Raw genomic sequence first — 72,089 nt, forward strand, 5'->3', positions numbered from 1 at the left:
GGACAGTCATCTAAAGTTCCTCTGTAAAGTTGGGGCATCTGTCTTCAGCCCACAGGTTTAGAGTCTCTTGGTCAATTTTCTTAGTGTCCTGTAGAATAGAATGTCTGGCAGTTTCTTCTGCGAAGCAGGAACCTGAAGGACCATTTTGCCAAGCAAAGTGCAGTGATCACTTTCTTATGGGTCCTGCATGTCTAGTCAATCAAGCAGTCCAGGAAAGAACAGTTTTTTGCCCAAATGGCTATTTTTGCCAAGAAGAAGATAAACTTCATATAGAGTGTCTTCGATTTCCATCCTTCTCTCTGAAGTAAATCGGTGCTGCCAGGAGCAGACATGTCTCACTGTCCAGAAAGTCTAAATTTTTAAAACATTTTAAATGCCATATTCTGTAGGTCTTTGAAGTGTTTGAAGATTACCTACCCATTTGAATTATATTTATGTATACTTAGAAAATTTAACATGATTATAAGTTTGATTATCATAGATGACTAATTATTAATATGTATTTCTTTTTTTAAATTAATTTATTTATTATGTATACAGCATGTATGACTGCAGGCTAGAAGAGGGCACCAGATCTCATTACAGATGGTTGTGAGCCACCATGTGGTGGCTGGAAATTGAACTCAGGACCTCTGGAAGAGCAGGCAGTGCTCTTAACCTCTGAGCCATCTCTCCAGCCCCTAATCTGTATTTCTTAATTATCCATTACAATTTAAATGAGTTACATAAACGTAATACCTCCAACAAGAGTAGAAATATATATACAGTGTAACAAAATTAAGTTTAAACTTGTATCAATAATAAAAATCCATAGCAATGTAAAACATTTCTAAACAAGTTGTTGCTCTTTAAAAGTAGGTTCATTAATCTACCCTTTCATCCTATCATTATCTATTACTATCCCCTTTTCTTCTTTAGAAAAAGACTGCATTTATAATCAACCTGCTTTAAATAAAAATATTGTTGTTGTTTTTTTTTTAAAACCAAGGGCTCTTCTGATATGGGACAGATAATCTCTCTACTATGTTAAAGTTAAAACCTTCCTTTAAAAAAAAAAAAAGTGCAGTGGATGTCCTTCTGTATGCTGTGAAAATGTGTTGCTCTGATTGATTGATAAATAAAATGCTGATTGGCCAGTATACAGGCAGGAAGTATAGGCATGATAAGCAGAGAGGAGAATTCTGGGAGGTGGAAGGCTGAGACAGGAGACGCTGCCGCCACTGCCATGAGAAGTAAGATATAAAGTACCAGTAAGCCACAAGCCATGTGACAACTTATAGATTGATAGAAATGGGTTAATTTAAGATATAAGAACTGGATAGCAAGAAACCTGAGCCATTAGGCCAAACAGTTTAAATAATATAAGCATCTGTGTGTTTATTTGTGTCTGAGTGGCTGTGGGGCTGGGCAGGATGGGAGATAACTCCAGCTACAAACACCGGCTTCTTCCTTGGTGAGTTTTTCCTACATCAGTCATCGTAAACAGTTCCCTGGACCCGTGGGAATGACCATCAACCATCCAGCATCACTGGTGTCTTTGGAACTGGGGGTACCCCTGTCCACGGTCTTTAGTGGCTATGATTGGCCCCCATCGCTGACTGTCACCCCTGGCCATTCCCCATGACTGCGGTCTGAGGCCTTGTTTTTGTTTATTTCTTGTCTACCCCAGCCCTGCTCTTTGCTCTACAGAACACTGAATGACTTGTGCCATTATTGTTCCTCTCTTAATCTCTGCGACACCTGAGATATTATAGCCATTAGATCTCGTTTATTTTTATTTTATTTTATTTCATTTTTTCTCTTTGCCACAGCCATGGGAAATAAGGCCCCTAATCCCATAAGCCCACATCTCCTCTGGGATGCCTTTTAGAAACCCTCAAACCTCTCAGCTTAATACCCTACTTATACACTTCCAAGCTTCTCCACTGCTGCACTAAAAAATGGCCTAAATATCCCTTAGATAATAATACAAAATTGGGCTGGAGAGATGGCTCAGTGGTTAAGAGCACTGACTACTCTTCCAGAGGTCCAGAGTTCAATTCACAGCGACCACATGTTAGCTCAAAACCATGAATAATGAGATCTGTTGCCATCTTCTGGCCTGCACGGACACATGCAAGCAGAACACTGTATACACAATAAATAAGTAAATCTTAAAAAAATAAAATTAAAAAAAAAAAAGCCACCTAATGACTCTCTGGATATTTTACGGGAGTTATCTAACTTCTGTCAGCGAATGGGCAAATGGAAAGAGTTACCTTATATCCAAACTTTTCTCTATCTCAGCTCCAAACCCTCTCCTTGATTCCTACTCACCTGCCCACGTGCTCCTGGCTATGCAACCTGAACCAGAGGAACCTCTTGTTATTACTCTAGACCATGCTAATGAACCCCCGCCTTTCCGACCTCCTGCTCCTTCTCCAGCAACTGTTCCTTTGGCTCCCCAAGCCCTTCCTCCTCTCCAGTACTGGGCCGCTCCAACCACCCGGCTATGGCTCCCACCTTTACTCCTGTCACGAGTAACTCCAACCCTGTCAAACCAACCCGGCAGCCATCCTCACTTTGTGAGAGGTAGCTGGGGTGGATTGACTGCTTACGGTACATGTCCCTTTCTCACTGGCAGAACTCTCTCAGATAGAAAAGAAACTGGGTTCTTATGTGTCCAATTCTACCTCTTTTATTAAACAATTCCAATATATCACCCAATCCTCATGATTAGGTGTCGCATCTTTCATGATATACACATGATCCTAGCCGTCAACCTACTTCCTGAGGAGCTCAGGCGAGTCTGGGAACAGGCTAGAATACATGCGGATGAGGTCCTCCAGACTAATGCAGCACATCCTCCAGGAGCTGAGGCGGCCCCCGATTGGGATCCATGGTGGGATTATAACATCCCAGGTCACTCCTTAGCTAGGAAACCATTTATGACCTGCCTCCTAGTAGTAAGGCTGCCCTGACACCAGTAAATTATGAAAAGCTTCAAGACATAGTTTAGGATAGACAAGAGAATCTGTCTCGATTTCTAGAGCGACTTACAAAGGCCCTCTTACAGTATAACTAATCTAGATCCTGAGAACCCAGAGGGCAGACAGCTTCTTACGACCCATTTCTTTTTGCAGAACTTCCCCAACATTAGGACCAAACTAAAGCATCTGGAGAGAGGGAAGAAGTCTTAGTGCTGGCATTTAAGGTGTACCATGGGAGAGATGAGAAAGCCCATAAACAGGAATACCAAATGCTGGCACAAGCCTTCTGACCACCCACCCGAAGGCCCCCAGGTCCTTGTTTTAAATGTGTTCAGGAAGGCCACTGGGCTCGTACCTGCCCTGCCCCATATGGGCCACCGAGGCCGTGTCCAGAGTGTCACCAAGAGGGACATTGGCCAGTTGACTGCCCCCCGCCCCGTGCACCTCGTGATGGGGACATCAAACGAAGACCTCCCTCTAGCTAACCTTCTAGGCTTGGTTCTAACCAAGGGCTAACCTTCTAGAGAATTGAAGGAGCCCAGGCTCTGGCCCAACAGTTGTCATCTTCCACAGGGAGCCTTGGGTAGCCATTACAGTGTTGGGGTGATCTATTTCCTTCTTCATCCTGAGGGAGTTTTGAGGACCCACCTCTCCTCATCTCCCTATTGTTGGGTAGGAGGACAGCCTTACCTACCTTATCAGACCCCACCACTTAATTGTATTTTCAGGGCTACCCCTCTCACCCACATATTTTTGGTCATGCCAACTTGCCCTGTGCCCCGAATGGGAAGAGATTTTTTTAGCCAAAAAAGGAGCTTCCATTTCATTTGCTCCCCGCTTCACCTGACCCCAGACTCACTTGCAGCTCCTCTCCTCCTCCTCCTCCTCCTCCTCCTCCTCCTTCCTCCTCCTCCTCTTCCTCCTCCTAGCTTTTTATCCCACCTCCACCCAGGGGAATTCCTCCTCATACATGGTGACACAGACAGAGCCCTGCTCTCTTAAGGTCTCGAGGACACCGGGATCACCGCCTTGTCTCCAATTCCAGAAGAATGAGGTTTCATCCCAAATCAGTATTCAATCCCACTGGATTGGGAACCCCATATGTTTTTCTTCCTGATTCCCCCTCTGCCTTCTCCTGTCTCTACCAACCACATTCTGCTTCATCAGTTTCCCTCTGTGTCTCTAATAACATATTCAAATTCGAATTAACTACTCAGCTAACTGTTACTGGACCACCAACAGCCGTAGAGTGGGAGGCACAAGGACAGTCAAATACACTCAGGAGGGAGTCAGCTTGCACCCACCTGGACAGGTCCATCCATGGCAGCTTGTGGGGTCCAAGCTGTCAGATCCAAGCAGCGATGGACAACTCCACAGGGCTCAAAACAACAGCAAAGACCATCAGCTACCTCAAGAAAAGCCGTCCTCATCCCCCCAAAAATTAACTGATGCCCACCAAGTCAGTTGGAAGCAGTTCCAAGAGACACGGCACCCCCATTCCCATTCACCCACCACCCCTAACCCTTACTTTTTATAATAATATATATAATATAATATATATAATAATAAGGGTGGGGCTGGGCAGTAGTGGCACACGCCTTTAATCTCAGCACTCAGGAGGCAGAGGCAGGCAGATCTCTGTTCGAGGCCAGCCTGGGCTACAGAGTGAGTTCCAGGACAGGCTCCAAGGGCTACACAGAGAAACCCTGTCTCGAAAAAACAGAAAAAAAAAAGAAAAGCAGGCTCTACCTGCTCCCTGCTCTCCAGGGGAGCATATACCCCCAGATCCCCACCCGCACCTTTCTTTTCTGTAGGTCTACCCACCACCGCTCTTCCTCTTCCCTAAAATAACCTCTTATAGTGGATTTTGTTGTACCTCATGTCTTCTTGAGCCTGGTAGGTAAATAATGTCAACAAACAAATAACAGTTTCTTTGAATTCTTTTCTTTTGTTCAGAGCTGGAAATTGAACCCAGGGCCTCAGGCATGCTAATCAAGCATCTTATTTTTACATTCTCAGCTTCCGGAGTTTGTTTCTTGCTGGAAGTGGTGAGACACATTTAATCCTAGTATTTGGGAAACAGAGGTAGGTAGATTAGGAATTAGGAATTGCTGTGAGGCGCAAAAATATACAAAGTAGGATTTCAGCTCATTATGACAAGCTAATACCTGGAAGAAGCCAGGGGCTTTCCAGAGGTCAAGCTGAGGCTCAAGGAGCCTTGGTGATATCTGACTTTTGATTATAAGCTGTTTCCTGCTATGAGTTTCTTGTGTGCTGTTGTAGCTTTTCCATCATTTACTGGGCACCATTTCCCCTCTGCTAAAGGAATATTTAGATAATCCGCACTGACAGCTATGCACAGCCAGGATCCCAGTTCAAGACTCCCTGTAATTATGGTCATTGGCAGCATGCGGCCAGGTCCATCCCCAGATGGAGGAAAGTACCTTATCAAAGATAAGGTAAAAACACTTGAAAATGGTCAACAATTACTCACAATTAAAAAACAAACTCTGTCATCAAGTTAGAAGTGAACAATTACCTCTATTTGGTAAAGAAGATCTACATAACCTTTGTACTCTCTAAGAACAGAATTAAGTGTCCAGACTACCTGTTTGAGAAGGTCTGACCGATGTGCCCAGTAACTTCCTCCTTTCCCAAATCTTACCTCTAGTTCCAGATCTCCCTTCAACTATCACTCAGGTTGCCTAGCAAAGGAGCACACCTTCCCTCACCCTGCAGAAAAAAACGGCAGATAGCTTGGACAGATAGGAGCCACAGGAAAAAAGAGGGCAGTTTTATTTTCTCCCATTGACCTAGAAACTTATAGATTTTTAAACATTTTCTACCAAACACGTTTAAGATTATAGTTGAGCATATAAGATCTCTCTTCTTAGATAGTATCCGAATTTAGCCTTTAGTTAATTCATTTTCCCATTGGTCACTTCCCTTTAGGGTTGCAAATGATAATGGTTATTGCCCCTCTAAGTGATTTTTATCACCCCTCCATTTGACCTTGGAAACCTGACTTTGCACTGCCAAGGAATTACTGCTTGTAAGTGTATATATACCGGGACTCCCAGGGCACGAGGGATGGAGAAGAGAAAGAGAATGGAAGAACTAGATGGGCAAGAACTTGAGAGGAACAAACTGAGACGAGGAAGAACTAGATTGAAGAGCTAGAAGAGGGTACTAGAGGAATGAGATGGAGGGTAAGGAAGAGCCAGATGGGGAAGAACAAGATGAGAAAGAAGGAGATGGGAGAGGAGCTGATATGAGAGAGAACTAGATGGATGAGAACCTAGATGGGACAGAACTAAGATAAAGGAATTAAGATAGAACCTAGAGGGGACAGCAGATAAATGTCAAGAGAAATTGGGCAAGAAAGGAGCTAAAAATAAAAGCAGAGTATAAGCTTGTAAAGAAAGAACTGGCACAGAATAATGAAGTGTATGGACTAAGGAGTTTTGTGTACATAGATTCATTTCTTTTCTTCAAAGATTAATTATCACCTGGTTGTAGATTCTTCCCAGACCCTGGGAGGGGACTATCGAGGGGCTGGACCCCCATAGTCCCCAATAACCCTTGGCTACGTGGTCAGTTTGAGGCCAGTCTGGGCTACATAAGACCTTGAGGAAAAACAAAACAAATAATCAAACAAAAAACAAAACCCCCAAAACCAAAATAAAAAAAAAAAAAAAAAGAGGCCAGAGAGCTGCAGAGAGATGGCTGAGCTTGTAAAAGTGCTTACCACCAAGCTTGAGGATTTGAGTTTGATCTTTGGAACTTGCATAGCAGGAGAGAACAGACTAGTACAAGTTGTCCTTGACCTCCACAGGCACACACCCTCAAATAAGTAAATAAAAGTACTTTTTAAAAGTGAAAAGAAAAAACCACAATAGGGGCTCAGAGGGTAAGAGCTCTTGGTGAGTAAATGTGAGTGTTTAAGTTCAAGTCCCCGCACCCACACTAAAAGCCAGACAGGCCCCCATGCCCCTGTAATTCCAGTTCTGGGGTGGTGTTGGTAGAGACAGGCAGATCCTGGGAGCTTGCTGGCCACCCAGGATAGCTGAAAACAGCAGGCTCCGGGTTCAGTGAGAGCCCTTCTCTCAACAGGGTAAGTATGGGAATGGTAGAGGAAGACATCTGACAAGCTCCTCTAGACTTCTTATGCACATATGTGTGAACACACATTTGGAAACAACCTACCCACACAAAATAAGAAAAATAAAATGAAAACATGAAAAAGACCTTGCCTCTTAGTTCTCCTTCAAACCCTATTATAAAACCTGTAATGTAGTAAGTTTTCAGAAAAAAAATTCCCGGAAATGAATGAAAATGTTTGAATTTAGTGGTTGTGGAAGATCCTAAGAATCCTCAGGGTTTGCTCTCACAGTGACACATCTGGAAAGGGGAACCTGCAGTGAAGAAATTCCTCCCTTAGACTGGCCTGTGGACATGTCTGTAGGGCATTTTCTCAACTGCTAGTTGATGTGGGAGGACCCATGCCAGTGTGGGCTGCACCATCTCTAGGCATGTGGGCCTGGGCAATACAGGAAAGGTAGTCCAACAAGACCACGAGCCTGAAAGCAAGCTGGTGAGCAGCAGGTCCTCTGGGGTCTGTGCTTCAGTGCCTTTCTTGAGCTCCTGCCCCGGCTAACCTGGATGATGGCTTATAACCTGTAACCAAGGACACCTTTTCCTCCCCAGGCTAGTTTTGATCAGTCATCAGAGCAAACTACAACACATAGTTTGTGTAATTAGGGAAGATGGAAAGTGGACAGGGCATATGACGATGCACACTGTGGATCTCTGTGAGTTCCAGGCCAGCCAGACTTCCATAGTGACATATGTCTCAAAATGAATAGGTAAATAAGTAAAATATTAGTGAAAGAGATTGCAGGTAGTTTATGGCAAGTCCCGAGTGGCAGGCTGTGGAAGTAACACGATGAAAACATTTTAGGACGATCAGCCTATCAGTTTTAATGGCAATTAAAGATAAGAGGCTCACAACTCTGAACATGAACTTGGAATTCTGAAATACCTAGACTTCTAGCAGGGGTCATCTGAAGTTAAGTCCCATTTTAGGTCGTTTGGAAACTAAAACCGTGCAGACAAGCCTTGATCACTGAAGAACAATTCTATTAGAGATCATTTTGTCAGTAGTGGAGGAAACTTGGAGTATCTACCTTTGCCCCCAGTGCTACTACTGTCCTTATGCGTAGAGCCCTGCTGGCCAACGACCGTTGCACTTTACCCAGCGACTGCTATGTGCTCAGACCTTTCTTTACACACTCCCATTTAGTGAGCCAAGTGTCATCACGCCCATTTTTATCGCAGAGCCATTTGGAGCCTAAGTCACAAAGCTGTAACCCCGGGGCTGCAGTTCTGGTCTCGAAGACAGAGCTTCCGGTGACTCGGGGGACCCAGGGTGCAGGGAAGGGAAAAGGGACGTTGGAGACCCGGCTCTCGGGTTTTAGGACTCCGCACGCCCTTGGGCCCAGAGAAGAGGATAACACCTGTCACCCGGCTACGTTTAGGCGCGGGTCCAAAATCACGGTATCTGATTGGCAAGGTTGGAGGCGCTGGACGGCGCTGATTGGTTAGCTGGACGTCGGACCAGGCTTCACCCGGTTACGGAAGCCGACGAGGGTCGAGCGCGGGCCGGGCCTGGAGGAAGTTAGCGGCAGAACCCCAGGTAGCGGTGGAGAGCGACTCGGACCCGATGGCGACCCCAGAGGCCAGCGGCAGCGGCGGGAATGGCGAGGGCTGCGACCCCTCCGTCACCTACTTCCGGCTGGAGGAGGTGGCGAAGCGAAACTCGGCGGAGGAGACGTGGATGGTGATCCACGGGCGAGTCTACGATATCACCCGCTTCCTCAGCGAGGTGCGGGCCCGGGAGGCGGGAGGCCGCCGCGTGCTGCGGGGGTGAGGGCTGGAGGCCAGGCGCAGCCGTGGGGACCGCGACCCTCAGAGGCACCCCTGGGAGGCGCGGGGCGGGCTCTCTCGCGGCCGCAGTCTGGTGACTGCGTGCCTGTCCCAGTGCATGGAGCGCTTGCAGTAGGCTAGATCACGTGCCAGACCATCACCCCCGTTTTCCATAAAGAGAAACTGAGGCTCGCAGAAGCCGAGAACTCTCAAGGTCACACGCTGGACGACCTAGTCCATTGGAGCCCTTTTCAGAACTGCTCCTTTCCAGAAAGTATGCCTTAGGAAGCAATGCTTTTGGGGCTTTTACTTTCTTGAGGAGAAGCCGAGGTTTTGTTGTTGTTGTTGTTGTTTTAAGTTAAGAAAACATTAAATTATGTATCTGTACGAGGGTTTGTGCATCTGCGTTTCGGTGCCTGCAGAGGCCAGAAGTCAGAACCCCAGGAGCTGGAGTAACTGGAGGTTGTGAGCCCCTGAGATGGACTCTGGGTACTGAACTTGGATCCTCTTGAGAGAGCAGTGTGTGCTCTTGACCAATGAGCACACTCTCCAGCGGAGCCCAGATCCCTCCCACCCGTTACTGATTAAGCAGTTGATTGTTGTTGTTGTTGTTAAAGATAAGGTCTCATTGTGTATCCTTGTCTGTCCTGAGAGTCTATGTAGATCAAGCTGGCCTCAAGCTCAGGGAGATCTGCCTGCCTCTGCTTCCTGAATGCTGGGGTTAAAGGATGGCCTGATTTTTAAAATCTTTTCTTCCTCTATTTTTTTTTGGTGGGGGGGCGCGGGGTTCGAGACAGGGTTTCTCTGTGTATCCCTGGGTGTCCTGAAACTCACTCTGTAGACCAAGCTGGTCTGGAACTCACAGAGATCCTCCTGCCTCTGGCTCCCTGAGTGCTGGGATTAAAGGTGTGCCACTGCCGACAGGCTTCCTCTCCCAATTTTGAGCTGATCCAGAAGCCATGATTTTTTCCCCCTAATTTTGCCATTGACTATATAGTCCCTCACTCTATTTTTCATTTTTAAAACTTTTTAAGGTATTGGGGGTTGAACCTGGGTCTTGGCCATATTAGGCACGTGTTCTACTATTAAGCTAAATCTCTGACCCCCTCAACCCTTTTTCTTAGCTCTCTTCAGATAAAATCTCATTACACAAGATCTCTTTGAGACGGTTATGCAACACATAATTTTTTTTCCTCCTTGAGACAGGGCCTGATGTGTCCCATGCTGGCTTTTGTCTCAGCTACAGTGTCATCTATGTAGACCTTGGACTTTGAATCCTCCTGTGTGTGCCATGCTAGGGATGCAGTCCTTCTGCTTGTCAGGCACTCTGTCGACCGAATTACATCTCTGGCCTTAGGGTTGACAGGCTCAGCCATACCATCAGCTCTGAGGAAGCAGCGCGTTCAGTCCGCTGAAGTGTACCCTCTTGTTCCTCTGCTGTCAGTCTTTTTTTTTTTTTTTTTTTTTTTTTTTGGTTTTTCCAGACAGGGTTTGCACCTTTTTCCTGGAACTCACTTGGTAGCCTAGCCCAGGCTGGCCTCGAACTCACAGTGATTTGCCTGGCTCTGCCTCCCGAGTGCTGGGATTAAAGGCGTGCGCCACCACTGCCCGGCTCTCTGCTGTCATTCTTAACATCAGGGAACCAGTGATGAGCAGTCACCAGAGATTAGTCTGAAGCTTTGACTTGTGTGATCGTTTTATTTTGTTATAGGACGATACCCTTTGGTTGATATCTTATCATACAGCTTGGTTCTGAGGACAGTTCATTTCTTTTGGTGTGTGTGGTATTGCACCTGAAGGCCTTGCACATACCAGGCAAACTCTACTTCTGAACTGTTTTCCCAGAGCCACACCTTCCCTCCAGGGTCTCAATATGAAGCTTTGCAAAGAGGACATTATGCTAATGAATTTTTTTCTAGTAGACAATGAACACAATTCAAGAATTTGGTAATTTCTTACATTTGTATAGTGGACGATTACCACCCCCACCCCCAAGTCTGGGAAAGGAACTCAGGACCCTTACACATACTAGGCAAGTAAAGTATTCTACCCCTGAATGTCACTGTTTGTTTGAGACAGGATTTTTCTCTGCAGCCCAGGCTAGGCACTAAACTCTTTGGGGTCCTTCTGCCTCAGTCTCCTGATAGCTGGGGTGGCAAGTCTGCCACCACATCTGACTCTCAGGTTTCTTCCTCCTTTTTTAAAAAATGGTCCTTCAGAGTGAACCCAGGGCCTTAGATGAATAGAGGGCAAGCACTGTACCCCTGAGCCATACCTCCATACCCTAGCCCAGTTGTTTGTTTTGCTTGTTATTTTGAGATAGGATCTTATATAACGTTGAACTCCTCATTCTCTACATCCCCAGTACTAGAATTAATGATAGCTGTGTAACACTACTCCTGACCAGGCCTCTTTTCTTTTTTCTTTTCTCTGTGTAGCCCTGGCAATCCTGGAACTCACTCTGTAGACCAGGCTGGCCTCAAACTCACAGACATCTGCCTGCCTCTGCCTCCCGAGTGCTGGGATGAAAGGTGCCCCAGCTTAGTTTTTTAAAAAAACAACTAGTTGAGAGTGATGTGACAGGGATACTAGAAACAGTTTCTGTGAGATATGATCATATAATTATCTGATGAGTGACAGTCGGGCTTAGAAGATCCCTTGATTTCTTTTGTCCACATAGTGTTATTTCAAAATCCTAGTCTTGACTATGTCTTCTGGTATTCGCCTTCTAATACATTTTCTGTTAAAATATAGTTCATAATATGGAGGCAGTCCACATTTTACTTAAAGTTTTGTGGTTTTAATTTTCCCAGAGTTTGTTGATTGAGCATAGACAGTGAATTTGGAAGGACCCAGATAGGGAAGGGTTAGCAGCCTATTTCACCGTGCACTGATGTAGCCAGAGATGGCATCTGGTAGGCAAGGCTTCCCTTGAAGCTTGAGATACGCATCTTTTTCTGCAGTTAGCTGTTTCTTTGTTCTTTTTAAAGACAGGGTCTTACCTGTATTCCAGGGTGGCTTTATCTTACCTAGACTGGCCTTGAATTTGTGGCAATCCTCCTGTGTCAGCTTCCTGAGTGCTGAGATGACACGCTTGAGCTACCATGCTTATGTTGCAGATAGCTGTTCCTGGTTAACCTGTTCCATAATCGCTATCCCTGTTTTGTTCATTCTAAGCCTATTCATTCATCTGCTTAGGCAAATAATAAACCTTTACTTGGTGTCAGATACTGTTTTTGGTACTAAAGATACAGTAGTGAATAAACATCTATGCCATCTAGAGTCTACAATGCCTAGGAAGCAGACAGTAAACAGAGTAAATGAATGGATTGTATCCCATGGTTAGATGTAGATAGGTGCTAAGATGAAAGAGGATGGTGTGGTCTGTCTGTATGTAGTGAGAGAATAAAGATGAGGGGCTGACAGTTTTGGTATAGAGGCCAGAGATAGTGTCATGAAGGTGACACATGAAGGGCAGGAGTAAAGTGAGAGAGCTTGTCAGGAGGATGTCTACAGGGAGAGCATTCCTGGGGGAGGGCACAAGAGCCCTTGAGGTAGGAATATGTCTGGTATGTTTGGGGACAGTCAGGCTGTAGTGCCCAGGAGATCAGAATGGTTTGGAAGCCGATCACGTTCCAGCTTTGTTGGTCTTAGGATGGAGTTTGATTCTTGTTCTGAGATGGAAAATCATTGAAGAAGAAGCATGATATAATGCAATTTAATTGGGTCATTCTGACGGCTCTTCTGAGAAAGCAATGATGGAGGGCAAAGGTAGAATTGAGGAGCATAGTTAAGGAAGATGCTGTAACTAAGGCAAGGAATAGTGGCCTAGACTAGAAGAGTAGTGACAGGGGTAATAAAGAGTACATGCTGGCTGGGCGGTGGTGGGATACACTTTTGATCCCAGCACTTGGGAGGCAGAGGCAGGCGGATCTCTATGAGTTCTGCAGCCTGGGCTACAGAGTGAGTTCTAGGAAAGATTCCAGAGCCACACAGAGAAACCCTGTCTCAAAAAAAAAACAAAACAAACAAACAAACAAACAAAAAAAACAAAAAAAAAAAAAAGAAAAGAAAAAGAAAAAGAAGGATAGTATAGCCAGAGAACTATGCAGAAGCCAGGAAGTCTGGCTTGGTAGGTAACTCACAATAGGAGACTGTGGAGACTAGATGTTGGATCCCCTTGAACTAGAGCCATCTGGTGTGGGTGCTGGGAACCAAACTTGAATCCTCCGTTAGCACTTACAGTTAATCTCTGAGCCATCTCTTCAGTCCCTGCATTGCTTTTTTTTGAGAGGTTCTCACTATGAAGCCTTGGCTGATCTGAAACTCACTGTGTAGATCAGGCTGGCCTTGAACTCAACAGAAATCCTCCTTTCTCAATTCTAGGATTAAAGTTATGCACCACCAGCCTGGCCTCTGCATTTTTTTTAACCTGTGTCTTAGTGACTGTTCTATTGCTGTGAAGAGGCACCATGACCAAGGAAACTTCTAAAGAAAGTCTTTAATTGGAGGTTTGCTTACAGTTTCAGAGGGTGAGTCCATGAATATCATGACAAGGAGGAATGATGTAGGAATAGTAGCTGATCCACACATTGCAGGGAGAGAGAGAGAGAGAGAGAGAGAGAGCGCGAGCGCGAGCGAGAGAGCAAGAGAGTGTCTGGGCCTAGTGTGGGCTTTGAGATTTCAAAGCCCACTTCCAGTCACACACCTCCTCCACAAGGACACATCTATTCCAACAAGGCTATACCTCCTAATCCTTCCCAAACAGTTCCACTAACTGGCAACCAAGCATGAGTTCAAATATATGAGTTGGGTCATTCTCATTGGAATCCCACAGACTCTCAAGGACTTTCCCATGTCAGTACTTGGAATATTCTTCATTATAGCTGGATAGGACTTGTAGATAACCTGATTAATTTAGGCAGTTTCCTATTGATAAACATTTGGGGTGTATCAGTATCTACTTTCCCTCTAACCCCAAGTCACTTTCATTGACATCTTATATATAGGCAATGAAGTGAACAGATATTGGATACAGAGTTAAATATTTAAGTTTGGGCAAATGTTACATTTGTGACCACCATTAAAATCAAGAAGAATATTTCTACCACTTCTTGTGTAGCCGTTGATCTGATTTCTAACATAGAATAGTATGTATGTCTCTCACTTCTTTTATCTGTTCCTTTTCTGTTTTGTTTTTTTTTCTTTGTATGGATATGCTATTTATTCACCTGTTGGTTAACTTTTGGGTAGTTCTAGTTTTTGACTGTTATGACTAAAGCTGCTATGAACTTTCATGTACAAATCTCTTTGTAGACATAAATTTCCATTTTTATAGTAACCTGGTAGTAAAATTGGTAAGAGTGAAATGCTATGTCTGTAAATTTTTAGGCAGTGGTCAGTGCTTTACTCAGAGTTCACATCGTTTTGTACTTGTACCAGCATATGAGTTCTTTAAAGTCTGCTTGTCTTCACTGACACATTGTATTTGTTAGTCATTTTACTTTCAGCTATTCTGATGGGTAAGCAGTGACTCACGACCTTTGCTATTGTTTCATGGGCTTTATGACCATCTTTTTATAAGCATATCTTTTCAGTCTTGCATACTTTTTTTTCACTTTTGTTTTGCTTAAGTAAGTAGCACTATAAAGACCCTTTCTTGTCTGTAAAATGGAGCTAGTAGTACCTTCTCCATAGGGTGGTTTTGACCAGTAATTTAAATGGGGCATATAAAGACTTAGTATCCAGCATAGAGCTTAGTAACTTATGGAGTTTTGCAAATAATGTACAACTGTGTTGTTCCCAGCAACATTTTTTTATTTATTGCTGGGAAGATCAAACATGGGACTTCCCATATTCCAGCCACACCTTTGCAATGCTACGTGACAGATGCTTTGAAATAGTTAAAGGTGACTTAGATGCCTAGGAGTAGCAGGAAGGAGCTGGCAGGAGTTACTATCATATATGAGAGACAGTGGCTTTGCCTGAAGGAAGACAGAGAAGACAATCTCTATTTGGTTTAATCTCTAAACACTCATGAGAATTGGTAAACCTGAATTTGAGACTGGTAGTTTGGTGACCTTGTCAGGTTACACCCTTTGGCATCAGGCTTGTTTCCTAGGCAACACTCCTTTTCCCAGGCTCACTCTCATCCCAAGCAAATGCCATCATTTCCTCCTGTCACTCCCTAGCTCTGTTATCTTTCTTTTCCCTGCCACACTTTAATCTTCGTATTTGGCTTTGGTGATATAATGTATTTGGCTAGAGATTGCATTCTATTACCCAGCCTAATTTTTGCAGCTTCCTCAAGCTGATCTTTCTCAGTTCCATTTTCCAAGTCAGGTGGTGTCTAGTAGAGTTCTGTTGTCACGTTTTCACTGCATCAGTATGGAATTTCCATCCCCACAACTTGAGTGGTTTTTTCCCAGCTAGAATTCATACTGTAATTGTCATTCCTTCCATTCTCTTGTCAGTCCGTCAGGCCTGTTCTTTCCATGGGCTTAATAATCTGGAATACATTTCCATTAGTAATCTGTTCTTTCTTTTCTCTTCAAAAGCATAGGTTTTTTTCTGTCCTCTGTCAGTAGTATGTAGTAAACTAATTGAATTTAAGACTGCTGCTCCCTACCACATAGTCTTTGGATGGTTGAATTGACTAAGATCCTTCACAAGAGAATAGTACAAAGTTTCCTCATAGTTGTACAGTGTTTTATTTGGTTATTTTTGATTGAGTGAGTTAAAAATATATAGACCACAGAGTCAATTGTTTCTTCTCTTTTGTTAGTTTATATGGTAACTTATATGTGCTTTAAATGCAAGCCATCTGTGATATCACTTATCTGAAATCCCTGTACCTATTAAGTTAAATTGGGAAAATCTTGAGTCTGAGAACTGTCTGAGCTACAACAAAACCTCAAAACTAAATACACAAGAGATTTGTATGTAAAGTAGGTGCTAAAGAAAGTGGGCATTATGTATTGTATAATACTAGGTTTTACTTAATCAAAGTAGGTAGGAATCTTGCTTGTTTTGATGCAGAATTTGAACTGAGGACCTTGGACTTACTAAGCAAATACTCTGTGATTGAACTCTATCTCTAGCTCCTGTGTATGTGATTTGTTCAGATTTTTAAATTTTGTGTGTATATGTGTATCTGTGCACTTTAGTGCAGGATCCTATAGAGGCCAGAATAGGGTGTTGGGTCTCTTGGAACTGTAGTTATAAGTAGTCATAAGTGCCCATTGTCTTCCTTAAGAGTGGTAAGTGCTCTTAACTGTAGAGACATCTCTCCAGCTCCTTGTGAGTTTTGCTGTTATTGATATGTTTTGTTGTGTTTTTGCTATGCTAAGAACCAAATCTTCTGCATGTTTGATAAGCATGTTATCATTTCCCAGGCCAAGGAAGAATCCCCCCCCCACTCCCCCCCTCCCCAACTCCCATATAGGGTTTCTCTGTGTAGTTTTGGTGCCTGTCCTGGAATTTGCTCTATAGACCAGGCTGGCCTTGAACTCACAGAGATCAGCCTCCACCTCCTGAGTGCTAGAATTAAAGGTGTGCACCATCACCACCAGGCTTAGACAGGGTTTCTCTATGTAGCCCCAGCTGTCCTGGAACTTACTTTGTAGACCAGGTTGGCCTCAAACTCAGGGATCTGCCTGCCCCTGCTTCATGAGTGCTGGGAGTTGAGTGCCACCCCTACCCTGGCTTTAGCTCTCCATTTTAACCATTTTTACCTGTACAATTCAATGGCACTCATTTATTTCATTTACACTATTATGTAGCTATCACCACAATCTATTTCCAAAGCTTTTTATCACTTTGAACAGAAACTCTATAAGTGTTAAGCAACAACTCTCCATTCTGCTCCCCAAATTCATGGTAATTTCCAATTGTGTTTATGAATCATTCTGTTTTATATAAGTTGAATCATATAATGCCTTTTGAACTTGTATTTCTTAACTTACTATATGCTTTTTAATTTATATATTTACTTGTGTGTGGTGGGGTGAGCCATACCACAGAATATATGTGAAGGTCAGAGGAGAACTTTCTGGAGTCTTTTCCTTTCTTCCACCTTTCTGGTGATCAGACTCAGGTCGCTAAGTTTGGCAGCAAGGACCATCATCTACTCATTATTGATGAGCCATCTCATCAATCCTTTACTCTTTGAATGAAAAGCATTCTTATTACAGATTTTTAGCCATTCTAAGTATGGAGTTTGGCATTAAGTACATTCACATATTTTTTGCAGCCATCACCACCATCTGTCTCCAGAGCTTTCTCACTCAAATTGAAACTGTACCCATTAAACAACAAACCCCAATTCCCTGATGCTCCCAGCCTAGCAGTTCACTGTTCTGATTTCTGTTTCTATGAATTTTATCCGTAGAAATGGGATCATATAAGTCAGCTGTGGTGGTTCATCCTATGATCCCAGTATTCAGGAGCCCGAGGCAGGAGGATTACTGTAAATTCAAGGCCAGCCTGGAGTTCTTTGGTTTTAGTTGAACTTAGGTAGTAATTCTTCTAGATGCTATTAAGTAGAATTCCTTCCTACCTTCCTTCTTTCCGTTCTTTCTTTCTTCCTTTGTTTCATCCTTTTTTATTTTGATGGGGGGTTATTCATTGCTGGTTCATGGAAACTTTTTTTTTCATGCTTGTTCCCCAAAACCTTGCTGACTTAGTTTGTGAGCTGTTAATACCTTTCTTGTAGATTCTTTGAGCTCTTCTGTTCCTCTTTCTTACTTTTTTCTTCCTTTCGTTCTTCTTATTTGGACTTCTATTTATTTGTCTGAGTGTCTTGGCTAGGACTTTAAGTACAGTACTGAACAGCAGTCCCGAGAACTGGCATTTGATCTGGTTACTGATTAAGAAACAGTCTTTCACTTTTGAGTATTTTTTTTTGCGCTGAGGATCGAACCCAGGGCCTTGTGCTTGCTAGGCAAGCACTCTACCACTGAGCTAAATCCCCAACCCGAGTATTCTTTTGTATGTTTTTCATAAGTGCTCTATATTATATTGCTGAAATTTACTTCTTTCTAGTTTTCTAAGATTTTTATCAGGGTGTTGAACTTTGTCAAATGCTTTCTTCTGTCTCTAGATGACTGGGTTGTTTTCCCCTTTCAATTAATGTGATGTGGTATATTGATACATTTTATTTTTCTTTAGAAATTTTATTATTATTAAACATTTTATTTATTTAAAATGTATTTGTGCATATGTACATGCCATAACACACATTTAGAAGTCAGCAGACGACTTTCAGGAATCTGTTCTCTCCTACCATGTGGGTCACGGGGAATGAACTCAGGTCATTAGGGTTGGTAACAAGTCCTTTTACCTTATGAGCCATCTGAGCCATCTTGAGGGTCCTCTAACTTGTGTTGAGACTGTCTGTCACCGAACTGCGTCCTCATGTTCACTTCCCGTACTCCTGGATTATAAGCACACACCACTGTGCTGAGCTTTTCACATGGGTGAGTCCTTATGCTTGTGTGGAATGCACTTTATTGACTGAGCAATCTCCCCAGCCCACACTGATCACAAAAAAATATCAACCCAGAAAGTTGGGTGTGGTGATGAACACCTGTTAACCCAGCACTGGGGTGGGGCAGAGGCAGGCAGGTCTCTGTGAGTTCTAGGCCAGCCTGGTCTACAGAGTTCACGACAGCCAGGACTAGGTAGAGAGACTACCTCAAAAAACAAAACAAACAAAAGAAATTCACTTTTTTTTTTTTAAAGAATTCTTTTGTTGCCATTTATATTTATTTCTTTTAAAGTTTTTTGTTTTTTGTTTTTTTTTTGAGTATACTATATCATTTCTATCCCTCCAACTCCTCCCGTGCCCTCCTTTAGTGTTGCTCACGTGTACATGTGTTTAGGACTGATGCTTGGGATTGGATAGCCTCTCAGGAGGCTCCTCCCTGGAGAAAAACAGATTCTTTTCTCAGCAGCCAATCACTTGTAGCTCTTCATCTAGGAGTGAGGGCTTGTGAAGTTTCCCCTGTTCATGGGGCATGCCAACTGGTGTGGTCATTATAGGATTTAGCTTAGGCAACCATGTTGTTCAGATTTCATGTGTGCCGAGTCCCTGTCTAGCAGCGGGACCCTGGGCCTCTGGCTCTTACACTCTTTCTGCCCCTTCTAGTGTGTTCCTTAGGTGTAGGGTTGTTCAGTCCAGGTATTTCTAACCTATTAGCATTGGCATCATTTGCCTATAGTCACACGCAAGGATTGAAAGTTGAGCTTTTGGCTGGGCGGTGGTGGCGCAGACCTTTAATCCCAGCACTCAAAGGCAGGCAGATCTCTGTGAGTTCGGGGCCAACCTGGTCTACAAAGAGAGTTCCAGGACATTCAGAGCTTTCATACAGAGAAACCTTGTCTTGAAACAAACAAACAAAACCCAAAACACCTCCGCCCCCCCTTAAAAAAACAAAACAGAAAAAAAAAAAAAAAAAAAAAAGTTGAGCTTTTGACATTAAACTGCCTTCATTGGCTTTCCTGAGAACAGGTTGAATAAAACTTTTGTTTTGGGTATCCCATTGCAAGCTTGAAAGTGTTAAGAGCTTTAAATGCCACAGGTCATGAATGGGGCAAATATTGAGAAATAAAAAATCCTGTATCTGTCTTAAGCCTTGCTTTGGTTTGCTCATGAGTTGAATAGGTTATTACACAATATGTGGCTCCCCACCGAAGATCATCATTTTTACTCAGAAAGGCTGAGAATAATTTATCCTGCTCTCTTTAAGTTGAAACCTGGTTTTCTTTCTTGATTCAACAAATAAAGGAGTGAGGATGGAGCTGTAAAGAAGAGCATTTGTTTTATTTTTGAGACAGGGAATCACTATAGTCCTGGCTGTCCTGAAACTCACTGGGTAGACCAGGCTGGCCTTGAGCTCACCTGTCTCACGTCCCTAGCACTGGGATGTTTGTTTTCTAAAGAGACAGTCTCAAGTCTCAGTGTGAACTGCTAAACTCAAGCGATCACCTTCCTGCCTGGGTCTCATGAGAAAGCCCAGACTACAATGTATGTGACCCCAGCTGATCTCAGACTTGCTGTGAGGATGACTTTGAACTCCAGGTCCTGCTTTCACATCACAAGTATCAGTATTGCATGCTTGTACCATTGTGTTCAGTTACCAAAGCCTTTTTTGTTTTAATAAACACTGAATGTCTCCTATATAATTGTTGAATATTATGTAGTGTATTGTTGAGTTACAGCTGTTTGCCCTCATGATTGGATGGCCAACTGGAAAGTGGTTTCCTGTCACTGTCTGTTAGAGAGTATCATATTGTTTATCACTAGTCCCAAAAAGCTAAAAATTTGGTTTATGTTTTTTACTAAGTGCTTATCAGTTTTTCAATACTGTAAAGACCAAAATGTAAGGCAAACCAAACCCTGAGTCACAGTCACTTTCTACACAAAGAGATGGGAATTAAAATACTTCTCTATTCAAATCACTTGGGCTGGCAAGATGGCTGAATGGGTAAAGGTACTATAAATAAATCTCTTCCTAAGCAGGACATAATGGTGCACGCCTTTAATCCCAGCACTCTGTGAGTTCGAGACCAGCTGGGTCTACATAGTGAGTTTCAGAACAGCCAGAGCTACAAAATAGACTCAAAACAACAAACAAACAAATCTCTTCCTGATTTGGGATCACAAAAACACTGCTTATTTTGTATTTATTAGCTAAAATATTTTTTTTTAAACAGTCTCATGCTTTGCTGACTTTTTTTTTTCTTGAAGGCCTTTGGTTTTGATAGTTTAATTTAAATGGCTTTAGTTAACTATTAGTTGTATATAAAAAACAAATCACCGGGTGTTGGTGGCCACGCCTTTAATCCCAGCACTTGGGAGGCAGAGCCAGGCGGATCTCTGAGTTCGAGGCCAGCCTGGGCTACAGAGCAAGATCCAGGAAAGGCGCAAAGCTACACAGAGAAACCCTGTCTCAGAAAAAAAAAAAAAATCGGGTTGGGGATTTAGCACAGTGGTAGAGCACTTGCCTAGCAAGCACAAGGCCCTGGGTTCAATCCTCAGCTCAAAAAAAAAAAAAAAAAAAAAAAAGAAAGAGAGAGAGAGAGAGAAAAGAATCCAATATTATTACCATACTTTAATGTTGAAGTTTTTGAGGTAGTTGAGTTGCTTTTGAATTTATGTGAAATAGATGTTTTGCCTGCATGTATGTCTGTTTACACACACACACACCCGCCTTTGCCAGTGTAGGCCAGAAGGGGATGTCAGAGCTCCTAGAACTGGAGTTACAGATGGTTGTGAGCTGCCATGTGGTTGTTGGGAATTGAACCCGGGTCCTCTGAAAGAGCAGCCAGTGCTCGTAACGGCTGAGTCATCTCTCCAGCCCTAGTAGTTGAGGTTCTTGAACAATTGGACAGCCAATGAAGAAGTTAAAATCTCATTTAGAAAGTTTTCTTTAACAATTTAAAACTTTAAAATCAGCATATAAGGTATTCTGTATTGCTGTGACGTTTTACTTCTGAAGAAGTAAGAAGAAAAACGCAAGTTGGGCTAGCAAGACGGTTCATTGGGTAAGGTGCTTACTGCAAAGCTTTAGGCCAATTCCGGAACCCACGTGGTAGGAGAGAACTGACTTGTGCAAGTTGTCATTGGACTTCCATACAAGTGACTTGACGTGTACACACAGACAGACAGACAGACACACACACACACACACTTTATGAAGAAAAATGAAAGTTTATGTCAGAAAAGAAATATAGCTGGAGAGGTGGCTCAGCATCAATTAAGAGCACTTGCTGTCTCTCCAGAGAACCCAAGTTCGATTCCCAGATGTTGGCTTACAACCATCTGTAACTCTCTTCCAGAGAATCTGAGACCTTCCTCTAGTCTCTGCAGGCACAAGGCATGTGTGTGATACCAAGACGTAAGTGCAGACACAATGCCCATACACTTTAAAAAGAAAAGAAAGTACAGGGGCAGGGTGCTGCGTAGATGTAGCAGCCACCTCAAGTTCTTTTTGCCACTGTGCAGCCGTGAGTCATCCACTTCTTTGGCTCCTCTCAGATTTCTGCCTCTCCCGAAGTGAAAAGTACTAGAAGAGGCTATGGAAACCAAGATCCACCACAGTGCAAATGTCATGCCACGTGATAGGCACCTCCTTCAATCTCATCTCATGGACTTCCTCCTCTACCTTTTTATGGCAGTATTATATCCTTTCTGTGCTTGATTGGGGAGAATGGGAAGTAGAGCAGAGGTACGTTATGTTAGTTACCTCGTCTGAACTCGTCTTTCAGTATCTAAAAAAATACTTATTTTCTGTGTGTGTGTGTGTGTGTGTATGAGTACGCATGTGTGAGTACAGGTGTCTGAAGAATCCAGAAGAGAGGCCATGGCCCTGGAGATGGAGTTGCAGGAGGTTGTGAGCCATGCAATATGGCCACTGGGAACTGAACTCTGGTCCTTTTCAAGTAGTTATATCTTCTTAATTGCTGAGCCGTCTCTCCAGCTCCTGAGGCTGGTCTTTTGTTGTTGTTGTTGTTGCTGTTGTTGTTTGTTTGTTTGTTTGAGACAGGGTTTCCCTTGTAGCCCTGGCTGTTTCTGGAACTTGCTCTGTAGATCAGATTGGCCTCGAACCTGCCTCTGCCTTCTAAGTTCTGGGATCAAAGACATGAACCACCACTGCTCAGTGAGGCTGGTCTTATTCCTGATACTTTTATCTCTGCCTCCTGAGTGCTAGGTTTGTAGTCATGTGCCAATATGCCTGGCTTCTTATTTCTTGTTTCTCTAGCCAGGGCAATACTTAGCACTACTTTATTACTTTTTTTCTTGCTGTAACAGAATAGCTGGCATTAGGGAAGGATTTCTGTTGACTCACAGCTTGAGGGATATGACCCACCGGGGCTGGGAAAGCATGATGACTGCAGTGAGAGGTGACTGGTCATATTGTGTTTGCAGTCAGGAAGAGAGAGGTGAATCCTGAACTCATCTGACTTTCTCACTTTTCCCTTTTCACTCATTTTGGGACCACAGCACATAGTATGCCACCCACATTCAGGGTGGGTCTTAGGTAAGTTCTTAAAAAATGTCCTCACAGGTGTGTTTTCCAGGTAAATCCTATTAAACTGACAGTGAAGATTAGCCAGCACAAAGACTGGTAGACAAGAACTGGTTGAGCTAAAATTGAACTTGGTCCCATCTCTTGGAAAGTTTGGGCTAGGTTTAGAATGTGCTCTCGCCTGCCATAGGAGAGTCAGGTGGGGTGGAGTGCCTTGTGCCCTAGTCTCGGTTCTTTTTTCCTTATCTGGCCTCTTAAAATAGCTACAGCAAACTCACAGAGTTAGACCCAAAGTTAACCTGTAAGCCCCACCTGCCCAAGGACCAGGTAACTTCCTGAGATTCAACTTCCTGGGAGTTGTAGTTCTTAGAGAATAACAACAAAGCCTCATGGTGAAGTATGGTGGCCTAGAGGTTTTGTTCAGTAAGCCCTGCCAACATATGTCTAGAGGCCACACAGCTGCAAAGTTTCCAGATGGTGCTTCTGACCAAATCCCATCTTGGTCAGTATATATCATTTTTAATAAAAGCTTGCTTAAATTCACCCAAAATTGTGAAACTGTTTTGTTTTTGTTTTTTTTCTGGTGAATTTCAGGAGTATATTTTTATATATTGGCAGTCTACAAGTCTGCTCTCCAGGACCTGTGGCACTGAAGTTAGGGACTTGGGGCTCTTAATAATAGTGTGTAAGACTGCCTTGTGTCTGCTACTGGTGTTACCAGTTTGTCATTTAGTTTTACTTGTCCATTTGTATGTGTGGATGGTTTTTAGATTGATTCTTGAAGATTGCTAAACACTTTAGTCACTTGTACATATTGGGCTTCCTCATAGTGCTTGGAGAAAGTGCTGTGCAGTGAAACACATTCGAAAAACTCTACCTTGTGCCCAGTCAGTAAATATATCCAGGTGTTTCCTCTTCTGAAGACATTTTTTAAAATCTATAACAGAAAATGCACAAAGCCTGAAAGCATGCTCAATGCATTTTTTCTCCCTGAGATAAAGTTTCTCTGTAGCTTTGGAGCCTGTCCTGGAACTTGCTTTGTAGACCAGGCTGGCCTCGAACTCACAGAGATCCACCTGCCTCTGCCTCCCGAGTGCTGGGATTAAAGGTGTGTGCCAATGCCAGCCGGCTGCTCAATGAGTTTTTCTTAAGTACATACATCCATGAAATTGCCTTCCAAGTTCTGATAGCCCTCTAGGTGTGTTTTTTCCTAATCAGTACCTCTTCTCTTCCCCAAAGTGATGACTGTAGTGACTTCTAGCTTTTTAATTAATTAATTAATCAATCATTATTAATCTATTTATTTATTTATTTGTTTGTTTGTTGAGCTGGGTATCGAACCCAGGGTCTTGCGCTTGCTAGGCAAGCGCTCTACCACTGAGCTAAATCTCCAACCCCAACTTCTAGCTTTTTGCATAATGTATTGTGTTAGAAAGCATTCCTTTTGCTCACTTATGTATAAGTCTTAGTTATTATGGATTGACTTAGAAATGCCCCCTACAGGCTTATGAACACTTGTCTGCCAACTAGTGGCACTATTTTAGGAGCTGTGAATCTTTTAGGTGGTAGAGCCTAAGCTGACAAAAATAGGTCCCTTGGAGTGGGCCTTTTGAAGTCATACCAGCCCCTGGTTCTAGCCCTCCTCCCCTGCTCTGTGGTATAGACCATTACCGTATGAACCTGCGTCATGTGTTCTGCTACCATGCCTTGCTGCTCATGGACTAGAAATCCCCTGAAGCAGCCACAAGAAGTCTCTCCTCCCTAATGTTGTTTTGTTATAGATTTAATCACACTGATACAATAGTAGCTAATCTGGTGATTATTGCCAAAACCAAAAATTAGAACCTTAACAATCAATCAGATTGTTGTGGGGTATTCACCGGAGAAGATTTGCTAGAACATGGATTTAATCCAATAGAAAGTCTTTATTTGCTGAATTGCAAATAAAGGTGTTTGGGATCCCAGTTCTCAGGACAAGCTTTTAAGCACAAAAACTGTGTCCTGGGTTGACATACTTCAGTTAACAAGATCAGTTGGCCAGAAGAGGAACTACAGAATCCAAGAAGCAAGTTAGTACACTTAGAGACTTTCCCATAACTATGGGCTTTGATGGATTAGGTCTTTTTTTTTTTTCATTTTTGGCAGGCGGCACTGTCTATGTGCAGTTCTACAGCCTGAATGGTACTTCCATCATGGAGTCAGTTGTGCTAAGATCTAGGGGCCTACTAAGGTCTGGGGCCCTGTTAGCAAATAAGTTTTTACGTGTGAGGCATGTTTTCCTATGCTCTGGGGAGGCAGAAGCAGGTGGATCTCTGAGTTTGAGGCCAGCATGGTCTACATAGTAAATTCCAGGACAGCCAGGGCTATGTAGGGGGACCCCATTTCAAAATGTAACAAAAATCAAATAAGCTGCGTACCCATTTTTTCTCTTATCTCTTGCCCCAACTCAAAATAACTATCACTCCTAATTCTGTTCTCATAATTTACTTTTGTTCTCACGTTTCATGGCATCTGTGTGTGTTTTATATATATAAGCATACACATTTCTATTTTTAGTTGTTTTTTTTTTTTAACCTAAAACTATATTATGATAAAAATATGTAGTATAAAATCTACCACCTTACCCTTTACGTTTGTAGGGTGTTTTGTGAGATAGGGTCTTGCTATATAGGGTTAGCAAGAAACAGGTGACCCTCCTGTTTCTATCTCTTGAGTCCTGAGATTTATAGGCATGTACCCATTATGCTGGGCTTGTTTTGTTTTTCTCCTTTTCTTCCTCCTCCTCTTCTTCTTCTTCTTTTTTTTTTTTTTTTGGTGTGTGTGTGTGTGTGTGTGTGTGTGTGTGTGTGTGTGTGAGAGAGAGAGAGAGAGAGAGAGAGAGAGAGAGAGAGAGAGAGAGAGAGAGAGAGATGGGAGGTCAACTGTGTGGCCCTGACTGTCCTGGAACTCATTATGTAGACAAGACTGGCCTCAGACTCATAGAGATCCTCCTACCTTTGCCTCTCCAGTGCTAGGATTAAAGGCATATGCCACTACACTTGGCTTCTTTCTTTTTCCATTCTATTTATTATTTAAATTTTTTTTCACTTTACATACCAACCACTGTTCCCCTTCCCTCACCTTCTCCTGTCTCCCTCCCTCCCTTCTTTACTTTTATTTTATGTGTGTAAGTGTTTTACTTCCATGTATGTCTGTGTTTCACATTGGTGCCTGGTGCCTATGGAGTCCAGAAGAGGGCATTGGATTCCTTGGAGCTGAAATTACAGAGAGTTGTGAGCTGCCATGTGGAGCACCTGAATTGAACCCAGGTCCTCTACCAGAGCAACAAGTGCTCTTAACTGCTGAGCCATCTCTCTAGCCTCTTGGTTTGTTTCTTTTTGGGGGAAGGGGTTTTGAGACAGGGTTTCTCTGTGTAGTTTTGGAGTTTGTCCTGGAACTCACTCTGTAGACCAGGCGGGCCTCCAATTCACAGAGATCACCTGCCTCTGTCTCCTGAGTGCTGGATTAAAAGAGTGTGCCGCTGCTGCCTGGCTTTGGTTTGTTTTGTAATGAGAAGATGGTTTACTTTGTAGAATGAGGAGTTATTTGTTCATGGTTACATCTACTTAAAATTTTATTTATTTTTATACTATTATTGTTGTTGTGTTTGTGTGAATGTGGGCATGCCTTTGCCATTGTACATCCATGGAGGCCAGGGGACAGTTTTAGGAAGTTGGTTTACTGTTCACCGTGAGTTCTGGGGATTAAACTCAGTTTTTCAGGTTTGCACATCAAATGCTTTGCTGGATAAACCATCTTACTGGACTTACATCTACTTCTTGACAGAAATGTCACCCTGTCACTTCTCTGGGACATTTAATCCAGGTAGAACATCCCTGGGCATCTCATATCTGTGTGTCTGCCAGACGTTGCCTTTGCTGTCATTTTATAACATTGTATAAAACATCTTAACTAGAATAACTTGGTCTTCAGTTCAGCTGAGTGATATACTTACTGTATGGCAGCTTTGATTTGATATATTCTTTTTAAATTTTAATTAACTAATTAATTTTGGTTTTTTGAGACAGGGTTTTTCTGTGTAGCTTTGGTGCCTGTCCTGGATCTCACTCTGTAGACCAGGCTGGCCTCGAACTCACAAAGATCCGCCTGGCTCTGCCTCCCAAGTGCTGGGATTAAAGGCGTGAGCCACCACCACCTGGCATTGATATATTCCTTTAAAAAATTTTTAAAACTTTATTCTATGTGTATGGGTGTTTACATGTATGTATATGTCTGTATACCATGTGTGTTCTTGGTGCCTGAACAGGCCAGAAGAGGGCCTCCTCTTCAGAACCCCTGGAACTGGAATGACACACAGTTGTGAGCCCCCAGGTGGGTGCTGGAGACAGAATCTGGGCCTGTATTTGAGCAGCTCGTGCTTTTAACTCCTGAGCCATCTTTCCAGCCCCAGTTTAATACATTCTTAACTCTGAGGCAAGAACCTTTGTAGTATAACCCCTCTTTGATTCTAAAAGCACTTGAGGATATAGCAATATGTAGTCATTCATTTTCCCTAGACAGTATTCAAAGATCGAGGTATGCTGAGTCTGTGCCGGCACTAGGTAGTCATGCCGAAAAGAACTGTTGTGAATAGAATTCTGACTCTTTGTCCTTCATATCAGTTGAAATGAACAGGGAAATTTCATGAGTTCATCTGTTAATGCATTTTTAGTAATGAAAATTATGAACTTTGTAAAGAAAATTATTAAAATACCAACCCAAATATATTTATCCACAAAAATAGCTTATTATGCTTAAAGTTAGAACTGACTGCACATACTACTTAGTTATAGTTGATAATGCTTTTCCAAAGGCTTGCCTCTTTTTCTGCCTATTCTAGTGTTAACAGAAGAAAAAAGTTAAAACATTTTCATGTATCTTTGTGTGTGCTGTGGGTGGGTATGTTTGCATGTGGTGTGTGTGTAGAGGCAGAGGGTGACATCAGTAGTCTTCTTCCCTCGTTGAAGTCAGAGCTCCCTGCTAGTCTAGTTAGCCCAGCTGTCCCCTGTGATCCCTCACCTCTGCCTTCCCAGCTCCGGAACTACAGGCGGGCTGCCAGGTCCACCTGGCCTTTGCTTGACTTCCAGGTTTCACTTATGTGGGATAAGCAGTTTATCCACTGAGCCATCTCTCAGCCTTGAGACATTTTATTTTATTTTTTTCTGAAGCCAGGCACTTTTAGTCCCAGCACTTGGGAGGCAGAGGCAGGTGGCTCTCTGTGAGTTCAAGGACTACCTAGCAAGTTCCTGGACATTCAGGGCTACATAGTGAGACTGTCTCACCACTCCTCCCCTCCAAACAGGTATTTTTTTTATATGATATTTTTTGTTGTTGTTTATTTTATATGTCAGTGTTTTGCCTTCATGTATGTGTGTGTACCACAGATGTGCTTTGGTGCTTGCAGAGGTCAGAAGGTATCAGATCCCCTGGAACCGGAGTTACAGATGGTTGTGGATCCTCATGTGGGTGCTGAGAACTGAACCTGGGTCCTCTGCAAGAGCAACAAGGGCACTTAACCACTGAGCTCCTCTAAAACATTTTTAATTTGACTTTTTCCTTGTGAATTACCAGCCACACACTTATTTCCTGTTTTCTAGTATCAAGGCTCAGAAAAGAATGGTCCTGCTGCATTTCCCAGGCTTATACAGCTTCTGGTTTTTTTGTTTGTTTGGTTGGTTGGTTTATCAAGACAGGGTTTCTCTGTAGCTTTGGAGCCTGTCCTGGACTAGCTCTGTAGACTAGGCTGGCCTGGAACTCACAGAGATCCACCTGCCTCTGCCTCCCGAGTGCTGGGATTACAGGTGTGCGCCACCACTGCCCGGCCACAGCTTCTGTTTTATTCAGAGAAACTTCATTTCAAACAGCAGTTACTAGGTTAAGGGCAACTTGTTTTTAATCATATTTTATTTCTTTTTCAAAAAATTGTCTATTTTTGAGATTGTATTTTAATCACAACATTTCTCTCTCCAAATCCTGTCATATATTCTTCTCTGCTCTCCTTCAAATTTGTGGCCTCTTTTTGCATCAGTTGTTATTGCAGGCATGTATATATTTGTATACACATAGGTATTCCTAAAACCAACCTGTCAAGTGTGTATAAGTTTACTTGTATGTATGTATGTATGTATGTATGTTTGTTTTCAGGGCTGACCATTTGGCACTGGACTATCATTTGGGGTATTCTTCCCTGGGAAGGATTACCTCTCCTCCCAGCTTTACTCAGTCGTAAGGGCAGCTCTTAAGTCCTCACAAGGATCCACCTCTGCCTTCTGTGTGCTGGGGATTAAAGGTGTGTACCACCATGGCTTTTCATTTTGATACAGGTCTGACAGAGTAGCCCCAGCTGGCTTGACTTTAGGATGCTCTTCTCAACCTCTTGTGATGATAGGATTATTGGCCTCTGCTGTCAGGTCTGCTATATCTTCTTACTGTGAAAGCCTGTTTGTTGGGATATGCCATAGGGGAAAATGCCTTCCCAAGTTTTGACATAGAGCAAATTGAGATGAGGTTCCCTATGCAGTGATTTCATTTTATCTCCAGATGAAACAGCTGAATGGCACTCTTACTCCTGTATTAAAATAGCTTAGATGCTGGACTCTCCTGGGTAGAGACCTTTGAGGAGACCAAGATAGAAGCTGTTCCTCAGGGAACTGGCCAGTAAGTGACTGTGACTGGCAGGCAACTTTGAGAGGTTTTGTATTTCTCTTGAATTAGTCTTTAAAACATTAATACTGCTTAAGTGGTTGTTATAAAAAGTAACTAATTGGGGTTGGGGATTTAGCTCAGTGGTAGAGCGCTTGCCTGGCAAGCGCAATGCCCTGGGTTCGGTCCTTAGCTCTGGGGGAAAAAAAACACAAAAAACAAAAACAGTTTGAAAAGACATGGCCACAGTGTTTACCTTGTGCAGCCACAGAGTCCCTTTGGCATTTCCAGGTATCTACTTTTTGTCCTTCTGTCTGTCTGTTTTGAGACAGGGCCTCTCTGCAGCCCTGGAACTCACTGTGTAGGCCAGGCTGGACTGGAATTCAAGAGATCTGCCTGCTTCTACCTCCCAAGTGCTGGGATAGAAAGTGTGCATCGTTATTCCTGGCAGGTGCCAAGTTTTTAAAAATTTATTAGTTTGTGTGTATGTGCACATGGGTGTGCAAGCTGCCCCAAAGCATGTGTGTGGGAAGTCAGAGGACACCTTTTGGAAGTTGGGTGTCTTCATAGGTTCCAGGGATCAAAATCAGGTTGTTAGTGGGGAGATGGCTCAGTAGGAGAAAGCCTACTGAGCCATCTCCCCACTGCCAAGTGTTTGTAGCCCATCCTGTATAATAGCAGTAGCTGTCAAGATAAATACTCTCACTATTCCGTTTACAAGCATGGACGCAATGATATCTCAGTTTCTTTGTAACTTATAACTGTAGAATGTTCTTCCCCTGCCCTACCCACTTACTTATTCTTTTCACTCAAAAGCAGTTTTAAACATACAGAGAAGTTGCAAGAATAACCAGGAAGCTGAGGCAGGAGGAATTCATGCACATGCACACACATACACAAGAGTAAAGTTTTTTAAAAAGGAAAGAGAGAAATAGAATGGGCAAGGGGCATAGCTCATCTGGGAGAGTGCTTGCCTAGCATGAGTGAAGCTCTGGGTTCAATCCTCTTCCTCTGTCTGCCTGTAGTGGCCCACACCTACAGTCCCAGGAAACAGGGAGAGCTGCTTTTTAAGGTCATCCTGGGCTATATATTGAGTTCCAGGTCAACCAAACTACATGAGGCCCCATCTGAACAAAGGAGTCGGGATGAAGGAGGAGGAAGAGGAAGAAGAAAGAAAAATGTAAAAAACAGAATAAAGAATTCCAGAAATTCTGGAGTTCCCACTTGTGGTTTTCAGTGTTGTTTTTGTTGCAGTTTTAATGTTGACAAAGAAAATCAATTATTACCCACACTATGCATTTGGGGCTAGACTATTGTAGAAAATGGTGTTGTGCTCTTCCTGATGCGCCCTCACATGCGGCACACAGTTTGTTCCATTAAATGGAGAAGGGGGAGGGAGCAAGGGGGTGGAAAGAAAAAAGTAGTTTGCTTTTCAGAGAGTGCTCTATTTAGCAAATGCCATTTCCTTCTAGCATCCTGGTGGGGAAGAGGTTCTGCTGGAACAAGCTGGTGCTGATGCAACAGAAAGCTTTGAAGATGTTGGCCACTCCCCTGATGCCAGGGAAATGCTAAAGCAGTACTACATTGGTGATGTCCATCCGGTAAGAACTGTTATATAACTCAGTCACTTATGCAGAGAAAACTACTGGACAGCCATGAACAGATGAGAGAATGAATTATTTAGAGTAGAGATTCATTCAACCTAGCCTCAAGCCTTGTTTTCTACAGAATCATCAAGCTCCTGTGTATCGGAAAAGCCAAGGGAACTGGTTTCTGTCTTCTATTGACTAGGTTTTGTAACTACTAACACCTGTTCCTAAAATAGTGGTTTGGTTATTAACTATGGACTTGTAAGTCCTTCTGTGCTTAGCATTCTAATAGGGGATCCTGATACGCTAAAGGGTGGAGCTGGGCCCATTCTCCAGACCCTGAAATCTCTGAGTAGGAACTAACACATTGCTGGAGTTCATTTAGATCCATCTTCAACATTGTTCTCTCTCTCTCTCTCTCTCTTTTTTTAAACAGAGTGACCTTAAACCTAAAGGTAATAACAAGGTAAGAAGTCATTACTTATGAGTTTCAAGTATTTCTTCCTTTCTCTTTCCCTAAAAAAAGAAAAATATTTATTTATTTATTTATTTATTTATTTATTTATTTATTTAGTTAGTTAGTTAGTTAGTTAGTTAGTTAGTTAGTTATTGAGACAGAGTTTCTCTGTGTAGCTTTGGCTGTCCTGGATCTTGCTCTGTAGACCAGGCTGGCCTTGAACTCACAGAGATCCACCTGCCTCTGCCTCCCGAGTCCCGGGATTAAAGGCGTGCATCACAACTGCCTGGCTCTTAAAAATAATTTAAATAAGAGAAGTAGAAATGGGCTGTAGAGATGGCTCAGTGGTTAAGAACACTGGTTGCCCTTCCAGAGGACCCAGGTTCAAGTCCCAGCATCTACATGGTATAGTTTTTAACTGTCTATAACTTCAGTCCCAAGGGGTCCAGTGTCCTCTTCTGGCTTCTGCTGACATTGCATGCATGTAATGAACAAATGATATTTGTGTAGGCAGAACACCCATACATAAAATAAAAATAAAGGCTAAAAAAGAGAGAGAGCCGGAGTATAGTGGTATATGCAATGAATCCCAGCACTTGGGGAGGCAGAGGCAGGTGGATCTCTGTGAGTTCAAATTTACTTTTATCCAAACCAAAATTCTATTGTTAAGGAATTTGGACTTTGTACCTATTAGGACAAAAGAACAGCTAAATCTTAACAGAAGGAAGCATTTTAACATTTTGGTTGTGAGCCTAACCTTTAATAACTGAGCCATCTCCTCAGCCCAGGAGGAAGCATTTTGTTAATGCTTTGTATGCTTTATTATTGAGACTCCAAAGTATATTTATTGTGGTTTTGAAAGAAATTAGGTTATAAGTTCATTTTAGGAGAAAATCTTATTCTTATATAAAACATGATAAATGCTCTGATTAAATTTTTTTTTCTGCAAGATATCTTCTTTATCTATAAAATAGAGGTTTTCTTTCTGTCCCTATTTCCCCAAATTAATTTTTTTAATTCTGTATGCTCAAATTGTCCCATGCCCTTCCCAGTTTGCTCACTGATGCAGCCAAAACAAAAGATGCTGTATTTGAGTGTTTGAAAACCTTAATGTGCTTTGCCTTATGTACCAAGAAGAAAGCTTAGAAACCTTTTCTACTTCCCACAAGCAGGTGGTGTCATTGCCCATGTTTTCTTCACTTTCTTGTGACTTCTGTCCTTTAGAAGGTTATTACGCTGCCCTCTGACCTGCAGGGAGAGCAGTCAAGGTGTTCCCTAGCTCCTGGTGCACACAATAGAGACTCCCTCATTTCCTCCTTCTAGATTCTCATTCTTCATTGAGCTAGGAAATAATGAACAGGTTTGGCACAGCAATTTGAACTGGCCTTGGCACAAGAATTCTTTCAATTCAAGAGATTGCTTGCTTGGCAGTGTCTGCCTTCTGTTGCTCTGGAATCTAAGTGTTTTTATAAATTAACTCTTCTGTCTTGCTCCTGTGCTACTCTGAACTGTTAAATTACAAGGGCAGATGAAATGCTCTTAAACATTTGTAAGCACTGGTGGTTGCCTTTGTCTTTCCCTTCTCACGCTTTACCCATTCTTGTCTCTTCTTGGGACATTAGAGTAAAATTTGAGCTAATTGTGGCCTTAATTGAACCTGTTCAGAAAATGCCACTCTCAGTTCATTTCATTCAAAGGATACTATAATTTTTTAGAAGAAACACACCTTGAATTTAGCAATCATAAAAGTACCCCCCCCCACACACACACACACAGGGATTCTCTGTGTAGCTTTGGAGCCTGTTCTGAATCTCGTTCTGTAGACCAGGCTGGCCTCAAACTCACAGAGATCCACCTGGCTCTGCCTCCTGAGTGCTAGGATTGAAGGTGTGTGCCACCACCGCCCGGCAAAAGCACTCTTTATGTTGAAAAGAAGAAACATATTTTTATAGTTACTGTGTGTAGAAATCTATCAATTGTTTCTTGTTGCTAGTTTTCTTTCTTAGTAATAATAAAAACAGGAGGCAGTTAGGAACCTTTGTGGGGAGTGGACAGCAGTGTTCCAGAAATTCTGTTGCTTGCATCAACCTAAATTGGGATCCCCTGGAATGAACATGAAAATACAAATCAGTTGCTCATTTCCTGGTCTTTGACTATTCCTGTTCAGAATCTGTTCAGTTGCTGGATTTGTATTTTGACTAGTCTAGGTGGTGGGAAGAAAGCCAAGCACCACACTTTCTGCTGAACGCTGTGCCTGTTACTGCTTTTGAAAAGAGATTGATTAGCTTACATCAAACTGATAGGCCTTGGACTTTTTGCTGTTGTTCCATGCAAGAAGTATAGAAAAAGCCTCTGCGGGCGGTGGTGGCGCACAACTTTAATCCCAGCACTCGGGAGGCAGAGCCAGGTGGTCTCTGTGAGTTTGAGGACTACAGAGTGAGAGCCAAGACAGGCACCAAAACTATACAGAGAGACCCTGTCTCGAAAAACAAACCAAAAAAAAAAAAAAAAAGGAAGGAAGAAAGAAAGAACAAAAGCCTCCTCGACTTGCCAAGTGTTCTGATAATTTGTAGTGTAGCCCCATCCTAGGTTAGGAGGGACCGAAAGCTGGGCTTTCAAGCCTGTTTTTCTACTGCTCCTTGTTCCCAGGGGACTTGTCTCCATTAGGATGATTCTGGCTGTTTGTTTCCAGTCAGGCTGTCTGTTACCCTTCAGGCAAATTAGGCAAAGAAAGCCTTTTGGAAAAATTTCAAGACTACCTGCCAGGTTTTCATAGAATTATATTCCGAACTGATTTTCTTTTCCAGGAAGAAATTCTTGATCCCTCAGTTTATTTCTGTGCTTGATGTTACCAGAAAGGCTGAGAATCAATCTGGGTTCTCACAGGTTGAAACTTTATCCTAGGATATAGGTATCTCTTCCTTCACTTTTTTATCTCTGGTTTAACATTCACCCTCAAGAAGTGGGAGGAAAGCTCATTTATTAGTTCGTTTCTTTTCTTGTGATTCAGGGTTTCTGAATCTGTAAGAAACGATTTTTTAAGCTTCATTAAGCACAGCCTTCCGCTTTATAGTGTGGGTTTAGTTTACATTCTCCTTCCCTTCTGTGGCACCACTTCTGTCCACCTTCATAGAGCCAATCTGCTCTTCCCATGGAGTGGGGCAGCAAGACAGAACCAGACACACTCACTGCTCTGTTTGTAAGTCAGTTTCCATTCCCACATCTTTTGTCCTTTGCTTGTTAGTCAATCTGTCATATCTGCTAGGGATGGCCTTGAACTTCTGACCCTCCTGCCTTCCCTTCTGGAGTCACTGTGCCAAGTCTTTGTTTCCCAATGCTTTTAGAAACAGCTTTTCATGTTACTTTTACTATGGCCAGGTAAATAAGTGGTCATGGTCACTATTGTTTATTTGTAGATTCATAACACCCTAGTTGATAGCCTATATATACTACAATATAAAAATTTTAAAGATTTGTAATTTATAAATCTGACAACAGATACCACAGTTTCGTTTTTGTTTTTGAGATCTGGAACTCAAAGAGATCTGCCTGCCTCTGTCTCCCTAGTTGTAATATAAAAGGTGTGCCATAATGCCTGGATTTAGTCAGTAATAACTATTTAGAATTAAAAAAAAAATTGGTGGTGGTGCACACCTTTAATCTCAGCACCAGGAGGCAGAGGCAGGTGGATCTCCATGAGTTTAAGGACAGCCTGGTCTACAAATTGAGTTCCCTGCCTGGAAAAACAAACAAAACAGACAGACAAAATTGTCCTTTGGGATATGGTGATGCCAAAGGTCACATGGTGAGATTCTTGTCTTCAAAAATAAAAAATTAAAAAGAGAATACTTTGTTTTGATAGTTAGGATGAAGAGAGTCAGTACTTCCAAACCTCCCTAGCCACACGGTGGCAGGTGTGGGCTACAGGAGAGCCTGTTTCAGAAAAGCTCTTTACTGTTCTGTAGGGACAAGGAGTGACTGCTATGATCAAGGACTTCTCCTGGGTTATGACATTGCTCCCTGTAGTTTGTCAGACACTTATGGTCCTTGGAAATTAAGCATAATATGTCATGGCCAGTCACTCTTGGAAAACAAAATACAGTTGTTTTCTGAGCAGTGCCAGAGATAATGCCTTGTGTGAAGTTCTAGAAACAAAATGAGGTATGAGAAGAGCCAGGCAATGCCCTTTCATACTTTCCAAATAGAATTGGTGGGTCATATTTTTCCCCTTAGAGGTCCAAATAAGGGCAATACCGTGCCGGGTGGTGGTGGCACACGCCTGTAATCCCAGCACTCGGGAGGCAGAGGCAGGTGGATCTTTGTGAGTTCGAGGCCAGCCTGGTCTACCAAGCGAGATCCAGGAAAGGCGCAAAGCCACACAGAGAAACCCTGTCTCGAAAAACCAAAAAAATAAAAAATAAAAAAAATTTTAAAAAAGGGCAATACCTTGGGAGGGCTTTTTCTTGAGACAAAGTCTCATGTTACCTGGGATAGTCTCAAACTCACCATATAGCAGATGATGACCTTGAATTTGTCATCCTCTTCACCACCTCCTAAGTTCTGGGATCATTTGTGTGGGACACCACGTCTTGTTAATATGGTATTGATTAAACCCAGGGCTTCATACATACTAGGCGTTCACTCTACCAGGTGAACTGTGCCCCAGCCCTTTTCTAGTGATGTGTTATGTGTATTGTTGCAGCGGGCTTTTTTTTTTTTTCTTGAGACAGTTTCTCAGTATGGATTCTATAGTGAGTTCTTAAGAGAATCTAGAAATTTGTATTAGGGAGTGTTTCTTGTTTTTAAATTCTGTCATGTCAACAGAGAAGTGTTTTTATATACAACTAGACTGACTACAGGGACATATACTTTGTGAAGCAGTAATTACTGAACTGTATTTTCATCTAGAAAAAGTATTGTTTGGGACTGAAGTGAAGAGTTTAAGGACTGAAGTTTGGCTCAGCAGTTAGAGTGCATGCTGCTCTTTTAGAGGACTGAAGTTTAATTCTCACTATCCTTATTAGGTAGCTTAACAGCCTAAGGGACCCTATACCCTCGTTTAGCCTCACATACATACTCACACATAGACATAATGTACTTATAATCACCAGTAATAACACAGTTTTTGTTGAAAAAGAAATGATTTTCAGTAAAAGCGTGAAGTATGCTAAAACTTCACAAGAAGGCTGTTCCCAAGATTATATACTACACGATCTATGTAATTGGGTCTATAAAATATTTAAATCTTAAGTCTTCTGTCCTCTAACTTTTTAAGTGGTAACGTGCACCTAATAATAAATTCAAGCCAGGTGGTGGTGGCGCACACCTTTAATCTGAGCACTCGGGAGGCAGAGCCAGGAGGATCTCTGTAGGTTCGAGGCCAGCCTGGTCTACAGAGTGAGATCCAGGACATGCACCAAAACAACACAGAGAAACACTGTCTGGAAAAAAAAAAAAAAGAAAGAAAGAAAGAAAGAAAGAAAAAGAAAAAGAAAACATTAGAGAATACACACTTAAGGAATGTGGTAAACTTCATCACAGAACATAAAGGTAGCAAAGAAAGAGCCGAATTTATGATTATGAAGCATTAAAATAGAGATACGGTATCATCAGCTAATCACAGATTATACTTAGGCTTTCAAAAGCATAAATAACAGATGCATAAAATGTATAAGGAGGGGTTGGGGATTTAGCTCAGTGGTAGAGCACTTGCCTAGCAAGCGCAAGGCCCTGGGTAGGATCTTCAGCTCAAAAAAAAAAAAAGTATAAGGAGCTTGTGATTCATTCCTAAACTGTATTTGCTATTCAAAGAGGATTCTAAGTATTTAAAACTTAAGCCTCAAGAAAAGAAAAAACAAAACAAAAAAAAACGAAAAAACCCCAAAACTTAAGTCTCAACACATCTTCAATAAACCTAACAGTAGTTCCCTAGCTTTTTACTTGCTCACTATGGCGATTCTGTGGCCACTGACTTAAGAAAAACAAATCAGGAACTTTTTATTTAAAACAATACTGGAAAAGACTCTCCCAGAATTATACCATGACCCCTATATCACAATGTACTATTATATAAATTTTATTTTTGTTTGTTTTTTGTTTCCAAAACAAGATTTCTCTGTGTAGCCCTAGTATACTGGAACTCATTCTGTAGAACAGGCTAGCCTCAAACTCAGAAATCCACCTGCCTCTGCCCCTCCTCCACTGACCCCAACATCCCTGTCCATGACCGCAGACAGACATTCCTTCTCATTTTCCCAGTGTTTCTTGAGAAATACCTGGGAAACATTCTTTTGTGGAGCTAGTGAAAGAGGAAGAGATGGGTGTGTGGTAGTGGTGCCCTGCAGTCTCTCTAGACGTGAGAGAACGCTGTTTCTTCTGCTGATCTTAAAGGTCTTGCTAAAATGCCTTGGCTCAGTGCTGGAGTAATGATTTTAGAATTTAAGTTCATCTGAATTTTCACTCTACAAACAATGAAGCTGGTTAGCCCTGAGCTAGAAATACTATATATAGTTCAGATTGGGCAGATTTATAAAAAGTCTATGTGGGACTGGAGAAATGGCACAGTGGTTAGAGCACTGGCTGCTCTTTCAGAGGACTGGGGTTGAGTTCCCAGAACCAATGTGGCAGCTTACAACTGTCTAGAACTCTCATTTGAGAGGATCCAACACTCTTCTAATTTCCATGGGCATTGCACCCATGTTGTGTACATACATATATGCAAGCACACACTCATACACATAAGATAAACAAAAAACCATTACAGAAGTTTACTTGGTGTGCTAGATAGTTTTTTGTTTGTTTGTTTTTTGTTTGTTTATTGGTTTGTTAGTTGGTTTTTTGAGACAGGATTTCTCTGTGGAACAGTCCTGGCTATCCTAGAGCTCACTCTATAGAGCAGTCTGGTCTTGAACTCAGAGATCCACCTCCTTTGCCTCTGCCTCCCAAGTGCTGAGATTAAAGGTGTGCACCACCACTACCTGGCCTGTGCTGGATAGTTTTATGTCAAGTTGGCACAAGCTAAAGTCATCTGAGAGGAGGGGACCTCAATTAGGAAAATACCTCCATAGGAAGTAGGTCATTTTCTTAATTGGTGATTGATGGGCCCAGTCCATTGTGGGTGGTGCCATCCCTGGGCAGGTTCTCTATGTAAGCAGGCTGAGTAAGCCATGAGGAGCAAGCAAGTAAGCAGCACTGTAACCTCCATGGCCTCTGCATCAGCTCCTGCTTCTAGTCCCTGCCCTGTGTGAGTTCCTGCCCTCATTGCTTTTGATGATGAACTGTTGTATAGAATTGTGAGCAAAGTAAACGTTGCTTTTGGTCATGGTGTTTCATCACCACAATAGTAACCTTAACCAAAACACTTGGGCATAAAATATTTCCTGTGGTTAGAGTTTTCCTTTTACCCTACAAATCCCATCTTTAGTAATATTGTTCATTAAAATCAATAAGTAAATAAGTATATTTTTATGAAGAATTAAACCCTTAATACCTTGTGCTTTAGGACTGAGTTTTGTTTTAAATTTTGTGTGTTGTATTTGTATATGTTTTGTGGATATGTGCACACAGGTGCATGAGCTCAGGTCATCATGCAGCAGGCAGTTTACTGACTAGCCTCAGTGCAGGAACCAGTTTGATGTGAGCAGTCAGTTTGTTTTGTTTTTGAGACAGGGTCTTGAATAGCCCATACTGGCCTTGGGCTCTTAATCCCCCTGCCTTTACCTCCCAAGTGCTGTAAGTACAGGTGTGCCATCATGCTCAGCCAAGCAGTTAATTTTTATTATTAATAATATTGGGCCAAAATAGCTGGGCAGTGGTAGCACACGCCTTTAATCCCAGCACTTGGGAGGCAGAGGCAGGCGGATCTCTGTGAGTTCAAGGCCAGTCTGAACTACAGATCAAGATCCACGACAGGCACTAAAACTACACAGAGAAACCTTGTCTCAAAAACAAAATAAAACCAAACAAAAACAAAACAGAAAAGGGCTGGAGAGATGGCTTAGAGACTAAGAGCACTGACTGCTCTTCCAGTGGTCCTGAGTTCAATTCCCAGCAACCACATGGTAGCTCACAACCGTCTGTAATGAGATCTGGTGCCCTCTTCTGGTCATTCATGCTGTATACAAAATAAATAAATCTTAATACAAAAAAAAAAACCAGAAAAGGAACCATGGACCTATTAGCAGCCGTATTCCATTTACCTCCCAACCCCTCTTGACCAGCATAAGGCAGCTGCTGACCTTATGTTTCAATTCATTGTCCATATAAATGGACTTACATAATAGATGGCCTTTTGTGTCTGCCCCTTATCACTTAGCATAGCATAATGTTTCGAAGGTTCATCCATGTTGTTGCGTACATCAGTAATTGCTTTTTAGTCCCAAAATGTATTTATTTATGTATCTGGGTGTTTTGTTTGCATGCATGTCAGTGTATTGTGCATATTACCTGGTGCTTGTGGAGGCCAGAAGAGGGCATCAGATTCCTATGGGACTGCAGTTACGGACAGTTGTAAGCCACTATGTGGGTGCTGGGAATTGAACCCAGGTCCTCCAGAAGAACAGCCATTGCTCTTAACTGCTGAATCATCTCTCCAGCCTCCAAAATCTAATTTTTAAGATTATTTGGATCAAGTTATCATGATGCACACTTGTAATCTCAGCATTTAGGAGGCCAAAGCAGAAGGGTCTTGAGTTTAAGGCCAGCTTAGACTATGCAGAGTGAATCTATATTTAAAAAACAAAAACAAAAAAAATAAATAAAAGATTCATTTAGTATTTTTTTCTTTAACTGCTCTTTCCCTTTTCATTGTTAAATAATTCCAGGTTGGAGAAATGGCTCAGTAGTTAAGAGCTTTGCTTGCTCTTGCAGAAGATCCAGGTTCTACTCCCAGGAACCATATGGAGGTTTTCAAATATTTATAACACCAGTTCCAGGGTGTCCAACACCCTGCTCCTGATGCACATACATACATGCAAGTAAATACTTAACACATAACATTAAATAAATGTTTTTTAAAAAAAAGGTTAAATAATCCCCAAAGTCCCTAGTTTTGATTTCAAAAAGTAAGCTAGGTCATTTCTGTAAACTGTGAAGTAGTAGTCTGCATATCCAAGAGCATTTGACAGTTGATAGTTTTGCAAGAGAATATTTGACGACTTTTTAAAATGTTTTCAGAAATTGTGCTCTTAGCTATGCTATGGTAAGTCCAGTTAAATAGGACTGTCTGGGCTGGAGAGATGGCTCAAAGGTTAAGAACACTGGCTGTTCTTCCATAGGTCCTAAGTTCAATTCCCAGAACCCATATAGTGGCTCACAACCATCTGTAATGGGCTCTGGCTCCCTCTTCTGGCCTGCAGGGATACATGCAAACAGAACACTGTATACATAATAAATAAATAATTAAAAATAAATAAATAGGACTGTCATTATGACCCAAAATATTAGTCCATTTCAATAGACTTGTTTTGTTTGTTTTGTGACAGGGTTTCTCTGCATAGCCCTGGCTGTCCCTGGAACTCACTCTGTAGACCAGGGTGGCCTTGAACTCACAGAGATCCACCTGCCTCTGCCTCCCAAGTACTGATATTAAAGGTGTGTAGCACCATCACCCAGCCATTTCAAAAGACTTTCATCAATGATATTTTTACATGTAAAAAGCTTAGGTCATTTCTATGTTCTCTTTAGTAATTATTCACTAAGAAAAACCAATGTATTATTAGAAATAGAAGATTTTAAGCCTATTACCTAGAGGCTATAGGCATCAAATGTGTGAAGGAAATTCTGTTATTATCTACAGTTTATCTAGATATCCAAGAAGCCTTACATGCACTGTACTAATGTTCTCTTTCTGTTATTTTTGAACATGTGACTTCTTCAGGATCCTTCAAAGAGCAGTACGTGCAAAAGGTTAGTATCTCCCTGGGAGTTCCTTACACTCTACATAATGTCTGGCAAGAGGTTCTTTTTAAGTGTACATTTGGGACTGGAGATGACTCGGCAACAAAGAGCATTGGCTGTTTTTCTAGAGGACCTGGGTTTGAGTCCTAGCACCTACATGGTGGCTCACAACCATCTCTAACTCTAGCTCAGGGGGTGGGGATGGGACCTGATGCCCTCTTCTGGCCTCTGGACATTAGGCATGCATATTATACAGACAGACATGTAGGCGAAATATCTATATGCATAAAATTTAGAAAGAAAAACCAAAGAAAGAATTCCTGTGCAGATACAGGCAGCAGCAGTTGGTTTTGGGGCGGGAAGGGTATTACTTATTTTAAAAGTAGGATGTGAAGTTGGGAGGGAGGAGGGTGGAGCTGATCCGTGGTCCTCCCTCTCCTAACGCTGCCACCCTCTAGTACAGCTCCTCATGCTGTGGTGACCGCACCACACAGTTGTTTCTGTTGCCACTTCATGACTGTAATTTTCCTGCTGTTGTGAAACATAATGTAAGTATCTGTTTTCTGATGGTCTTAAGTGACCCTGTGAAAGTGTCATTCAACCCCAAAGGGGTTGAGGGTGGTAGTGGAAGGCTGTCACCATAATATAACATAGAATGTATGAGATCTTCAAAGAATCAATGTTGTTTTTAAAGAATTATTATGCAAAACACATAAAGAATCTTGCAAATAAAGTTTTAAAAATATCCCAATAGAATATGCAAAAAGATTTGCATTTAAATACTTTACTCAAAGGCATGTGGAAAAGGTTTGGTGTCATATCACTAAAATCTATTTCACACCTAGGAGGTGGGCAAAAACTAGAGCTCCTACACATAAGAAGACTTGCTTCTTAGGAAGTGAGTTACCAAGACTCTTAATCCCTCTTCTGGGAGCACTCACTTTGAGAACATTTTGGCAGTGTCTAGTAAATAACTTTTGACCTAACAATTCCATTTCTACGGGAGCTACAATAGAAACCTGTCACAAATCAGAGCATAGTGTGCCTGCCTTGTAGTCCCAACTACTGGGAGGATTGTTTGACCCAGGAGTTTTGAGATCAACCTTGGCAACATAGTAAGACTATCATCCAAAAGAAAGGTACATGGAAACAGATACATGAATATTTATAGCTGGGGCTGGAGAGATGGCTCAGTGGTAAAGAGCATTGTCTGCTCTTGGAGAGGACCCAGGTTTGGTTCTAGCACCCTCATGGCAGTTCACTACCAGCTCTATAACTCCAGGGGGATCTGACACCTTCTGACCTTGGAGAGTGCCAGGAACTCGTGTGGTGTACATACATATAGTCAGGCAAAACACCCATGTACATAAACTAAATCAATTATAAATAATTTTTAAAAATGTCAGGTGTGGTGGATGATGCACACCTTTAGTCCCAGAGTTTGAGAGGAGAGGCAGGTGGATGTTGGTCAGTTCAAGATTAGCCTGGTCTACATAGGGAACTCCAGGCCAGCCAAGGCTGTAGAGTGAGACCCTATCCAAAAAAATATATATATTTATAGTAACATTACTTAAGACATTCAGACACTGGAAAAACTTTAAATATCTATTGAATGAGTAATAAAATGAACTCTAGTATAGTCACATGGTAAAATAATACTGAATAATGAAAATTAACAAATCACAATTATTTGCAATAACCTGGATGAATCTCCAGGAAAAAATGCTGTCTCTGGCACAACATTATTATTGGTGCTCAGTCTCTTTGAGCCCATGGAAGTGCAATTCTTGTTTGTCTTCACACTTAAACAGTAGCAAAAGTGATGTGAGGCTGGGTGGCAACTCTTCTCTTTGTACTGGTGTTTGACTGGGGGTCCTCTCTTTGGACTCTAGTCTTTCCTGGTTGCTCTTCAGAAAGCCTCAATTACTTAAGGGTTCCCGTGTTCCACAGTCTCTGCTGTCTTGGCTTTTTAAGCAAAGCTGCCTGCCTGCCTGTCATTCTCGTTTGTTGGGAGTAACTTGCCATTGTACTTCTGTGTGCACTGTGTTAGATGTGTTTAGGCAAAGAGATAATTTTTGTTAACAATCTCAGCTGGCTTTGTTTGTTTGGAACTTTTTTATACCAAGATTGGATATGTCTTAAATAGAGGGGCAGCCAAATCATTTGGGTCACAAAAAATCTTACAGCTTAAGTCTGGCAGAGCTAATAAGCTCTAGTAAAGAATTGTTTTAAGGAGGCTGGAAAGATGACTCAGCAGTTAAGAGCACTTGCTACTCTTCTGGAGGACCTAGGTTCAGTTCCGTGTACCCACATGGCAGCTCACAACAGTCTGTAATTCCAGTTCCAGAGGATCTGACACCTTCTGGTCTCAGGCACAGGGCATGCAACTGTATAGAGGCTTACATACAAACCAAACACTCATACACTATACGTGTGTGTGTGTGTGTGTGTGTGTGTGTGTGTGTGTGTGTGTGTACGTGTGTACACATAGAGTAAGAATTGTTTTAAGCAGCGTGGTGTCTCCTCTGAAACTCCTAAGGGAAGTCACCTGCAGCACTTCTCGTGGCATTGCTACTTGCTTAACTTCTTTTAGAACAACCTGTGCACTCTTTGTATATCCTCATTACTATCCAAAATTAAAACTAGACATTAAGAAGTTAGAGAGATTAAGGCTCAGTAATTAAGAGCAATTGCTGCTCTTGCAGAAGATCTAGCAACCATCCACAACTCCAGTTCCAGGGAGATCTGATGCCCTCTTTTGACCTCTGAGGGTACCACAACCCCACATGGTGCATATACATTCATACAGGCAAAATACTCACAGATATAAAATAAATAATACATGTTAAAAAAAACAAATAAAACTAGACATTGAGAGCCTGACCACCTGACTTCCATTACCAGCTTCTTACTTGGGATGCAATAATAGGATAGATAATATTAATATCTATATGGGGTCTGACCCCTAGCACCATACACATAAAAATTAATATTGCAATGTAATAATTTGTAAAAAAAAAAATCACAAAAGCAAATTTTAATATCTATAACCCCCATCACCCAGAAATAACTGTTATGTCTTCATAGAAACACCTAGAAAGGTATTTATGTATATCTAGTTGTTTTTTTTGTTTGTTTTTTGTTTTTGTTTTTGTTTTTGTTTTTTGTTTTTTGGAGCTGAAGATCAAACCCAGGGCCTTGCACTTGCTCTACCACTGAGCTAAATCCCCAAACCCTGGTTTTTTTGTTTTGTTTTGTTTTTTTAAACACCAGAGCAACTGTGAACTTTTTTCTAATATTTGTGTGTATTTGCATGCATGTGTGTGCATGGGATGCAGATTTCATCCTCAGGAACATGGTCTCCAAGACATGGCCTCTCATTGTCCTAGAGCTCACTCGTTAGGCTAGACTGGCACATACCAGGGATCTGCCCATCTTTATCTCCCCAGCACTGAACTTTCAAGCATAGGCACTGTTCCCTGAAGTTTTACTGGAGTTCTGGGGATCATACTTAAGTCCTTAACTTACTGTCTCCTCCTCAAACTCTTGATCTTCCTGCCTCAGCACCCAAATGCTGGGATTATGGCATGTGTGTGTTTCGTTTTTGTTCTGTTCTGTTTGTTTGTTTGACAGCATCTTGATTCATAGCTGGGTTGGGCTAGCATTTACAGTGTAGCCCAGGCTAGCCTTTAAGTTGCAGCAATTCTCCTGCCTCAACTTCAGGAGTGCTGGGTTTGCAGGCATGTACCACACTCTGTGTCTGTTTTGATAGCATACTCTGCATTCTCCTCTTGTATTCTGGTGCTAGTGCCCAAACCCAGGCCTCTGCATGGTAGGCAAGCATTTGCCACTGAGCTACAGCCTTGGTTTCTGTTTCTGTTTTTGTTTTTTGAGTTGGGTGTCACTCTGTGGCCTTGAACTCTCAGATATTTACTTGCTTTTGCCTCCAGAGTGCTGGGTTAAATGCGTATACGACCTCTCCCTGCAAGTTAAGTCTTTCATTTTTTTACATCCTTTTTAAAAAGAAGGCTTTGGGCCTGCAAGATGGCTCAACAAGTAAAGACACCTGCCAAGTCTGGGGACTGAGGTTCCCATGTGCCAGGAGAGAGCCATTCCCACATGTCCCTCTGAGTTCCACATGCACATCACACCATGCCTGAGCACATCTGTGCACAGGCACAGATAAATGGAGAGTTGTGGTTTTTGTTTGTTTTCCTTTCAAATACTGTGTGGTAAAAGTTTAAGAGAAAATCAAGGTAAATCAAATCAAGACCCCTATCTCATGAGTTTTAAAACATAGGTGCTGAAAAACATTCTGTTATTTGGATAAAATAGTCTTAACTTCATTGCTTTTTCTTCTTGCTCCAGTTGCTGGGCATATTGGATTCTCCCCATCGTGGGCGCTATTTTTATAGGTTTCCTGTATCGTCACTTCACGAGCGACAGCAAATCCTCCTGAGGAGACCGTGCTGAAGTGTGGGAGCACATGCTCCAGGGAGTGAGAAGTAAAGACTGACTTTGGAGGCTGCAGCAATGCTCCCTCCTTGAATCCTGCCAGTTCCCTCAAATTGAAGCCAAGATGGTTGTCCGGATGTCTATCCTCCTTCGATCTAGGACCAGGGTCCTTCTCCAGCCAGAGCCTGATGCCCAGAGCAGCTACTCACATTGTGTCCTTGCCAGGGTTTCTTCTCACTGGCTTCTACTTGTTCCCTTCATTTCAAGAGTTAGTACTGATGATTAGAGTTCCTATGTGGTATTGACATGGCCTTTGGGGACAAGATATGATTTCTGATCCTTTGAATTTGCATTAGATATATTTAAGGGAACAGTACTCTAGTTTTGAATCTTTTCCTGTTTTTCTTTTAAGTAAATGTATTACTTTTTAATTTTGTCATTTATCATAAGTGGTTTAATTCATGAAGTTAAGATATGTCTCTTATTTAAAACATAGCTGCCAAATTATCTTATTTATGATTATTAAAAGTAAGGGACCTGAAAGATAGATCTTAGGGTAAAAGCAATTGCCACAAAGCCTGATGACCTGAGTTTCATTTCCTGGACCCTCATGGTAAAAGGAGAGAATCAATTCCCAAAAGTTGTTTTCTGACCTCCACGTGGATGCTGTGGCCCTAGTGTACACACACAGGTACACACTTTTAGACGTAACACACACAGGCACTAGCCAAGCACACATTAAACAATTGTAATTTTAAAAATATATAAGAAAAATAAATAAATAAACATAAAAGGACTGTGTGGTTCTCTCCCTCCCAGCTAGTGTAGCTGATGACACCTACCGTCCCTCAGTCCAGCTGCCTTCTTCCCAAGAGTGCTTTACAAAACTCTGCATCCCTTTGTTTCTTAGGTGTAGAAGAGCTGAAGAAAGGGACTGGTGAGTTAAGGTGAATTCAGAATAATCTCTTTTAAAAAGGAACAAAACACCACTTACAGGACAACAGTTTGAAGAAGTGAGCAACATGCTCTCTCTGGCCCAACACCAGTTTCTGATGGTCTTCCACCCTGGCTGTCTTTACTGGGGAAAGATGAGTGTTACCATGGAGCTTCCCTAAAGCCTGGGATTATGTCTGTGGGGCTTCACGGAAGGCTCTTGCTGCTTTTCTGTTTACCCATGAACAAAGTTTTGATTCCCTGTTTTACCAAAGTAAGAGACTCAAGTTTGGCCTTATCTCGGTAAAATACCTTACATATGAATGTCTTTGTCGGGGCATGCCACTTCAGATCAGGAGACTTCTGTTCTCGTCTGTGGTTTACCTCCATGGCTCCAACTTGGTGATCTTGTTCTACTTTTCTTTTGAGGATTATGATAAGTCCGGAAGCTTTTTCCCCCCTCCCTTGGATATGAATTTCATTGGAAAGTAGTTAATCGTTTAAAATTACTGTTTCTCATTGGCCCAGGCATTTTCCTGGCATCTTTGACTTTATTCTTTTCCCCGTGGCGGTACCTGACAGTTTTCCAGCTGTTTTTACCCATTAGCTATGATTTTCCAGCACATCCTTTGTTCAGTAGCAGTCTGCTTCTGGGCTGTTGTCACATCCAGCAGGAAGCCATTGGATTCTAGAAGGACCAGAGATGCGGGGAAGTGTCTCCTGCCTCCCTTCCAGCTTGTCAGGGCCTTGACAGGACAGGAAAGTGCACATTAAACCAATCTGCTCATACAAGCTATTTAAGAAAAAGTTCAGCCCAGGACTTCTATCCTGTGATTTAACAGTTGAATGAATTGAGAATTCATCAAAATAACATTAGCCTTTTCCTTACATACTCGGATATGATATTTTAGAGTAACTTCTAGATGACTTTTATATATCAGGGATACAGACTTAAACTTTCTCTTTAGAGATGTTTGTGATATGATAGACTGAAAGAGTCCTCATTCTGTAACAAGTGGTGTGACTGAGTACGCCTCCACTTAAAGGCAAGGAAGGCTTGTGTGCAGCAAGGCCTGGAGTCCACTCCTGTGCTTGCCAGGCCACATGGAAAGAGCAGAGGCACATGGAGGTACAGGAAGGGAATGTTCAAGCTGACACTAAGCCTGAAGATAACTTGGATCAGTTATGATGAATGTGTTGGCAATCGCTTCACATCCAGTGAAAAACTTCTGGTTATAGGAAATGTTAAGAACTGTTTTTGGCTGGGCGGTGGTGGCGCACGCCTTTAATCCCAGCACTTGTAAGGCAGAGGCAGAAGGATCTCTGAGTTCAAGGCCAGCTTGGTCTACAGAGCAAGTTCCAGGACAGCCAGAACTATATAGAAAGACCCTGTCTCAACACCCCCCACAAAAAGAGAACTGTATTTTTTAAGTAAAATTAGTGATTTGATATTTCTATGGTAAACATCAATACAAAAATCGTGTTTTTCTGTTTCACATCTGTGTCCTTCCCCTGCTTTTATCTGAGCTTGTTTCTTTTACTGAGAGCCAGAAGGAAAAGATTTTCATACTTTTGTCTTTGCCATATATGAAATCCATCTAATGCCCAGGGCTTCTTTTGAACCACTGATAATGTGATGTCATTTTATATTATAAAAAAAGGTTGCTTTTTTTTGGCCAGGCATGGTGGTGTATGACTTTATTCCCAGCACTTGGAGGCAGAGGCAGACAGTCCTTGAGTTTTAGGCCAGCCTGGTCTATGTAGCAAGCTTCAGGCCAGCCAAAGCTACATAGTGAGACTGTCTCAAAGCAAAACAAAACCACAAAACCCCTTTTAGGTCTGTCTCCTATAATTCTGTTGCCTACATAAACAGCTAGGGGAGGAAGGAGTTCTTAGGTGAGAGTTTGTTAAGGCTTTTCCTAAACAAAGCAATACAGCATGTGCACCAAATGCATTAAGAAAGACTGAACTTGTTAAAGAAGCCTTGACATTTGTGGGTCATGCAGACTGTCCCTGTTGGCTGACAGTACTCCCAACTTGTGGGGTGTTTGGTTGTTTATTCTTGAATTGGCCAGCTGCCACCAAACACAAAAAAGGGAATTTGTGCTACCAAGACACAAGGTGTTACTGCCCGTTCTCTTAAAGTTCCTACCTGGCCCTGGGAGCTGGTCTTCCTTTCCAAGTGACTACATGTTTGTAAAGAAAGCAATGGGGCGCAGTTTGTGGGCTGTGTTTACACTCCTTGTGTGATTTCTTAAGCAGACACAGTGTGCCCAAAGCTACCATTTGAGCTATGGGCTCTTTCAGCAGTTGCCACCGGGGCTTCTGATGTTGGGCTTGTGCTCATGTAGTGCTGCTGTGAGCAGAGAAAAGTGCTTTTCTAAGCCGGCTGTGTCATCACACATGGCACTCATACTTCATCTCAGGTGATACCCGCCTGGCTGCAGTCCACCTGGGTGACTGAAGCACAGCATGACTGTTGTTGTCTCCTACCCCAAGGGAAATGCATTCAGACATGGCATGTCTCAACAAGAAACTGAAGCTCTGAAGCTGTGCGATTCAGTGGCCAGATATCGCAAAAGTAACGGAGAGCTCTGTCATATTTGGCCAGCTTTGGAGTTTGTGGGGGTGACCTAGAGGGGATTCTGAAGAAGTAGAGATGTGCCAGTCACCTGCCTTATGCCCAGTGTCTTACTCAAGAATTTCAGTGGTCACTCCTTGCCCACGACTGTATCGCCTACATTGGCTGTTTGGGCAGAACACCATTTCAGTTATTTAACTTGCTTTTTATTGTACCCTCCACTGTGAGGAACTAATATTAACATTCCTTCTGTGTATTCAGTGGTGGAGTTTGTTTACCTATTTGATTTCAGCTTATTTTGAACAAAGATCTTTGTCTCTTTCTACTGGAATGTGCACACAGTGAATGTTTGTTAGAACTACACAATAAAGATACTGTTTTCCTTTTCTTGTCCTGACTACAGTTGCTTTTGAAATTTTAAAAAATCCACTTTTTTTTTTTTTTTTTTTTTTTTTTTTAAGAAATGTGGTGCTATGCTCCTCAGGTATTCTGAATGAAAACAGTTGGGGTACACAAAGTTCTGTATCTCTGCCAACATTTGTTCAACCTAAGTTATGGTGTGCTGTGACTCTTCAGGGTTCTTTGTTGGAAGTGGATCTCTCAGTCGATAGTTGCAAGATAACAGCTCTCCAGGTTATGCCATGTTAAGAAATGTGAGTAAGAACCAGAAAACAATTTGGAGTTCTGGTGAAGAAAAGCCAACACGAGGTAATATTTTATTATCTACAGTGCTGGGCCTCAAATGATTGTTTTTCTTGGAACTAGCTAAACTGTTGGGGAAATTTAAAAACAGGTTGAGGTTCTGGTGATTGTGTGAAGGAAGGGAATAAACCGTTTTCATAATTACCTCTCTCACAGACTGATAGCCTTCTAGCATGACCCACATTAGGTCAGAGTAGATCACTCATTAGGACCTGGTGATTCCACCGCGGCAGCAGGATTCGGGGATTAGTGACAGGAAGGGATAGCCCCATTCTTACACCAGCCTTTGAACCTCATGTCTAATCTCTGGTGCTAATAAGAATTCATTATCAGGCACTCTTCCTGCTGTTTGGTAGATGCGTGACAAATCTTGATTCATGATAATCTGAGAAGGCTGATTCCATTTACAAAAATTTAGGGTAAGAAAACCCTACATAACTTAAAGTCTGTAATGGGTAGCAAACATCTGACAGCGTTTAACTAAACAGATGTCTGTTCTGTATTCAAAGCTTGCTCTGTCAGTCACTTTTATGCTTACTTGCTTCTCTCTCTCTCTCTCTCTCTCTCTCTCTAGTTTCTGAAGACAGTTTCTCTGTGTAGCCTTGGCTGTCTTGGAACTTGCTCTGTAGACCATGCTGGCCTCAAATTCAAAGATCTGCCTGCCTCTGCCTCTCAAATGCTAGGATTAAAGTTGTGCACCACCACTGTCCAACTGCATACATTTTGAAAACTTAATTTTTGAGGCTAGAGATATGACTCAGCAGTTAATAGCACTGGTTGCACTTCTAATGGACCTAGGTTCAAGTCCCAGTACCCACATGACAACACACAATCCAACATCCTCTTTTGACCTCTACGGTCACTGTTCATCAGTGATACACAGACATATGCAGACAAAACACCTATACACATAAAAGAATATAAAAACAGACAATCCTTTATAAAGCACTGAAAAGACACTTAATTGTTTTTCTGATGAATTATGAATGCAGCTGCAAAACTTGATGACTTATGTGGCACCTGCTGTGTGTTTCCAAGTGACTGACGGCTCCAGACATTACTATCTTTAGTCTTGCTGTAGCTCCTGAGTGAAATGGGATGTCCAGGTTTCTCAGATTTTACTATTGAGTCAGAAAGTCATGGGGGTGGGGGGCAGAATTTGAACCTGGCTGGCTGGGGTTTTTGTTTTGTTTTTGCTTTTTCAGACAAGGCCTTACCATGTAGCCCAGGATGGCCTCTGAATTCAGCATCCACCTTTGGCATCCCTAGTGCTAGGATTATAAATTGATACCACCACTTCTTTCTGTAGTGACAAGAGGCTTGAAATAACTCAATGTTCTGGCAAAATAGATTTTGTTGTTTTTCCCCTCCCCTGGTGCTGGGGATCCAACCCAGGGCTTTCATACATGGTAGGCAAGTACTGTACCACTAAGTGGCATCTGCCACACCAAAAGTGCTTATTAATTATTTAAGTGTCTTGCTGTACACCTAAGCTGGTCTAGAACTCCAGCTTGCCTACCTCACACACTTGTGAGCATATGGTTAAAAAGTATTCAGATATGCAGGTATTAAGGAAATGCCTCTGGCTATCCAAGTGAATGCCTGTAATCTCAGAGCTTGGGAGGTTGGAGCAGGTAGGTCTTGAATTTGAGGCCAGCCCAGGCTTCAGAGCAGAAATCCTGCCAAAACAAACAAAACACAACCTTCAAGCTGATACACAAGAAGGATATGTGTTCGGGAACTGTCCTTAGAATGGTCTAAATGATGGAGGAAAGTCGCTGCGTGTGGGAGCAGAGGGGCCCATGTGGGTGCTGTGCATGAGAGTGCACACTGATCTCTATTTAAAGTAGAAAGTCAGGCAGCAATGACAGAAGCGATGAGAACGTTCTGTTCAAGATGGGGTTAAATACCAGAGGAAACCTCAGAGTTGTACAGCTTTCCTGTGGCTCAAGAATTGGGAGGAGAGCCGGGCATTGGTGGTGCCTGCCTTTAATCCCAGCACTTGGGAGGCAGAGTCAGGTGGATCTCTGTGAGTTCGAGACCATCCTGCTCTATAGCATGAGTTCCAGGACAGGCTCTAAAGCTACACAGAGAACCCCTGTCAAAAAAGAAAGAAAGAAAGAAAGAAAGAAAGAAAGAAAGAAAGAAAGAAAGAAAGAAAGAAAGAAAGAAAGAAAGAAAGAGAGAGAGAGAGAGAGAAAGAGAGAGAGAGAGAGAGAGAGAAAGAAAGAAAGAAAGAAAGAAAGAAAGAAAGAAAGAAAGGGAAAGAAAGAGAAAGAAAGAAAGAATGAATGAATGAATGAATTGGGAGGAGTGCTGAGTGTGCTAATACATGCCTTTGATCCCAGCCCTGGGAGGCAGAAGCAGGCAGATCTCTGTGAGTTTGAGGCTAGCCTGGTCTACATAGAAAGTTCTAGGCCAACCAGGCTACACAGTGATATCCTGCCTTAAAAAAAAATTTTTTTTTTAAAAAGGAAAAAAAAAAGTGGGGAGTGTATTAGTCCAAGTTTTCTATAGGATCAGAACTGATGGAATGAATATATAATATACATATATAAAGGGGATTTATGAGAATGGTTTACAGGCTGTGGTCTAGCTAGTCTAACAACGGCTGTCTAACAACAAAACGTTCAAAAACCCAGTAGCTGTTCAGTCTACAAGTCTGGATGTCTCAGCTGGTCTTCAGTATATGCTAGAATCCCAAAGAAGTTGGCTCTAGTGCCAGGGAGGGAGTGGACTTGCCAGCCAGAGAAAGCAAGCAGGCAAGCAGGCAGATTCCTTTTTCCATGTCCTTTATATAGACTGTCAGCAGGTGTGGCCCAGATTAAAGATGGATTTTTCCACCTCCAAAGATTCAGATTTGGTGTGGGTCTTCCCACTTCAAGTGATTTAATTCAGAAAAATCCCTCACAGGTGTGCCCAGCTGCTTGAGTTTTAGTTCATTCCAGATGTGGTCAAGTTGACAACCAAGAATAGCCTTCACAAGTCTGACCCTGTCAACTTGACACACACTGTATACCTCCTAATGGGGCAACCTGGGTATGGTGGCATACCCCTTTAATCCCAGCATTTAGGAGGTGGAGTCTGGAGGATCAGAAATTGATGATCATCCTTGGCTATATAGTAAATTGGAGATCTGTAGTCAGAAAGTTTCTCTGGTCCCACCAAGCCCCAAAGTCCCATGGCCCGCTTATAAAATAATCACTCAGAAGCTTATATTAATTATAACTGCTCAGCCATTAGCTCAGGCTTATTACTGACTAGCTCTTACACTTAAATTTACCCATAATTCTTATTTATGTTTAGCCATGTGGCTTGGTACCTTTTTTCAGTTCTGCCTTGTCATCTTGCTTCCTCTGTGTCTGGCTGGTGACTCCTTCGGCAGCAACTGGCATCTCCTCTCTCTCTCTCTTTTCTTCTTCTCTATCTGCTTGAATTTCCTGCCTGCCTCGTCATAGGCCAAATGGCTTTGTTTATCATCCAATCAGAGCAGCACATATTCACAGCGTACAGAAAGACATCCCACAGCAAAGATCAGCCTGGTCTATATGAGACCTCATCTCAGAAAAAGCAGACATCAGGCTGGGCAGTGGTGGTGCATGCCTTTAATCCCAGCAGGGGAACAAAACAAAAAAGTGAAAATCAAGGCTGGAGAGACTGCTTAGTGTTTAAAAGCACTCACTGGCAGCTCTTCAAGAGGATCCACCTGAAATTCTCAGCACCTACATGGCAGCCTAAATCTGGAACTCCTGTCCCAGGGTTCCAGGGTTCCAGCACCCTCTGAGGGCACCAGGCACACACATGGTGCACAAACATGCATGCAAGCAAAATGCCCGTACACATATAATAATAATAATAATAATAATAATAATAATAATAATAATAATAATAATTTTTTAAAATGGGCAGGTGAGATGGCCTAGTGGGCAGAAATACATTCTACACAAGCCTCACAACTGAATCAATCCCCCAACCCATGTAAAGATGGGAAGAGAGGATGGACATTTGTTCCAACCCCCACACCTGTGTGTGCCCATACTCACATTTACATAATCATAATAAGATAAAAAACTAAGAACAAAAAAGAACTGGGGAGGCACCAGCCTGGTGCCACATCTATAATCCCAGCTACTTGCGAGAGGGTTCGTGGTAGGTTCATGTGTGGCTTTCCATGTGGAAACTTGAAGAACCAGTCTGCTCTAGCAGGAGATTGTGACATTATTAACCTTTAGAAATAAGTACATGTGTTACATTGGCTCAAAATACAGTTTTCAAGCTGAGCATGTTAGCTAGTTTTATGTCAGCTTGACACAGCTGAAATCATTTGAAGAGCCTCAACTGAGAAAATGCCTCCATCAGAGCAGGCTGTAGGCAAGCCTGCGGGACATTCTTTTCATTAGCGATTGATGTGGGCAGGCCCAGCTCATTGTGGTGCTGGTCCTGGGTTCTATAAGAAACCGGGCTGAGCAAGCCTTAAGGAGCCAGAGAGTAAGCTGCACCCCTCCGTGGCTTCTGCACCAGCATCTGCCTCTAGATTCCTGCCCTGCTTGAACTCCTGCCCTGACTGCCTTTGATGATGACCTGTGATGTGGAAGCATAAGTCAGATAAACTCTTTTCTCCCCCACATTTCTTTGGTCATGGTACATTATCAGCAATCGGACCCCTGACTAAGACACTGGACATGGTGGTGCACGCCTGTAATGCTGGCATTGGAGGAGAAGAGAGGAGGAAACGTTCAAAGGCATCCTGAGATACACAGTGAGTTTGAGGCCAGCCTGGGCTATATGCGGTTTGACCTAAAATTCACACACACACACACACACACACACACACACACACACACACACACACTTTTTTTAGTGAAAATAAAAAAAAATTGTCAAGTTCAGCTTGTCATTTTTTTGTCTTAGTCTAAAGCACATTGGCCAAAATAATACTTTGTCCTGGAGTCAGGCCTACATCTGAATTGATAATTAACTGTGATTATTCTGTTAAAAATGAGTTCACACTTACATAGTGCTTATGAGACACTTAATATACATTACCTCATTTAGTTCTCTTTAGCAATCCTACCAAAGTTCTTTTATCACCCCTTGTTTATAGAAAGAGAAACTGAGGAATAAAAGGTTACATGGCTTACACTCACAAGCTGAATTATGAGTCAGAATCTGCACCCATGCTGTCTCGCTCTGGCACGCTTCCTGTAAGCTCAGATGGTATTGTTGGGTTTGTGTTAAGTGCTTCATATGCATCTTTTTTTTAAGTAATATGCATCTTAATATAGTTATTAACTGAGCTTATGAGGCAGCTGCTGCTACCCCCAGCTCAGGGTACATGCACTATGACCCCCCCCCCTTTTTTTTTTTTGGCTTTTTGAGACAGGGTTTCTTTGTGTGAGTTTGAAACCTTTCCTGGATCTCTCTCGGTAGACCAGGCTGGTCTCGAACTCACAGAGATCCGCCTGGCTCTGCCTCCTGAGTGCTGAGATTAAAGGCATGTGCCACCACCGCCCGGCCATGTGAACCTGCCTTGTTTGTGACTCAGTGTGTAAAAATCCTTTTGGTAGCATCATAATTTTTAAATCAATTTAGTCTTTATTTTATCAAGAAACCATTTGTGCAAGCAGGGTTTAGCGGCAGTTCTATAGCCCCCGTTCTCTGCCCACTTGGGAGGCAGAGGCAAGAGGACCACAGCAAGTTTGAGGGCACCCTTTTCTATATAACAATTCTGGGCCTGCCAGAGTTATAGATGGAGACTCCAGTTCAAAAAGTAATTACTATGTTATCAGGGCAGCCAGGAAGGAATGGTATCTTATACCGAAAAGTCATAGCACTTGGGAGACTGGGGAATCACAAGTTCAAGGCCAGTCTGGGCTAGAGAGTGAGACCCTGTTTCAAAGAAAAGAAAAAAAATCTTTAAGTCTGTTCAAATATGTGATATTTTTTTTTCTAAATGACAGATTTTTTTTTCTGTTTTCTTTTTGGAGAGAGCATTTCATTTGGCCCAGGCTGGCCTCAAACTCCCTACGTAGCTGAAGATAGCTTGAATGAAGGTCCTCTTGCCTCTACCCCTGGAGTGCTGGGATTCTAGGTGTACATAGCACCCAATTTATGTGGTGCTAAGGACTGAACCCAGGACTTCATGCATGGTAGCCAAGTACACTACCAACTGATTTATGTCCCCAACCATTAATGAAAGCTGGGTTTTTTTTTTTGTTGTTGTTGTTTTTTGGTTTTTAAAAAAGTGAATATACCATGGCTCAGTAGGAAAAAGGTACCTGTCACCAAGTTTGATCCCAGGAACCTACCTGGTAGAAAGAGAATTTACTCCTTCAAGTTGTCCTCTGACCTCCACATGCATGCTGGAGCACATAGATGCCCCTCTACACACGACACATGAGTATACTAAAAAGCAAACACATTCACACGATTGTCTGCATTGTTCACCAGCTGCTTCTGCTGTTTCCCGCCTCTACCTTGCCCTTTCTCCCTACGAGAGCTCTCTGGTGAGCCAATACCTAGAGACCACCTACCCGCTACCCCTGCTGCCCAAGGAGCTTTGTCAACAGTTCTGGCTCCAGGTTAGGTTACTTGGAGCACTTTTGGGACCCTATGGGCCAGTGGATCCACATGGGCATTGATTAGGAATGTCTGCCATAGGCAGGAAGAGAGAGGTGGGGGATACACGGTCCATTTCCCATGTGGGCCTTGCTGAGTCATGCCTTGGTTTCACAGTCCAACCCAAGACTCAGTCTCCATGAAACCTCAAATGACTCCAGCCCAGGTTGACTGAACTCTCCGTTATTCAGACCTGTCACTTTTCATTGCTTATCCCCTGAATAGTCGGTGTGTTCTGTTCCTGTCTACACTGGAGTTTCACCGAGGGCAGAGGTTGGCCAGGGTACCTCCTGTGAGAGCCCTCACTATACCCAGGCCGGTGCCTTGCCTGGTGGCAGTACAGAATGTGTTGTGCTGCTTGCTTGGGGGCAATTATAAGAAAATGGAAGCAGAGAATGTGCCCTCTGCTGGCAGGGTGGGGGAGCGCACTTCTGTTAAAGTCTTTACAACCTTGATCTGACTTTGTTGAGCTTCCAAGTGACATTTACTGTATCAATGTGACTACATCTGGAATTAACTAAAACCCAAGCATCTGGGCACACCTGTGAGGGATTTTTCTGAATTAAATCATTTGAACTGGGAAAACCACTTTAATCCAGATCTTTGAGATGGGAAGATCCTCCACCTTTAATCTGGGCCACACCTTCAGCTGGCAGCCTAGATAAGGACACGGGAGGAGGAAGCTTACTCTGTCAGCCTGCTTGCTGGCTGGCAAGTCCATTCCTTCACTGGCATTAGAATCTCCTTCTTCAGGATTCTGGTGTTTACTGAAGACCAGCTGAGAATCCAGCCTTGTGGACTGAACAACTACTGGATTCTTGGACTTTTCATTGGTAGACAATCAGTGTTGGACTAGCTGGACCCCAGCCTGTGAGCCACTGTAATAAATCCCATATATATATATATATTGTATTGGTTCTGTTCTTCTAGAGAACCCTGACTAATACATGTACATATCTATATAAAATGTTACATATGGCTGGGCAGTGGTGGTGCATGCCTTTAGTCCCAGAACTCAGGAGGCAGAGCCAGGTGGTCTCAATAGCCAACCTGGTCTACAGAGAGAGTTCCAGGATCGCTAGGACTGTTTCAAAGAGAAACCCTGTCTCGGAAAAAAAAACAAAAAATAAAAATAAAATAGTTACATATGTATATAACACAGTAACTCACCATTAAAAGCTATCTGCTATTTATACTATCATTTACAGATGTGTAAATTTTGCTGTTTAACACAAAGATATCGTCATGTATTGCCATTAGTTTGATTACTATTTACTGATATGGGAATCAATCACTCCATCTTCAGTGACAGATTCTTCCAGTTGGTGTTTGTTCAGTGTTTTCATTAATTAATTAATTTATGGTTTTTGTTTGTTTGTTTGTTTTTTGTTTTGTTTGTTTGTTTTTTGAGCCCTGGCTGTCCTAGAACTTACTCTGTAGACCAGGCTGGCCTCGAACTCAGAGATCTGCCTGCCTCTGCCTCCCGAGTTCTGGGATTAGAGGCCTGTACTGCCGCTCCTGGCTTCATTCAGTGTTCTAATAAGATTATGACTCCTACACTGAAAAAATACAGTACATTCCTTGTTACCTCATGAAAAGAAATTGATGGTGCCAGAAGCTGGCTCATCAGTTAAGAATATGTGCAGCTCTTGCAGAGGATCTAAGTTCAGTTCCCAGGACCGACATGGCAGCAGGCAACCATCAGTAACTCCAGTCCCAGGGGATCTGACACCCCCTTCTGACCTCCAAGGGCACTACATGCATAGACATACATGCAGGCAAACACCCATACACATAAAATAAATCTTTTAAAGAATAAATATAAATGCAGACATATAGGACTCCTACTTATAATTCTTAAAAAGAAAATGTTGGGCTTTTTTTTTTTTTTTAAACTCATTGAGGTCAGTAAAAAGAACCTGGAGTCTTTTGGGGAGCCCATGATCACGACAGGTGTACCTTGTAGCATTTAAAGGGCACGCCTCTTGTGTGTGGCAGGCCAGCATGTGACTTGAAAGAGGTAGAATTTGTCCTAAGTGGAGACTGAGACATTATGTCCCGTGTTTAGCATAACTGGTAACAGACACTATCCAATAACTTGCAGAAAATGTCTTCATGACTCAGTGCCCAAACAGGCAGCTCCGAGAGACAGGGTCATTAGCATTCGGGGGAGAGAGGGCAAGGGCTGCTGTGTTTACTTTGCCATGGTCAGTTTGTTCCTTCCCCACAGTCACTTACCCCTAACCTTGAATCTCCAACAGTATGTTCAGCCACAAATCTCTGTTTATAATTCTCGTTACAATTTAGCAATATGAAGCGGGTTGATAAATACAAAACAGACGTTTTCGGTTTCGTGAGGTGGTTCTTCATACAGAGCTATGGAGTGGACACCTCAGTGTCTACCGGAGCCTCAGTGGGAAGTCAAAGACAGCTGGAACAAGCTCATCCACCTTGTGACTCAGTTTTTTCTGGGATGTGACAGGACATCTGGGAGCTGTTTCTTCTCCAAAAAGAAAGAAAGAACTAATGTGAACATCTTGCTAGCTTGAGAAATCCATAAACGCCGGGCCTAGCCCCCCAAAGTGCAGCTGCCCCCAAAGCTTGCCCTACAGCAAGGCTGCCATTTCTGGACAGGGCATAAATCTTCCTATTGTTGAGGTTGTTTGTTTGCGGTTTCTATTGCTTACAGCTGGAAGCATCCTCGCTGATAAACTATGCCGAAGAGAAATGACTCATGGGAAAACAATGCTCCCAGCTTCTGATTAACTCTGGCCTCTAGAGATAATTATCTGGGCCATCAGATATATAAAAATATGGAGGTCAGAGGATTAAAATTATAGTAGCTGCCTTTGGGGAGAGGGTGGGGAGTGGCTGAGAGGGTCTGAGAGGGGCTTCTGGAATGTTACTCGTTTCTTGATTGGGTAGTGTTTTTGTAAGAGTATTTATTTTGAGTAAATTCATTGAGCTGTACTCTCAGGGTCCATGTGTCTTTTCTGGCTCAATTTTTAGACCTTGACTGGAAGGCTTACGGATGGTGAATCATGGTCATTTTACCAGATAGGTGTATGAACCATAGAAATACGTTTTTCTTTTCTTTTCTTTTAATTAAAAAAAAATGGCTATTACATTCACAGGTGAATCCAATGCCTCTGGCTTCCAAGAGTACCAACACTCAAATGCACATATCCACACAAATACACGTTATTAAAAATAATAAAATAAAGTTATTTTAAAATTCATTGCATTTATTTATGTATGAATAGGAGGTAGGGAAGCATGTGTCCTCCACACATGTGGAGGTCAGAGTCAACTTCCAGGAATTGCTTCTATCCTTCTATTGTAGACCCAGGGACTGAAATCAGGTTATCAGGCTTGGCAGCAGACACCATTAGCTGTCAGCCATCTTGCTAGCCCAGGATAGATTTTCTTCTGTAAACTCCCAGAAGCTCTCTTGACAGTTTTCCTGTCACTCATGTAGAGCCAATTCGCTTCTCTCAGCCTAAATATTTCCCCTTCGTGTTTGGATAGAAAAGCCTCAGGAAGAACTCTATAGTTTCTAGAATTGAGTCACAACTAATATTAAAAACCAGAATAAAACCCAACAGATTAAAGACTTCATGGAGGGCTTCCTTCCAGCAAGAGTCTTAGGGAGAGGTTTTAGAGATGATGGGTTCACTCCAAGGACTCCTGGCTTTAGAAGAAAGCAACCATTAGCTTCATGAAGGAGGAGATGTTAATTTGTTTAGTCAGTGGGCTTTGGGGACTATGGTTTGAGAATGCCCCCCCTGGGCTCATATATTTGAATACTTGGTCCCCAGTAAGTGGACGGGTTTGGGAAGAATTAGGAGGTGTGGCCTTGGAGGAGGTGTGTTGATGGGGGCAGACTTTGAGGTTTCTAGACTTGCACCACTGCTATTGTATTGTTTCCTGCTTGAGGATCAAGATGTGAGCTCCCGGCTGTTGCTCCAGCCACCTGTCACCATGCTTTCACCCTGCCATCATGGATTCTAACTCTCGGGAACCACAAGCCCAATTAAACGCTTTTCTTTTATATGTTCCCTTCATTATGGTAACCATCACAATACTAGAAAAGAAACTAATACAGGGACCAATTATCTGAAAATAGCTCTAACTCTCCTAGAGAAAGTCTAGCAAAGGCAGCTGTGGTAGGACAGAGTATAGAGAGTTGGAATTAGACCCATAAAGGCAAGAACCTGGAAACAGCAAACCCCAGGAAAGGGTCTGGCTGGCAAGACAGCTCACTGCAAGGAGCCACTACTGACAACCTGAGCTCAGTTTCTGGGATCCACTTGGTAGAAGGTGAGAACTGATTCCTGAAAGTTGTTTTTTGATCTCTATACACTCAACATGGTACACATACATCTATATGCATGAACACCCATACACGCAGGCAAACTCAGATAAGTAAATAAATTGTAATAATTTTAAAAAGTCTCAATCCTCATGAAGGAAAGGATCTAGGAAGCAACCATATTAGGAAGCCAAATGTGGAATGTGGTTGGTTGGTGAGGGAGAGTCCTGTCCTGTTGAGCAGCTACACAGAACTGGAAACACACGAGAAGAATTTGCAGACGTGGTATGCTACGTTTATGTTTCACCTAACTCTTCAAGGTGTGTTCACACTGAGCATTGCAGCTGTGTGAGACAATGTTACCATGAGGGAGGCCATGACTAAGAACAGGCTTTAGAGTCAGGCCAGCCTGGATTTGGATCCTGGTTCTATGTTAGTAGTAAAAAGGGATTGCACAACTCACTAATCTCTTTCAATGGTTCCTGTCATAGTTAGGGTTTCTATTGCTGTGAAGAGACATCATGACCACGGCAACTCTCATAAAGGAAAACATTTAACTGGGGTGGCTTACAGTTTCAGAGGTTCAGTCCATTATCCTCATGGTGGGACATAGTGGCATGCAGACAGACATGGTGCTGGAGGAGACTCCAGGACTGCTGCTAACCATGTCATGGTGCATGTGTTAGCCCTACCCCCTTACAGATAATTGTTGATCTCAAAATGCGCACAGTGCTGTTCTTAAAGATCCCTGGGCATGCTGGGTGGTGGTGTATGCCTTTAATCCCAGCACTTGGGAGACAGAGGCAGGTGAATTTGCAGCCTGATCTACAAAGGGAGTTCCAGGACATCCATGGTTACATAGAGAAACTCTGTCTTAAAAAAAATAAAGAACCCTGGGCACTGCATGGTTCTCAGTCTCTTTGTCTGTAGAATGGACATATCTACACTGCCTCACGGACTGTTAAAGAGATTTGGTTAAGTAGAAGTTGATGTCCAACAGTCTGTTCTGTGCTCTGTGTTCAAGGCCATGCACGTATCTCTACAGAAGTAGACTTCTGTGTGCTCAGAGCCATCGACTGGGCCCCCATTCAGTTCCACGGTTTGTGTCTCATTTTGCGTGTGATTCGGCTCCTTTGCCTCAGTGGATTGGGTCAGAGATGGACACTTGATCCAGATTAGACCAGGACCAATCCTGTCCCTGTGACTTTTGTAGTTTGTACCCAGACTTGCTAGGGTCTGGTGACTGTGTCTCACATGGGGAAGATACAAACCTGAGAGTTGTGGTCATATCTCACCTTGATTGGGATACAGAGATAGTCATTCACAGCATGGGGAAGGTAGGGGGATGCAACCTTTGGAGATGGCTACCTCCCATTGAAAGGTGGAGAAGTGGGGTCCACCCCCAGCTCTACCCTTAGGCAGGCTCTGGCTTCTAACATTTTTTTTTTTCAATCAACCCTGCAGCTACAGAATGGCTCCTGATAACACAAGTCGACTCTTAGTACCTGTCATAGGATGCCTCAGGAGGCCAGTAGCTGACATTGTTATCATCTGAGGCAGAGAGTAAATAATGTGCCTTGTGATCACACAGCTCTCCAGTGCTGAACCTGGTTAGGGTCCGGTCCTCCCGACACCTGGACCTGGGTTCTGTTCTGCCTAGACTTTGAATTATCAGCTCAGACGTCCAGATGGAAGATCGGCACAATAAGCTGCAGTTATTCAGAAGAGCAATCAAGTGTGCAAGCCTAGGATGAGGACACAGCGGGCTGTGATCTGCGGAAGTTTCCCGTGCCCTTCCCTGACATGGCTTCCCGCCTGCTGCCAGGAGTAACCGATATCCTGTTTTTTGTTAAAATCATTTTAATCGTTTTTCCACCGACACATGTAACCTTAAGCCACATGATTCTGTTTCCTTTGTTTTGGAAGTTTACACGAATGAAATCACCCCATATATATTCTTTGGGGACATATATTTCTGCACTATGTGACACCCCCTCCCTACCTCCCTCCCCAGGCTCTTCTGGATAGCTAGAGTTCATTTCTTTTTCTTTGATGGACAGTCCACGAGGTATTTATGCAATCTATGCTCCATGGACATTGGGTTGTTTCAATTTCTTTTTAAACCAGCAATACTACTGTGAGCATGTTTATGTGTGCAGTCTGCTCACCCAGTATGTACCTAAGAGTGGATCTGCAGTCGTGGAGACCTGGTCTGTTTGGGTGTTTCACCATGCCGATGTCAATGCCTGTGGTTACATGTCAAAGAAATCACTGTGCAGTGTTGTGGGATACACAAAAACCTAAAACACAGGATCCTTACTGAAAACATTAACTGCAAAGTGATCATGTGACCTAGCACACCCTCATGTACGTGCCAGGAGAACTGAGAGCATGCTTAACCAGGCATGATGGCACACACCTGTAAGCTCAGTGCTCAGGAGGCTGAGGCAGGAGCATCATGAGTTGGAGGACAGCCCAGACCACACATCAAGATCCTGCTTCAAAATAACTGTGGGGGTGGGTGGAAGGGGGCTGGGGAGATGGCTCAGCAGTCTAGAGCACTTGTTGCTCTTATAGAGGACCTGGGTTCAATTTCCAGCACCTACATGATGGCCCATGACCACACGTAACTCCAGCACCAGGGGATTATACACTCTTCTGACCTTGGCGGGTACCAGGCATGAACACACACACACACACACACACACACACACACACACACAGACAAAAACTCCATATACATAGAATAAAAATAATAAAGAAAGAAAATATATGTTCATATAAAGTATGTACCACAATGTTCATAGTAGCATTATTCAAATATCCAGAGATGAAGTATAGTATATATGTGTGTCTGTTCATATGTGTATGTGCACACAATGGGAAATTATTCAGCCATAAGAATTAGTGAAACACTGATGCATATTAAACACGGATGAATTTTGAAACCATGACATTAAGTGAAAGAAGTCAGACACACACAAAAATGACATACAATATGATCCAGTTTATGTGACATGCCCAGAGTAGGCAGATTCATAGACAGATTAGCACAGATTGGGATTGCCAGGGATGGAAGGGAACACGTGGCCTAGTGACTGCTTCTGAGTATAGGGTGATGAAGGCCTTCTCCAGTTAGGGATCATCATCACAGTGGTTTGCAAGTATATCAAAACCCTAAATTGTATAGTTAAAAGGGTGGATTTTATGGTATATGAATTATACTTTAATAAGATAGAAATAAAAACAGCATTCTTTTCTTTTTTCAAGACACGGTTTCTCTGTATAACAGCCTTGGCTGTCCTGGAACTCACTCTGTAGACCAGGCTGGCCTTGAACTCACAGAGTTCTGCCTGCCTCTGTCTCCCGAGTGCTGGGATTAAAGGTGTGCACTGTAACACGAATTGTTAAAATAGTCTTTTAATTTAAAAAACAAAAACAAAAAAACCTCGGAGCCAGACATTGGGGTAAATACTGAAAAATCAAAGAACCAGAGTAAGCCGCAGCCACCTCTTACCTCAGCAACTCCTCAGCCTGAAAAGGCCCCTCAGCCAAAAAGCCTTTAGTTCCTGTCTCCCATCCATCACTTCCTGGGATTAAAGGTGCATGTGCTTCCCAGTACTGGGATTAAAGGTGTGTGCCACCACTGCCTGGCTGTTTCTCTCCTAGACTGAGTCAATCTTATGTAATCCAGGGTGGCCTTGAACTCACAGAGGTCCAGACAGATCTGTGCCTCCCAAGGGCTAGGATTAAAAGTGTGTGCCACCACTGCCTGGCCTCTGTGTTTAATCTAGTGGCTTGTTCTGTTCTCTGATCTTGAGGCAAATTTTATTAGGGTACACAATGTATCACCACAGTGCACCACCATGCCCAGCTTCATTCTTCTTTTTAAAGATATTTTATTTTTAATTGTGTGTCTGTATGCAGATAGGCCACATGTGTGGGTGCCTGAGGAGGCTAGAGGACAGTGTTGGGTCTCCTGGTGCTGGAGCTACAGGTGGTTGTGAGCCACTTGGTGTAGCAGCTGGGAACCAAACCATTTTCCTCTGCCAGAGCAATAAGCCTTCTTAACTGCCAAACCATCTCTCCAGCCTCCAGCATCCTTCTGAGTCATTCATTCGTCAAAACGGGGGATGCAGCTCAGTGACAACATGCTTACTTAGGATGCTCAGGACCCAGGATTCAGCTCCCGGCACAGCACTAAAATAAAATAAATTAAGCCGCCTATTCAAAGCAGGCATATTGAGTACCTAGGATCTGCCAGACCTTGCTCAGTGTGCTGCTAAGGAAACAGGTCACTGAATCAGACATGGTCCCAGAATTGGTCCTGGAAAGTAAGAACTGGATCATCCCAAGGAGAGTTGAGTGAAGGTACCATGTGCAGAGTGTAGGAAAGGTCAAGAGGAAGTCTGTCTGAAGGCATATAGTAGCACATGGCAGCCAATGCTATATCGATCTGAAAGGGGTGGGTGACAAGGTGATCGCCAGGAAGAACTGTGGGGGAGAGCTGCCAACAGGGGCCTCCATGAGGAGAAAGCTCACTCCTGCGTCCTGTCCTCTGCTCTTTCACCTCCTCCGGGTGCCCCCCATCAGGGCTCCCACCTATCAGCCAGGGGGCAGGAGCTTGGGCAAAGGGGCCAGTCAGTGCAAACTGCACAGGTGTGAGCCTGGCTTCTGCAGAGGCTGTAGGTGTCCTCATCCATCCACTCTCTGAGGTACACAGAGGAGGAGAGGAGGCTGCCAAGCCCCTGTGAAGAAGAAAGAGACTGTGTAGCCGTCCCAAACCCACAGGACTTTACAGACTGAGTGTGGAGACGGAGTGATATCCTGCAAGAGGCCGTCTTTAATGAAAGAAAGCTGTGCAAGGGTGCGAGCACTTTGGATATGGTGACTAGAAAGGTCTTTGCAATGAAGTGGTGCCACAGTAATTTGGGGCCCCAAGGATAAGCCCTGGTGATGAAGGTGCCGTTTATGGCCATGGAGAAGCTTAGAGTTGGAGACTGTCACTGGGGGCGTTTTAAAGAGAAGCTTTTTGCGAGAGCGGAAGGGCAGCTGTACGCTGAGGGACACCCACACCCCCCACGCCGCCCCTGGGGCTCAAGGCCTGGGGTTGAGCCGGAGAGTCTGCCTATGGGCAGACACCCAAGGTCTGCTCTTGGAAGCCAGGATGTGTGTGGACTGCGCCCTCCCCGGAGGTTACCCTGAGTGCTGGCGCAGCTCTCTGGCTCAGCCGCCCGCGCACTCACGGGGCTCCTTCCAGCATTTATTGGGACATCTGCCACCTCCCAGGTCCTCCTCTTCCAAAGCCAAGAAGGGTCAGAGGAAGGGAGTGTCCCTGAATACCAACGTAGCAAAGGAGCTTCTGAAAGCTGAGGGGGCCCCCAGGGAGAAGGTATGGCCGTGCCAATTTTGAAAGGTCCCAAACCGACTTCTAAAAGCATCAAGGCCCATGAGTAAGAACATGGCGCTGGATGGGACATGGGGTAGGAAAGCTGTCCAGATCCCTGGCAGGAACTCGCTGAAGAAAGCAGGCCAGGACGCCTCCTTTGCAGCAGGCACATTGTTCCCACTGCCCTGTGGGCTCTGGGTGTCTCCGTCATGGCCTGAGCCCACCTGTGAGCAGCTTCTAGCCTGCAGGGTTCAGCAGCCCCAGGATTTTCTTCCATGAAGGTCTCTCACCTCTGGCTCCTGGCCAAGCCAGTTGCCCACAGACTGGAAAACAAAGGCACACTGCCTTCCCTGGAGACCTGGGCTTAAGGGATGGGCCTTGGGCAGGCTGGGCGGATGCTCTGTTGATTCTTTTTTTTTTTTTTTTTTTCCGAGTGCAGAGACTCTGACAGCCAATTCCTGTTGGAAGTGGCTTTGTTTTCTTTGGAGCGTAAAACACTTTTCCTTTCTCGTGATTGTGGCAGTTTTGGGTCATGTTTAGGATGGTGACTGACCTAATCATATGCCTTCCATAACCGCCATTCTTAACCTTTAGGGACACAGATGTTACTACAACTCTGATTGAATAAAGGGGTCCACTCCCCTCCATGCTTCAAATCAGGTAGAGTCCTACCTAAAGGCAGAGAGAGAGAGAGAGAGAGAGAGAGAGAGAGAGAGAGAGAGAGAGAGAGAGACTGTTGGGTTAAGGAAACTAAGAAACGGCCTTCCTGTCTCCATATTCCGACCCCAGAGCTCCTTCAATCTGGCTTTTAAGAGCCTTAGCCCTGGTTGGGGAAGGAGGTCCTGCTTGGCTCCTGTCTGAATCAGCCCCATGTGTCCAGGCATGCTCTAGCTCTGGTGAAGGCTCCAGGCCGGTACCATGACACTCTTTCAGGCAGCAGACTATTCCAGAGGGATTTGTAAGCCCTTTGTCTCATCTCTGTGTCTCTATTACAGAGGAGCTGGGCCACCAGAACCTCTGCAGATTCAAGGAGAGGTGGCCCAGCTCTGGAGGAGGTTCTAGGGAGACAGGCGTTGTCTGGTTTTTGTTAAATTCCAGTAGAAAGTCACTTTGCCAAAAATGCCCAAAATAAAAAGGACTGTCTAGACACTCACATATTAGAAGCTCTAATGCGAAGAGGCCTGACCTTGACGTCATCAGTTTATGCTTCCAAGGCAAGACGAAGGGGTCGGCCATTTAACAAACAGGATTGTGAGCCAGCTGTGTGCCAGGCTGTGTTCTTGGCACCTTAAGGGGTTGGGGGGGGGGGGGGATGACAGGGACGAAATGAGACATATCTCCAAGAATATGTAGCTAGGACAGAGACCTACTGACAGACTTGCTTATCTGTTCATTCTCAGCCTCACTTTCTGTAGCCAGTCAGCTGTGAAAGAAATTAAAGGGGACATTCTAGAAATAAACAACGTATGTTTACCCTGTGTATTGTTCTGAGTGGCTTGATAGGAAAATGAGCAAAAATGAGTGGTGTCACTCTGCCCACCGACTCCTGACCCATGCTTGTGCTCAGTGTGCACACTGTATCTGCTACCTACCTGCTAACCCCTTGGCAGACTTTCTGAGGAGAAACCACAGTTCTGTAACTTTGATCATAGTCTAGTGTGACGATGGCTCTATCTTATTACTGGTTATTATCAATCTCTTTGTAAATTATGGACATACAGGAAGAACACATGTAAGATTTGGTGCTATCTGAGGCTTCAGGCTTCCTCTGTAGGTTTTACAACATATCCCCCCCATGGATGAGCAGGGGCTTCAGTATTAAAAAGACAGCGGCGGCTCAGAGGGAGAGGGAGCTGATGTCGCAAAGGTCCTGAGACTGGAGCAGCTGACTTGCTTAAAGAACAGGAAGATATTCAAGCCTGGCAGAGTGAGGGAAGGGAGGTAGGGAAGAAGAAGTTAACAGGGGCTCCATCACATGGGGCTTTGTGAGCCTTTCGAGGAAGCAGACGTTGGAGTTTTATTATAATGTGACAGGCAGTGGAGAGTAGGATGCTGTTTGCACTTTCAGAGCTGGGTCTCCATAGAGAGGAAGATAGTAGATTGCACGTGGATTAGTGGTCCAGGTGAGTGGAGTGATTGTAGCTTGGTCCTTTTTGGCAGCAAGACAGGCAGAGGGCCTGGGATTCTTTTTTTCTTTCTTTTTTCTTCCTTCCTTCCTTCCTTCCTTCCTTTCTTTCTTTCTTTCTTTCTTTCTTTCTTTCTTTCTTTCTTTTTTGAGCTGAGGATCGAACCCAGGGCCTTGCGCTTGCTAGGCAAGTGCTCTACCACTGAGCTAATTCCCCAACCCGGGATTCTTTTTCAAATGGACATACACTGTTTAAAAAAAATTCTCCTCCCCTTGGACCTAATTTGTTACAAATTCATGGTTGTTAAAACCCATAGAGGAGCCTGAAGAGATGGCTCAGAGGTTAAGAGCACTGACTGGTTGCTCTTCCAGAGGTCCTGAGTTCAATTTCCAGCAACCACATGGTGGCTCACAACCATGTATAATGAAATCTGGCGTCCTCTTCTGGTGTGCAGGCATACATGCAGACAGAACACTGTATACATAATAAATAAATCTTTTTTTTTTTTAAAGAAAAAAAACAAAACAAAACAAAAAATCCCATAGAGGGCCCAGGATGGTGGCATATGCCTTTAACCCCAGCACCCATGAGGTAGAGGCAGGAGGATCTCTGTAAACTCAAAGTTCTAGGCCAGCCTGATCTGATAGTTCTAGGACAACCAGAGGTACAGTGAAACCCTGTTTAAAAAAAAAAAAGATTCATAGAGACTTTTGTTGGTTATTGGTGGCGCTCTTACCCTGTGAGGAAACGTCGCAAAACACGACAAAATCCACTAACAAGAGTTTTAAGATAAGGGAAAGAGACAGATGTGCACGGCCCGTGGAAAAGACACATGAGTAAAGATGGAGCTGGGAATCATGGCGCCTGCACACAAAGGCCCATGTGGCTATTCCATGCATGCACGTAGATCACATGGTTGCACTGCACACTTTATGCAACCACACAAAGCCACGGGGTCCTGGTCATGCAAGACGTTTTGACCCGGAAATGACTAGGCAGAAGTGACTAGGTCCCGCCGGGCATGCGCAGCCATGCCCTACCATGGGGGTGTGTTGTGAATCCATATCAACTTTCTCTTAATACATCTGTTTATTTATTTATTGACTTTAAAACAGGGCCTCATTCTGCAACCCTGGCTGCCCTGAACTCCATGTGTTGACCAGGCTGGCCTTAAACTCACAGAGATGCACCTGCCTTGCCTCCCAAATGCTGCCACTTTTATTTCTTTTGAGACAGGGTTTCATGTAGCCCAGGATGGCCTCAAACTCACTATGTAGCCAAAGATAACCTTAAACCTCTCATCCTCCTGCCTCTCTACCTACCAAGTCTCGAGAATGCCACTATGTGTGCTCCCACATCCAGTTCTGGCATGCTGGGGATCAATCGAAGGACTGTGTTCATGCCAAGCAAGCACTCTACCAACTGAACTACATTCCTAGCCTGTGTAATGTGCCTTCAATGACCGTGTTACAGCTCTTTCTTGTCCAAGCTGTCTGTCTGTTCCTGCCCTTGTAGGAGACTGATGGCCGATCTTGTCTTGGCAGAGTGTGAACATCCCTGGCAGGCAGCAGGAGGAGAGATGGAGAGTTGGTACTTACTGAGTGCTGGCTGTATACCTTTGGTCCCCTTCTATCCTACAATAACCACACAGTAGTCCGGCTACCAGCCTCGGTTTCATTCCTTACGGTTCGTTTCTTTTGTTTGGTTTTGGGTTTTAGATAAAGGCATTGACAGAAAGCTCCGATACATTGCCCAAGGTCACATAGCTAACAAATGACAGAGTTGGCATCCAATACGGTGTCTGTCTGATTCCAATTCTTGCCACATCAGCTGAGGCTGGTGAGACCAGTTCAGCACATCGAGGAGCTCCTAAGAACATCAGGACTGCCTGGATTTTGGCTACTCTGGTCTCCTTTGGGGGGGGAGGGTGTCTGCTGATTTGCTGAAATGATGACGATATGCTGAGGGAGTGTGGGTCTTGAGACAAATAGAATCCTTATGTAATAATAAATACACGAGGGTGAGATCAATTAGAGTGGAGTGGAGGCCAGAGCTGACACTACCTTCCTGGGCTCTTTGGACCTGAGAAACCAATGATGGCTATTAGTGTTTCATGGAGGAACACCCAGAAACCAAGATCCTGGTGACAAATTATTACTTTTGTTAAGTAATTTTCACTATTTTTAATTGTGTGTGTTTCTTTGAATGTACATATGGCTGCAGGGCCCACAGAGGCCAGCGGTGTTGAATGCTTTAGAGGTGGAGTTACAGGAGGTTGTGAGCTGCCCAACGTGGGTGCTGGGAAATGAACTCGGGTACTTTACAAGAGCAGTATGTGCTCTAACTGCTGAGCCTTTTCTCCAGCTCCAGAAGTTCTAAGTTACAGTGAAATCTTGTCCCTGCTTCTTGGTGATAATTACAACCAACAGGCTCAGGGGAAGGGTATCCATGTTTCTAGCAGGACCTCCTGGCCCATCTCATTCCCACAGCCAGGACTTCGTGTGCCCCGCAGGAATCTCTCAGACCTCACAAACCTTGAGAGTGCCCTATAAACAAGTACCATGTGCAAGGTTGACCTGACCTGGCTGGCCAGGACTGTGTCAGGAAAGGACTAGAACAGCAGTTCATAGGAAGAACCTGGCCCTCAAGCACACTCAATGGCAGTTTCCCTCAGGGTTACAAAGAACATGATCTACTTGTCTTCTCCCCTTGAGTTCCTGGAGCTGTCTGGAGAGTACGTTCATCTGCTGCTATCCAGCAGGCTCTTAACTACGATCATCTTGTCCTTCTTACAGTGGGATCTTTACTGTGCTGGAATGAAGTCAGGTTGGCTGACAAATCCTGTACCTTCCACAACACATTTCAGTTGGAGTTATAAGTCTGTTATGAAGAAATGGAGGTTGCCAGGTGGTGGTGTCGCACACCTTTAGTTCCAGCATTCAGGAGGCAGAGGCAGGTGGATCTCTGAGTTCTAGGCCAGCCTGGTTTACAGAGCAAGTTTCAGGAGAGTCAGGGCGACACAGAAACCTTGGCTCGAAAAACAAACAATAGGTCCAAAGAGATGGCTAAGTGGTTAAGAGAACTGGCTGCTCTTCCAAAGGACCCAGATTCAGTTCCCAGCACCCACATGATGCATCACTGCCTTCTGTAACTCTAGTTCCAGAAGATCCAACACCTGCTTCTGGCTTCCTTGGCACCAGGAGTGCACCTGGGCACAGGCATACATGCAAGCAAAACAACTCACATACTTAAAAAAAAATTTTAGCTGGGCATGGTGATCCACACCTTTAAACCCAGCACTCAGGAGGCAGAGGAAGGCAGGTCTCTGAGTTCAAGGCCAGCCAGAGTTCTAGGACAGCCAAGGCTACAGACAAGGCTATCTCAACAAAACAAAACAAAACAAAACAAAGAAGGAAGGAAGGAAA

At 43.2% G+C, this 72,089-nt stretch overlaps 1 protein-coding gene across 1 annotated transcript; it reads left to right on the forward strand.

Moving 5' to 3' along the window:
* Positions 1–8,594: 8,594 nt before the first annotated feature.
* On the forward strand, positions 8,595–46,621 carry LOC118584347 (cytochrome b5 type B). Its single transcript, XM_036188532.1, has 5 exons — positions 8,595–8,853; positions 31,078–31,206; positions 31,631–31,660; positions 41,529–41,557; positions 45,917–46,621. Exons 1-5 carry the CDS (start codon positions 8,692–8,694, stop codon positions 46,005–46,007), a joined length of 441 nt encoding a protein of 146 aa, XP_036044425.1. The 5' UTR covers positions 8,595–8,691; the 3' UTR covers positions 46,008–46,621.
* Positions 46,622–72,089: the final 25,468 nt, after the last annotated feature.

Source organism: Onychomys torridus, chromosome 5 (assembly GCF_903995425.1).
Source record: "Onychomys torridus chromosome 5, mOncTor1.1, whole genome shotgun sequence".
Classification (NCBI taxonomy): Eukaryota; Metazoa; Chordata; class Mammalia; order Rodentia; family Cricetidae; genus Onychomys; species Onychomys torridus.

Bases quoted from the DNA above. Each gene is read 5' to 3' on its own strand.
- LOC118584347 (XM_036188532.1), top strand. From the start codon at position 8,692: ATGGCGACCCCAGAGGCCAGCGGCAGCGGCGGGAATGGCGAGGGCTGC. The intron at 8,854-31,077 runs GTGCGGGCCCGG...ATTTCCTTCTAG, and splicing joins TCACCCGCTTCCTCAGCGAG to CATCCTGGTGGGGAAGAGGT. The intron at 31,661-41,528 runs GTAAGAAGTCAT...TGACTTCTTCAG, and splicing joins AACCTAAAGGTAATAACAAG to GATCCTTCAAAGAGCAGTAC.